Source organism: Sinohyriopsis cumingii, chromosome 2 (genome assembly GCF_028554795.1).
Source record: "Sinohyriopsis cumingii isolate HCF-2022 chromosome 2, ASM2855479v2, whole genome shotgun sequence".
Taxonomy (NCBI): domain Eukaryota; kingdom Metazoa; phylum Mollusca; class Bivalvia; order Unionida; family Unionidae; genus Sinohyriopsis; species Sinohyriopsis cumingii.
The window spans coordinates 4,355,800-4,427,888 of record NC_142962.1 but is presented as its reverse complement, the minus strand read 5'-3'; positions in this window follow the sequence as shown (position 1 = coordinate 4,427,888).

Below are 72,089 nucleotides of genomic sequence, written 5' to 3'. Positions count from 1 at the left end.
CCAATATTGATGTGACCGTACGGCAAAGTAAAGTGGTTGGGAAGTCGCACTCGCTTCTGGTACACGATTTGATAGACTTTTTCCAAGGGTCGACTGACGATGTGGTGAGTGGGTAAACGTACAATCTTGTTCGGCTGGTAGGTGGTCACTTTAAAGTTTGCATCCTCTCCAGACTGCAAGGCTTCTTTCAATACGCCAAAGTTGACCACACGACTGGTACGATAATTCAGAGTCAATCCTTTCACTTTACACTCTGTGTGCACTTCTCCTTGTGGGTCCCGGTATTCGTAGCCGTAATTTTTAGGACCGCCACTCGCGAAACTTAGAATCTTGTCGTCAGGATGTTCGTCTGTCCAGGCTCCTAAACGGTCTCCTTCGATGTTAGAGTGTTGCTGACCCGGTCGATCGATGTAGATGCAACTGTCCGTGTCAAAGTACAGGACGCGATCCCCTAACAGTTCTAAAGCTTCGTACAATTTTAAGCGAGCATGAACTGTCACGTAAGCCGCAATGATGACATTTCCAAAAGGGTCGTCTTGTACAAAGTCCAGATCTTCTTCGTAATTGACCAAGATTAAATTCTCTCGAACGACGTCCACGTGTTTCATGTATTTGGTTTTGTCGTGAATCATCTGGAAGTAGCGGGAAGGTTCTGTCAAATATTCCGTCTTGGGTAAACACGGTCGTTGTGCCATTTTACCCCACAAGCAATTTAACATCACTTTGGCAAACGATCGCCTGCCTTCTTTTTTCTCGATGTGGTCTAAAGTGATGCCTTCTTGTTCCCGGTATTTCTCTTTGAATTTTATTTGGTCTTCGGGAGTGTGACACCAGGAAGGATAGCCGCTGGATTCTTGCTTCAGTTTCAAAAAGGCATCCACGTAGTCGGCGAAAATGCCTTTCTGAGTAGGGTCACCCTTGTGGTATTGTTGTGTCTTGGGAAAGTGGCAAATTTCGTACACTTCTAACAGTTGGTATCCCATGTCCATAGCTTTGAACAATTCTACGCTGACCCAGGTTCCTGTAAGGCCCGTTCTTTCTGGGTGTGCTGACAAGGCTGATCTTGGTTGCACGTTTCGGCACAAGTACGGCACAAGGGAAACATCAGTTTGCCTTGACAATGGTGAGGTAAGACGGGATGGTATAGGTTCGTGGGAGGCAAAACTTTGCACTTGATCAAGCCTTCGTATTGTCGAATGTTGACCAGGTCGATGTGTTCCGTCAGCAATCGCGGGTGCCCTGTAGGAAAGTGACAATATTTGCACACGTAGGGATACAGCGAACACACATCCAAGTATTTGATTTCTTCTCCTTTCTCTTCGTCAGCTTGGTACAGCAAACAGGTGGCGTTGGTCCTTCCTCCGTACAAACTATCCCTCGGGTTCAGGGGTTCCATCAGCTTGTAACTTTCCACGACACGTTTAAACTCGGGATCGATTTTCAATCGGTGATCGTATTCGTGTTCCCACATTTCCACCACTTGATATCCTTGCTGTTCTAACTTCAAGCGTCGCTGACAAGTGTCCTGGTACAGGTCTTCCATGGTCCGTTGTAAAAACTGATTTTTAGTGTCACGGTCAGGGTAGCAGACGGGACATCCGTGAAATAAGCAACCGTTAAACTCATACACGATCTTGGGGTTTTTTAAGTCCCAGCCATCGACCGAATACGTTCCGATGGTCCTTTCGCCTCCTCCGTTGCGGGCATGCTGAATCCATTTGCCTTCCTTGTCGCACAAGTAATGTAACCAGCGTAGGGCTTTGACCGAGTATTGACGCTTGACATAGTTGGTCGTTTGAGGACTGATGACAGCCACGGTCTTTTGATGCATGAATCGTTGGCGGTACACTAAGGAACACGCTTTGGCAATGGTGCAAGCTTCTTTCAAAGAATCGACCCCTCCGTGTTCCATGAACAGTTCTCGAAATTTTCCACAGCAACGTCGTAAAATGTCCACGTCGGAACGACAATACTTTAACATTTCTTCCTGAAAGTCGAAGGGGTCAGAGGCATGAGCCTGGTACCAAGCGTAGAAATCTTCTCGTTGTTCGGTACGCATGTTGTCGGGGTCGTAATAGTGAGCCTCAGACAAATGGGGTAGAACGGCATGTTGATTGGCTTCCGTATTGAAAAAGTGTGGAAAGTACCCTTTAGCCATTTCTGTCATTCCAAACGTTTTAGGCATTCGACTCAAAGGCATGGCCAAATAACTCATCGAATCTTTAAACTGCACTTGTCCCACTCGCATGAAAATGATTTTGGCTCCGTTCAAAGTGACTTTAGGACGTTCGGTGCCATGTTCCGTATAGTACCTCAAAAGAAACTGTCCATCGTATCCGGAGAAATAGTGAGCCATCACTGTGGCATGGCGATGACAATCTCGGTAACGTTCGATGTCCTCTTTGCTCCATATCTTGTCGATGGGGTCTAAGACTCATTTGGCAAAATAGTCTAGCGTCTTTGGTCCTCGAAAGATTTTTTCACGCCCTCCAGGAATTTTGCTGCAGTGAGGGCAATAACTGAAGATAGGTTCTTGAATACACTTCTCGCACGCTCGATGAGCCACGCAGAAATTAGGAATGTGAATGCCAGTCTCTTGCATGCATTCGAAATCGAAAAAGATGAAATTGCCTTTCTTCTTGTGACCGTCCTCTTTCTCTGGTGGGGGTTAGTATTTTTGCACGAACATTCGTGTTCCAAGTCCACGATGTAGTGACAAATGTGACATTTTTTCTTTCCTGAACATGCGTGTGCCTTGACACTATTGGTACGTATGCCTTGTCCACACGCGGGGCACAATCTCAGCAGTTGACAAGCGCATTTCTTCTGTGAACCTTGCGTCTTCAAATGTTGTTGGTAACAGGTAGGGCTGACAAACGTGCGCAGACAAGTTGAACAAGGCACTGGTTCTTCGCTCAGACAGGGTTGAGAGGCCACACATCCTGAGCATTTCCATCCACAATGTTTGTGTTCCTCTCGATTATTATAACCATAGTCACATTTCTCACAATAATAAACATATCCCAGGAATCCAGTGATACTGGTAATGGTATCGAAATGTTCATCGTGATGATAAAGGTGAATGTATTTTCCGTCCTTAAATTCTTGGCCTCGAAACAACAGAGGCCCGCGCATTTCTTGAGGGTGCACTTTCAAGGTGTAGCGTGGAGCTAGGGCATCTTGCAATTTTTGCATCTCAGGAATGCCACAGGGTATGTCTTTGGACAGTCCGGCTTGTTGTAACAGGAGTTCTGCTTCATTTCGTTGTTTGGCTCGGTCGGATTGTTGAATAGTTTTCCAGGTTCTTTTCCATTCTACCGTGTCGTTCTTGTTGGCATAGGTTCGTCCCACCACGATGGCACGGGCTAAACACATCTGGTCATGAGGGTTGTTAATTCGGACGAGACTTGTTTTGGTGTTGCGAAGGTCGTCCACCAATAAGACCTTTTTGCGTCCTGTCCCTTGAGGAAGAGAGACGTGAGCCATTTTCAGTGTGGCTTTACCATCGGTGATATCAAACTTGTCATTGGATTGTTGCACCTGTTGTATCTTGTCCATGACTTTGGAAAGGGTCAGTTCTGCGGGTCTGCTAAACTCGATCCAAACAGGGGATTTCAAGCTGTCGTGTTGTATGGATAGTGTCAAGCGATCGTCTTCTTTGGGTTGACATTGTCGCTTGAGTGTGGTGAGCAAAGAATCCCACATCTCGGTGATGAACCCTTCTGCTTTCTCCAACGGTACGTCGGACTTGAAATCTTTAAACTTCACCGTGTAGGTGTAAGCCGTGGTTCTAAATTTTCTAGAGGAGCGCTTTTCCGTCTCTCGAATGTGATAGTACTTTTCAGGGTTGACTGGTGAACTTTGGTTTGGAGTAGACTCTCTCTGTCTGGTCGCAGACGTGGAAGGTGTTGGTTCAGGTTCGCTCATGTCTTCTATTTGAGCGAACACTTCTTTTCGTGTGTGAGGCGATACGTCACTTCGCTGCCTCTTACGTTCTTCTTCTCTCTCACTGAAATCGTGCGATCGTTTCATCTCGATTGCTGATTCAGAAATGATTTAACCAAGTTCATTCTTTCCATATATACCCTCTCTACCTCTCGTTGTGACAATGACTTGGTATATTTCACAAGGCAAGTGAAAGCCAAGCATATAGGAACCCAACGACAGCGTTGCGTCTTAAACACCTCATGCATCTTGACGACCCTTCGATTCAAACCCTACCACGAAAGAAAATAGTTGCAAGAAAAATCAAACAGACAGTTGGTGTCTTCAAGAGAGCTAGAGACGGCACTGTGTCGCTGGGACACGTACGTAGTACTCCAGAAAACTACGCTACTCGACAACGTGAGCGTGCTTGTCAAAATGTTTGAATAAGATTAAAAATGTTTGTCAGTTTCAAAACGCGAACCAGTACTGTGTCCGTTTAATATTTGATGTGGCAAGAAGAAATGGTACAATACGCAACAAAGGGTTTGTACGTTTACACTCCAATCTGTCTGTACTGCAGTGGTAACAGCGCTCTTGCGTTGGCATTATTTTGCCACACTACCTTTTAAATAAAACAATGCATCACTCATCATAAACGATTTCATTGGCTATACTTATTTTCTTACCGCTTTCGCTTCGAATTGACTTCAGTACCTTTTCGCACAGCAACAAGATCGGACGTGTTTTTTTATTCTGCGTCTGGTCGCTACACTACTTGCCCTGAATTTACAACCAAACAATGTGTTACACATTGTAATTGACTTCATTGGCTAACCGATATTTTACACTTCTGTCTCTGTTGATGTGAGTGTGCTTGTCAAAATGTTTGAGTAAGATTAAAAATGTTTGTTAGTTTCAAAACGCGAACCAGTACTGTGGCCGTTTAATATTTGATGTGGCAAGAAGAAATGGTACAATACGCAACAAAGGGTTTGTATGTTTACACTCCAATCTGTCTGTACTGCAATGGTAACAGCGCTCTTGCGTTGGCATTATTTTGCCACACTACCTTAAAAAAAACCCAATGCATCACTCATCATAAACGATTTCATTGGCTAAACTTATTTTCTTACCGCTTTCGCTTCGAATTGACTTCAGTACCTTTTTGCACAGCGACAAGATCGGGCGTGTTTTTTTTTTATTCTGCGGCTGGTCGCTACACTACTGTCAACAAGCCCTGAATTTACAACCAAACAATGTGTTACACATTGTAAGTGACTTCATTGGCTAACCGATATTTTACAGTTCTGTCTCTATTGATGTGAGTGTGCTTGTCAAAATGTTTGAGTAAGATTAAAAATGTTTGTCAGTTTCAAAACGCGAACCAGTGCTGTGGCCGTTTAATATTTGACGTGGCAAGAAGAAATGGTACAATACGCAACAAAGGGTTTGTACGCTTACACTCCAATCTGTCTGCACTGCAATGGTAATAGCACACTTGCGTTGGTATTATTTTGCCACACTACCTTTAAGAAAACCCCAATGCATCACTCATCATAAACGATTTCATTGGCTATACTTATTTTCTTACCGCTTTCGCTTCGAATTGACTTCAGTACCTTTTCGCACAGCGACAAGATCGGACGTGTTTTTTTATTCTGCGGCTGGTCGCTACTCTACTTGCCCTGAATTTACAACCAAGCAATGTGTTACACATTGTAAGTGACTTCACTGGTCAGTCGCTATTTTCCACCGCCTTAGCTTCAAATTGGTTTCACTTGTTATTCGCACCGTGAGATGATTAGACACGTTTTTCTGTACCTGACCATTAGTCACTTCACAAACAATAAAACTAAAACACAAATGATCACGCCATGAGCGGCTCATGGAAATTATGTTAGTCATGTTACGAAATATAGCACGACTTGTTTGGATGTACTTTTCTGTGGTCACTCTTTAATTACATGCGTCTTCAGTTCACTCTTGTGATATTTTTTTGTAAAGGGTGTATTTTTTCTATGGATGTGATTGTGTTATGTTCTATATGTTCTTTAATGTTTTCAGTGATTTTACTTTATATCTATATTTTAATTTAGATGTATAGACTATGTAGTCTGAAATAAAGAATTCTTATCTTATCTTATGTAAATGGAATGAGTGTTTCTTTGAAACTTTCATAAGGAAAATGTGCCATAAAAACAAACGTACGTGTCATATTTTTAAAGTAGGAATACATGATCTATCTCTCTCTCTCTCTCTCTCATTGTAGTTTTGATTTATACCCTAATGGAATATGTTCCCGTTTGAAGATACCTCTCCAAAATTGTGATCACATCAACAGAGACAGAAGTGTAAAATATCGGTTAGCCAATGAAGTCAATTACAATGTGTAACACAATGTTTGGTTGTAAATTCAGGGCAAGTAGTGTAGCGACCAGCCGCAGAATAAAAAACACGTCCGATCTTGTCGCTGTGCGAAAAGGTACTGAAGTCAATTCGAAGCGAAAGCGGTAAGAAAATAAGTATAGCCAATGAAATCGTTTATGATGAGTGATGCATTGTTTTATTTAAAAGGTAGTGTGGCAAAATAATGCCAACGCAAGAGCGCTGTTACCACTGCAGTACAGACAGATTGGAGTGTAAACGTACAAACCCTTTGTTGCGTATTGTACCATTTCTTCTTGCCACGTCAAATATTAAACGGCCACAGTACTGGTTCGCGTTTTGAAACTGACAAACATTTTTAATCTTATTCAATGTTCATCGTGATGATAAAGGTGAATGTATTTTCCGTCCTTAAATTCTTGGCCTCGAAACAACAGAGGCCCGCGCATTTCTTGAGGGTGCACTTTCAAGGTGTTGCGTGGAGCTAGGGCATCTTGCAATTTTTGCATCTCAGGAATGCCACAGGGTATGTCTTTGGACAGTCCGGCTTGTTGTAACAGGAGTTCTGCTTCATTTCGTTGTTTGGCTCGGTCGGATTGTTGAATAGTTTTCCAGGTTCTTTTCCATTCTACCGTGTCGTTCTTGTTGGCATAGGTTCGTCCCACCACGATGGCACGGGCTAAACACATCTGGTCATGAGGGTTGTTAATTCGGACGAGACTTGTTTTGGTGTTGCGAAGGTCGTCCACCAATAAGACCTTTTTGCGTCCTGTCCCTTGAGGAAGAGAGACGTGAGCCATTTTCAGTGTGGCTTTACCATCGGTGATATCAAACTTGTCATTGGATTGTTGCACCTGTTGTATCTTGTCCATGACTTTGGAAAGGGTCAGTTCTGCGGGTCTGCTAAACTCGATCCAAACAGGGGATTTCAAGCTGTCGTGTTGTATGGATAGTGTCAAGCGATCGTCTTCTTTGGGTTGACATTGTCGCTTGAGTGTGGTGAGCAAAGAATCCCACATCTCGGTGATGAACCCTTCTGCTTTCTCCAACGGTACGTCGGACTTGAAATCTTTAAACTTCACCGTGTAGGTGTAAGCCGTGGTTCTAAATTTTCTAGAGGAGCGCTTTTCCGTCTCTCGAATGTGATAGTACTTTTCAGGGTTGACTGGTGAACTTTGGTTTGGAGTAGACTCTCTCTGTCTGGTCGCAGACGTGGAAGGTGTTGGTTCAGGTTCGCTCATGTCTTCTATTTGAGCGAACACTTCTTTTCGTGTGTGAGGCGATACGTCACTTCGCTGCCTCTTACGTTCTTCTTCTCTCTCACTGAAATCGTGCGATCGTTTCATCTCGATTGCTGATTCAGAAATGATTTAACCAAGTTCATTCTTTCCATATATACCCTCTCTACCTCTCGTTGTGACAATGACTTGGTATATTTCACAAGGCAAGTGAAAGCCAAGCATATAGGAACCCAACGACAGCGTTGCGTCTTAAACACCTCATGCATCTTGACGACCCTTCGATTCAAACCCTACCACGAAAGAAAATAGTTGCAAGAAAAATCAAACAGACAGTTGGTGTCTTCAAGAGAGCTAGAGACGGCACTGTGTCGCTGGGACACGTACGTAGTACTCCAGAAAACTACGCTACTCGACAACGTGAGCGTGCTTGTCAAAATGTTTGAATAAGATTAAAAATGTTTGTCAGTTTCAAAACGCGAACCAGTACTGTGTCCGTTTAATATTTGATGTGGCAAGAAGAAATGGTACAATACGCAACAAAGGGCATTATTTTGCCACACTACCTTAAAAAAAAACCCCAATGCATCACTCATCATAAACGATTTCATTGGCTATACTTATTTTCTTACCGCTTTCGCTTCGAATTGACTTCAGTACCTTTTCGCACAGCAACAAGATCGGACGTGTTTTTTTATTCTGCGTCTGGTCGCTACACTACTTGCCCTGAATTTACAACCAAACAATGTGTTACACATTGTAATTGACTTCATTGGCTAACCGATATTTTACACTTCTGTCTCTGTTGATGTGAGTGTGCTTGTCAAAATGTTTGAGTAAGATTAAAAATGTTTGTTAGTTTCAAAACGCGAACCAGTACTGTGGCCGTTTAATATTTGATGTGGCAAGAAGAAATGGTACAATACGCAACAAAGGGTTTGTATGTTTACACTCCAATCTGTCTGTACTGCAATGGTAACAGCGCTCTTGCGTTGGCATTATTTTGCCACACTACCTTAAAAAAAACCCAATGCATCACTCATCATAAACGATTTCATTGGCTAAACTTATTTTCTTACCGCTTTCGCTTCGAATTGACTTCAGTACCTTTTTGCACAGCGACAAGATCGGGCGTGTTTTTTTTTTATTCTGCGGCTGGTCGCTACACTACTGTCAACAAGCCCTGAATTTACAACCAAACAATGTGTTACACATTGTAAGTGACTTCATTGGCTAACCGATATTTTACAGTTCTGTCTCTATTGATGTGAGTGTGCTTGTCAAAATGTTTGAGTAAGATTAAAAATGTTTGTCAGTTTCAAAACGCGAACCAGTGCTGTGGCCGTTTAATATTTGACGTGGCAAGAAGAAATGGTACAATACGCAACAAAGGGTTTGTACGCTTACACTCCAATCTGTCTGCACTGCAATGGTAATAGCACACTTGCGTTGGTATTATTTTGCCACACTACCTTTAAGAAAACCCCAATGCATCACTCATCATAAACGATTTCATTGGCTATACTTATTTTCTTACCGCTTTCGCTTCGAATTGACTTCAGTACCTTTTCGCACAGCGACAAGATCGGACGTGTTTTTTTATTCTGCGGCTGGTCGCTACTCTACTTGCCCTGAATTTACAACCAAGCAATGTGTTACACATTGTAAGTGACTTCACTGGTCAGTCGCTATTTTCCACCGCCTTAGCTTCAAATTGGTTTCACTTGTTATTCGCACCGTGAGATGATTAGACACGTTTTTCTGTACCTGACCATTAGTCACTTCACAAACAATAAAACTAAAACACAAATGATCACGCCATGAGCGGCTCATGGAAATTATGTTAGTCATGTTACGAAATATAGCACGACTTGTTTGGATGTACTTTTCTGTGGTCACTCTTTAATTACATGCGTCTTCAATTCACTCTTGTGATATTTTTTGTAAAGGGTGTATTTTTTTCTATGGATGTGATTGTGTTATGTTCTATATGTTCTTTAATGTTTTCAGTGATTTTACTTTATATCTATATTTTAATTTAGATGTATAGACTATGTAGTCTGAAATAAAGAATTCTTATCTTATCTTATGTAAATGGAATGAGTGTTTCTTTGAAACTTTCATAAGGAAAATGTGCCATAAAAACAAACGTACGTGTCGTCATATTTTTAAAGTAGGAATACATGATCTCTCTCTCTCTCTCTCTCTCTCTCATTGTAGTTTTGATTTATACCCTAATGGAATATGTTCCCGTTTGAAGATACCTCTCCAAAATTGTGATCACAATTTTGGAGAGGTATCACAATTTTGGAGAGGTATCTTCAAACGGGAACATATTCCATTAGGGTATAAATCAAAACTACAATGAGAGAGAGAGAGAGAGAGAGATAGATCATGTATTCCTACTTTAAAAATATGACGACACGTACGTTTGTTTTTATGGCACATTTTCCTTATGAAAGTTTCAAAGAAACACTCATTCCATTTACATAAGATAAGATAAGAATTCTTTATTTCAGACTACATAGTCTATACATCTAAATTAAAATATAGATATAAAGTAAAATCACTGAAAACATTAAAGAACATATAGAACATAACACAATCACATCCATAGAAAAAATACACCCTTTACAAAAAAATATCACAAGAGTGAACTGAAGACGCATGTAATTAAAGAGTGACCACAGAAAAGTACATCCAAACAAGTCGTGCTATATTTCGTAACATGACTAACATAATTTCCATGAGCCGCTCATGGCGTGATCATTTGTGTTTTAGTTTTATTGTTTGTGAAGTGACTAATGGTCAGGTACAGAAAAACGTGTCTAATCATCTCACGGTGCGAATAACAAGTGAAACCAATTTGAAGCTAAGGCGGTGGAAAATAGCGACTGACCAGTGAAGTCACTTACAATGTGTAACACATTGCTTGGTTGTAAATTCAGGGCAAGTAGAGTAGCGACCAGCCGCAGAATAAAAAAACACGTCCGATCTTGTCGCTGTGCGAAAAGGTACTGAAGTCAATTCGAAGCGAAAGCGGTAAGAAAATAAGTATAGCCAATGAAATCGTTTATGATGAGTGATGCATTGGGGTTTTCTTAAAGGTAGTGTGGCAAAATAATACCAACGCAAGTGTGCTATTACCATTGCAGTGCAGACAGATTGGAGTGTAAGCGTACAAACCCTTTGTTGCGTATTGTACCATTTCTTCTTGCCACGTCAAATATTAAACGGCCACAGCACTGGTTCGCGTTTTGAAACTGACAAACATTTTTAATCTTATTCAAACATTTTGACAAGCACACTCACATCAATAGAGACAGAACTGTAAAATATCGGTTAGCCAATGAAGTCACTTACAATGTGTAACACATTGTTTGGTTGTAAATTCAGGGCTTGTTGACAGTAGTGTAGCGACCAGCCGTAGAATAAAAAAAAAAAACACCCGATCTTGTCGCTGTGCAAAAAGGTACTGAAGTCAATTCGAAGCGAAAGCGGTAAGAAAATAAGTTTAGCCAATGAAATCGTTTATGATGAGTGATGCATTGGGTTTTTTTTTAAGGTAGTGTGGCAAAATAATGCCAACGCAAGAGCGCTGTTACCATTGCAGTACAGACAGATTGGAGTGTAAACATACAAACCCTTTGTTGCGTATTGTACCATTTCTTCTTGCCACATCAAATATTAAACGGCCACAGTACTGGTTCGCGTTTTGAAACTAACAAACATTTTTAATCTTACTCAAACATTTTGACAAGCACACTCACATCAACAGAGACAGAAGTGTAAAATATCGGTTAGCCAATGAAGTCAATTACAATGTGTAACACATTGTTTGGTTGTAAATTCAGGGCAAGTAGTGTAGCGACCAGACGCAAAATAAAAAAACACGTCCGATCTTGTCGCTGTGCGAAAAGGTACTGAAGTCAATTCGAAGCGAAAGCGGTAAGAAAATAAGTATAGCCAATGAAATCGTTTATGATGAGTGATGCATTGGGGTTTTATTAAAGGTAGTGTGGCAAAACAATACCAACGCAAGTGTGTTATTACCATTGCAGTGCAGAGAGATTGGAGTGTAAGCGTACAAACCCTTTGTTGCGTATTGTACCATTTCTTCTTGCCACGTCAAATATTAAACGGCCACAGTACTGGTTCGCGTTTTGAAACTGACAAACATTTTTAATCTTATTCAAACATTTTGACAAGCACACTCACATCAATAGAGACAGAACTGTAAAATATCGGTTAGCCAATGAAGTCACTTACAATGTGTAACACATTGTTTGGTTGTAAATTCAGGGCTTGTTGAAAGTAGTCTAGCGACCAGCCGCAGAATAAATAAAAAAAAACACCCGATCTTGCCGCTGTGCAAAAAGGTACTGAAGTCAATTCGAAGCGAAAGCGGTAAGAAAATAAGTTTAGCCAATGAAATCGTTTATGATGAGTGATGCATTGGGGGTTTTTTTTAAGGTAGTGTGGCAAAATAATGCCAACGCAAGAGCGCTGTTACCATTGCAGTACAGACAGATTGGAGTGTAAACATACGAACCCTTTGTTGCGTATTGTACCATTTCTTCTTGCCACATCAAATATTAAACGGCCACAGTACTGGTTCGCGTTTTGAAACTAACAAACATTTTTAATCTTACTCAAACATTTTGACAAGCACACTCACATCAACAGAAGCAGCAGAGGGGCTGTACAGACCGAAACTTTTTGCACAATAAACCCCTCCAGGAAACTATTCCTCGATAGAGGGCTTATTTCGACGAAATAAACCCTTCTATTCAGAATACAGGACAAAAAAAAATGTCCCCCGAAAACTCGAAGAGTTTCCAGGGACAAACTCGTTGAGTTTGCACTGACAACTTGGGTTACTTCAATAAATCTGAAACAGTTTCCGTGGCGGGGTCGTTATTGAAAAATCCATGGGTCGGGTCCATCCCCTCTGCTGCTCTGGGAAATGAGTTTCCAAGGAAAAACATTTTTATGTTGCAAATAGTGTATCAAGTCCAATACGGTATCTTGTTCTGGGATCGTGTAAATTTATTGTCACAAATCCGTGAGGTTTTCTTTGAGCATGACTGAAGAAATTTTTAAATTTATTTAAATCCATATCGCCACCACACCAGGTTTGATGAATATTTCTCAGTGTATGTGTATCAACTCCATTGAATATCGCAAGAAGATTACAATTATCCCTGATTACTTTAGGAATTTGTGTATAACGCTGAGTAACATAAATCACATCAGTGTTTTTGTGACGTCCCCGGGAAAATATTCTTGCGGGATTTTTTTGCTTGTCCAACATAACATCATCATACACTACTAGGTTGTTAATTGATTCATCAAGATCCTCGACGCTGGGGGCTTCTTCGATATCAGTGATAAATTCAACAACATCCTCACCGTCTTTACTCAGCGCGCTTGCACTCTCATTAAAATCTTTTATAACGTTATAGCATCGTTGATCATCTACAGATGGAGCTATCAAATACAGTTTATCCCATTTCATCCACTTCATTATCAAGTTCAGCAACAGCTGTGTTTTACCTGAACCGGATGGCCCAATTATAATCGCGCGGATAGAGTTTGGTAGCACTGAATTATGCTTAACTGGCTCTTTCTTTTTTGTCGCAGAAAAATCTGTAATTTCCATTTGTATATAAAGAATAATAATTATGGATCTATATTGTGTGAAGTGTAAGGCACGAACCCCTACGAATGATCTAACAACCATTACAACAAAAAATAACAGACAAGCACTTTCTGGTAAGTGTACGCGATGTGGCACAAAAAAATTTAGATTTCAAAAAAAAAGCGAGAATTTAGCGGAGGTGACATTGCAGCCAAACTTGGAAAGCTCCCCGGAACTCCCTGGGCAAAGTATCCCGGAGAAAAACATCTCCCAGGATACAATTACTGCGGTCCAGGGACCCGACTAGATATCAGACTTGATGAACAATCTAAACCAAAACCGGGAGAGTATCCGATAAACGCTATCGACGCAGCGTGTCACATACATGATGTTGCTTATCGAAGTAAAGATCTACAAGACAGGCATATCGCGGATGTGAAATTAATTCATGCACTAAGCGCCATAAAAAATAAATCATTTAAGGAGTCACTCGCTAATTGGTTAGTAAGATCAGCGATGAAATCTAAATTAGTATTAGGCGCTGGATAATTAAATAAAAATGCAAGCGATTTATTATTCCCCAATCGGATACTGGAGAGGTAACTCAGCAATTAATAAACTCGCCAACGCGGCATCAGTAACACGCGAGGTTGCCAAAAATTGGCTATCAAAACAAGCAATATGGCAAATCTACTTACCACCACCTCGACAAATCAACTTTGCACATTTTGATGTTAGTGTGCCCAATGAAGTTCATCAGGCTGACATACTATTCCTGCCTCATGATACTGTCCGTAGAAAAATATACAAATACGCGCTAACAGTAGTTGATGTTGCCAGTAGATACAAAGAAGCAGAACCGTTAGCGACTAAAACAGCGTCCGAAGTCGCCTCTGCGTTTAAACGAATTTATCAACGAGGACCTCTAAACTGGCCACGATTATTACAAGTTGATCCTGGCAAGGAATTTCAGGGCGCGGTGTCATCACTGACAAAGCAGCATAACGTTACCATACGACGAGGACATACTGAAATTCATCGGGATCAGGCAATTGTTGAGCGATTTAATAGAACACTCGCTGAGAGATTATTCGGATACCAGTACGCGAGGGAATTCATTTACGATACGAGATCTCGTGAATGGGTTGCAAGACTGCCAAACGTGATAGCCGCACTGAATAATGAAATTACCAGAACAACAAACATGAGACCTGTAAATGCAATCACAAAAAAATATATACCCCGCGTCAGTGAACGCGGACAACAGCAACAAAATGTTTCAACGCAGCCAGGGACGCTAGCGTCCCCACTGCTGGGTAATGTCACCGTTAGGTATTTATACGAACCAGGCGAACTAGAAGGAGGAAAAAAAAGAGCAACCGATCCCACATGGAGTGTTACTACACATAAGATATCCAGCATAACCAGATCAACTGGGAGAAACGCAATCTACAGATTAGATTCGACTGCTCCTCAACGCGGATTTAAACGCGAGCAACTTCAGGTGATTCCCGAGGATACACAATTACCACCCCGATCACTAAAGTGATCCGCACTGAAGTGATTCAATCATTTAAATAACTGCAGCAACACCTCTGCGTCGGTTACACTCAAGACAGGTCAACATCACATTTTCACGTGTATGACCGCGACTGCTATCTATTCTATCTACGGTGAATTGCCTTGGGTCGTTTTTCGAATACTGCCACAGCAATAAACAATTACAACTCGCACAGTGATTATTCTGCTGTTGTTGTAATTGTATTACAAATTCAACATCCAAACTTTGTTTGGGATCAAACTCTCTACCATTTTTTTTGTCGCTCTGTTTGTAACCGGCTAATTTCTTTCTTATTGTGTCATCAGCGATTGAGCTGTCGTTGACAACATCATCTAATACAATTCTTCGTAACTGACCTATCCTTCTTACTCTTGACACGGCTAAATAAACTAAATTTGACCACTCGATGCGATCATCAACAATCCAAACTGTTGTATCTGAAATAGTTAGTCCCTGCGAACTGTGGATGGTCATAGCGTATCCTAGCGTCCACGGGGATTTGCTCATTTTCAGTGCCTGTTCAACAGCATCAACATCAACTGTGACAATATCATTTAATACTAAATTCTGTTTCTCCGGACCCGACGCAGTCAGGCGCCCTGGAATATCAACATCAATATTCTGCAATCGCGTATCAGCTGGTCTATAACACAACGGCACTGGCAACATGGGAAATTTCTTCTGATGTAACTGAAATAACCGCTGCTGAAGTGTGTCCCTGACTATCTTTCTACTTGCCACAATTAAATCACCTGGTTTCCACGTTTCCCAAAAGTCGCTCAGCGAAGTCTCTGGAATTATTTCACGCATTATCTCACACTGGACTTTATTGGTTTGTAGCCTGATCAGTGCCTTAAACTCTTTCAGCGTTTCATCGAGTGCTCTAACATCGTTAGTTATTTCCTCATAATAATCTACAAAAGTTTTCAGCCACTCGTGTGGAGATTCACCTGTAAATGGGGGTGGTTGACCATGATCGCCGCACATCACCACTGCGGTATTTTTCTTTAGCAGCCAATCCAGAAACTGTTTTAATGTATCCAACGGCACAGTGTCTATCTCATCCCAGATGATTTTCTCGGGAATATATTTCGTTCCCATTCGTTCAGGTGTCCACGTGCCGCCGCTGTATTTGAAAAAACTGTGATACGTGCACGCGTTAACATCCCGTTGTCTCATCTCCCTGGCAAGTCTGTGTGTGGGTGTTAGCACAATCATGTCAGAGTTTCTAAATAATTCAATCGCTCGAGTTGTTTTACCAGAACCACCAGGACCGTTCAGATAAACTGTTTTGTGTCTTGTAACAGGATCGTGCACCGGCGGCAACAACGAAGTTGCCCCCGACGAAACCATCGAAGATATTTCTGCGCTGCGATACTCATCCTCGATTTCAACATCAGCCGATTTACAATATCCGTGTAACATTTCATTCTTTATTCTCCACGAGCCCCACGATGGATCATCCGATATAACATTATCCAACAGCGCTGAGTGTTTTTTATCAATATAAAATGAATCCGTTGCAACTCTCACTGCGGCAACAGGGAATCTATTGATCATCGACAACAAATTTATGGATACATAAGCCAGCATCGAAGATCTCAAATGTATGTACTGAGATGATTCTCCGTCAATATAACTAAAAACAGTCCCTAGTTTTTCCCCGTTTGACAGAAACACATCTTTGCGGTTACAGAACATGTTGTTCGTGGCTGCATCAGCGACAATAAGATCCAATTCAGTCTTGTCCATGATTAATCGACTGTGATGTTGTTTATGATCATACGCTCCACCTTGAGTGAATTTCCCTATTATTCTTCGTCCTAGATCTTTTGCTGTGCTTTCATCATTTCTGAGTTTGCTTTTAAGTACTTCAGGAGCTTTCTTGATGATAGCGTCGATAGAAGTTTCTGGATATTCTCGTGACCAATCTTCGATGACTTCTTCTAACGTAACCGGCGTTGGAGTTGGCAACCAAACTTCGGTTTGACGACAATAACATATAATCGCTTCGCTGACCGTCAGCGACAACAGTATTCGACTGTCAAGCATGTATCGCAATAACACTATCGGTGCCCATCGCTTCTCAACGAAATGTCTGCCAAACCAAACATAACACACAGGATGTAAATCCTTAGCGAATTTAAACGACGACACACAAGCAAATCCGGTCAAGTCAAAATCGGGTAAAACACCGTTGACAGCTACTCTTGTCATGGTATTGCCAGCGTGGCCAAACCGTTTAAAATATTCGCTGCATTCTCCACGCCCAAGGAAACTTCCTGGATAACACGCCGTCATGTCCACGGATATCATACCGCGGTGATCATACTGAGTATTCCACAAACCGCCGTGTCCGTATTCGACACAGCTCTGCTGGATATCAGCAAGAAAACTTTTCGGAGTTGGTCTCCATGAATTTCGTTCCCGGGCTACATGCGCGACAACACCCGGGACAGTAAAACAGTGTGTCAGTAACGTATCAGTGTTGCCAGCATGATATTTTTCTGCGAGTTTTTTCATTTCCTGCTGTAACGCCATTGTTCTGTATATTTCCCCGTTGGGTCTCACAAACTGATCATATTCTCCATCTTCGCTACTTCTGAATAACCACACAGACACTGGATCGGTTTTACTTATCTGATAAATAAAATCAAACATGCTCCCAGAATTGCTTTGCAATTCCGGATAATACTTCACAACACGGTCTTGCGGAAATATCCTAACCGAGTCAGTCCAGGCGTGACTGTTATGATCGATAATAGTTATTGGTGTTCCACGGGAATTGTATTTACACTCATACAATACCTCACCGGTTAACGATGAAACCGTTATAGGAAATTTTAGTAATCGCTCTAGCTCAGCAACATCATTTATTGACGCTCCTTTATCCGCTACTCGTGTCGCCCACGCTGTTATTTTAGTTTGTCTTAGCGGTGTTAGGCCGTTTCCTCGCATTGCATTTTTAAAATGTTCCATTACTCGCTCAGCTACACAATTCAACACCGACACCTTCATCGGTTTGAGTTTATCAACGCGTGGTTTCTTCATCGGATAAATTCCATAAACAACTGCGGTCACAGGATACGCTCTGGCATAATATGGTATATCAATCCCAACAAGTACTCCCGGTTTTGAGTCTTTACTTAACAGAACGGTTTTTCCACGAACGCCTCTGGCATCAAGAACAGGGTCTAGTTTGTCTCTGATAATCCACGTTCCCTCGCCGACTCCAACAATAAATTTTATCTGTACGAAATATCTTCTATCGTCGAGATACCCAATTATGTTACGCGCGATTGTATCGTTCATGGTAGCATCAATGATACGGTCACGAGAAATGCTTTGCATTTCCCGAGAAACGCTCGCGTTTCCGAGGATAATTTTATACGAAGACCACGTGTGTGCGGCACCATCACGACGAAACTCTTCTTTGGCATTCTTGATAACCCCAATTACCTCTGCTAACTCTCTTCGTCGTGGATCAGCGGTTAACCGGTCAAGATCGAATCTAGAACCTGATATGGGTTTTATTCTGGATAGTCTTTCAAAACCCATTATTATAATTAAGACAAATATTTAAATAGACAAATATATTATATGATGAACCAATGCAAGTGGATCAAACTAAATTCATCAGCGCCGTGTAGCAAACCCTGCAGAGGCGAATACTGTGGACAACATGCTCAACAGGTCCGCGGTGGGAGTCTAGGACCGATACCGTGTATCAGATGCGGCATTGGAGTACGAGGAAAAACGCAATTATGTTCAGCGTGTGGTGGAAAACGCTATCGAGAACTAAAACGGTATTATGATTAAAAAAATCCAGACTGTGATAACGCTCTCAAATGCGAGCGTGATTACATAAATAAGTTTTCAGACAAATTATGAATTAGACAATGATTTGCTTATAGTATAATGAATCAAGAATTCGTCCGACATCCAACTATTCCAAATTATGAGGCAAACCGAGATGGCATAGTGAGAAACTACAGGCTGAGGAAACAAGTTGGTACAGTTGATAATGCTGGTTATTTAAGATTTACTGTTAGGAAAGGGAGGTATTTATGTCATCGTTTCGTCTATGAGGTTTTTAACGGAGAGATCCCTAAAGGCCTTGTCATTGATCATATTAACGGGAACAGACTTGATAACAGTATTGAAAACCTTCAAGCGATCACTCAGAGCAAGAATACCATACGAGGAAGAGTTAAATGTAAAACAGCTATAAGAAGAGCAGTGAAATCTGTGAATGTTGAGACTCGTGAAGAAATAATATTTCAATCAATGAGCGCAGCCGGTAGGTATTTCGGTATTTGTCCACCTTCTGTACAGCATGTCGCAGATGGGATCTACAAAACAGCATTTTCAAAGAAGCTCAAACATAAGATTTCATTCTGTTATATAACTCTTATCGTTGACACAAACGACGATAACTCCTCCGAGAGTGTGTAACGCTTTGCAGAGTTGTCGTTGCTGGTCAGAGGATTTGCTCCCCCTAAGAAAGCCACCTTGATAAAATATTTTATCGAGTTCATAACATGTAATCATTTATTTACCGTAGAATATATATTTTTTTACAAACAATATCCTCGTTTTACTGAATATATCCGACTGTTTTGCTCTTCTGTGCTTGTTATATGACCGCGCTTAAGAAAACATACAATTAAAATATTTTAAACAAGTCCCGCCCACTGCTAGAGCGAATTTCCAACTCGCAAGTAACAGTTGGGTTATATACGAAATCGCTCCCTAAGACCTTTGGGTCGATCGAAAGTCAGCACGCGCAAGCAAAACCATAAATTTAATCCGCCAATGGCGGGTGTCTTTTGTGCACCATCCAATGGTCGATTCAATGGATGGTTTTGCTCTGCTGCTGACCGTAGAAAATGACCCACCTGTGTATGTTTGTGTCGTCATAGGATAAGGTCTTAGGATAAGTTAGGATAAGATTACATGTTCATTGTGCCTTTACTTGCTGTCATACTCGAATCAGAGGTTAAAGGTTGTCTGTTCTGTACCGTCTCTTAGGATAAGATTACATGTTCATTGTACCTTTGCTTGCTGTGATACTCGAATCAGAGGTAAAGGTTGTCTGTTCCGTACCGTCTCTTAGGATAAGATTACATGTTCATTGTACCTTTGCTTGCTGTGATACTCGAATCAGAGGTAAAGGTTGTTTGTGTTGTCAAATAAATGTTTGCCGGGCCTGCTAGAGAACTCGATCCTAGAAGCCAGGGCTGTCTCGTCTTGTAAATAAATGTGCCTCTGAGTCACTTGGCAGTCAGAGGGGTCCGTCCTTAGGATAAGTTACGTGTTATATGTTTGTCCTTGTCAATTCACTAAACACGTCCTCTTGAGCCTATAGAACGTTATTTGACGATCTAGAGGCTCTTGCAGGGGATAAAGTGTTTCGTGTTACATGTTGTATTGTCATGTCGGAAGCAGTCCTCGTGGGGTTCTAGAACGTTATTTGACGATCTAGGCCCTTGCAGGGGATAAATGTTTCCGACTGTCTCGTTTTGTTTTGGAAAGCTAGCGTTTCTCATGCAAAGTGTTTCTATTAAAAATATAAAAATATATAATAATATGAATCACGAAAATATAAATACCATACTTGTTGAAATTAAAGAATTACAACAGCGAGGTTTTAATATTTTACTAGACACTGAAACAATTATGTCAGATTTTGAATCCTTGAATGAGCTATCACGCTTGGGGAAGAACAATCTCCCTGCTCGTTATAGGTTCATTAAGGGTTTGCAAGATCGTGTTTACAGATCACTTGCCGGGATAACTGAAAATCAGGTATCTGAATTTATTCCACTGTGCCGTGCAGTTGAGAAGATTCGTCTTGGATTGTCACAAGAGTATGAGACTCGAAAATTAATTAGCACCAGGGTGAGACGGTTAAAAGGTTATATAAAGAATCTAGACACGGAAATGCCTTGCATTTCTGACAAAAATACTAGTGTTTCTGACTACGAGGCCGACAAGGAAGTATAAACCGCATAGCGTGTGACTCACAGCACAAAGTGAAAGTAGAACCTGAGAACGCTAGCGCCCCCCCCCCCCCCCGCTTGGAGTGTAAAGCACATTTCCACGGGTAAAAAAAAAAGTGTATTATTTTTTTTGCCCTTGGAAACTCAAAGAGTTTCTCAAGTGAAGGGCGCTTTCAGATTTTCAGGATTTGCTTAAGCGTTTCAACATCAATACAGGAATGAGAATAGTTCATAATCTGTTCTCGTTGACACCAAACTATGATCATATGATTTTGCTGTAGCTCTGTTAATTGTGACGGAGTTAACAAGAAGTCTTCGTCACCATACACGTCAATAACTATTTTAACGGGGAAATACTGTTCTGGGAATGTCTGTATTTGAAATGCGGTTTTTATTGCCTCGTAAAGAATTTGCTTATCATGAATATGAACTCGTGCATGAATGTACTCGGGTTGATACATTATACACAACCGTTTTTTTTTAAATGCGTGCTAGCACTTTCAACGATAACTTATGCTGGTTTTGATAGGGTATTTGCACGATAAAATGACGAAAATGGATCAGTGCAGAAAAAAAACTATTATAAATATTATGGATCCCTTGACTTAGGACTTCACCAGTAAGTTTATACTAACAGTCTCGTCACGCAGGTCCAACAAATTCCCCCTCTGGTCGGTGAGTTTGAAATTTATCGTTGACAACCACGGGTTATGACACCGTAGATAGACCGGATTGATTGGTTCTTGCACAATCAGAAAACCAGGGGGGTCTCTTGGTGTGAACGTATACAGGATAAACCCCTGTTGTGCCGTCGTAGTATCTGATGCGCTGTAACTGCCATCGATGACGTCACATACAAGATTGACCGCAATAACATCTGTGATATTTACGATCCCGGGTGAGATGTGTCTGCCATCGGATGCTGTACTGTTGTCGTGCTTGAGAATAACAGGTTGTGGTTTTATTCGTTCGTACGCGGCAAGAATATCTTCGAAAGATTGATCGATGAGATCAGAGACTGATTTTCTCAGCTCGGGCACGTTATATCCAGGAAATTTAAAATCTGAAATATCATTCACTTGAATACCATATTTAATTGCAAAATCTGCTCTGGCTATCTGTCTATAATTATCATCGATATAGTCTTTAAGATCCAGTAAAGCCTGAATTATTCTTAGATTTATAGTTTCCATGGCCGATGCGAGTTTGTTTAGTTTTTCTATGGTTGTGATAATATTATCACGCGGACTTGTTAAATCAGAAATATAATCTTGGAAATATACTCGCAGGAGTTGTAGCTGTTGTTTATGTACTAGATTGATCGGAATAAATAATTCAGATTCTATATCATCTAGACGGTAAACACGGAGCTCCTGCCCCCCCTTAACACGTGGAGCTTCTATACTCCAAGTATCGGGCATTAAAGTACTTTTTCTTGCTAGTAATTGATCTGCAAGGAGTAAATAATAATTGTACTCGAGGTCGTGTAGTGCTTCTTTATAGGTCATAAAATCCGATTTTTCAGGTTTTGGTGGACGAGGTTTAACCTCGGGGGCCTTTGGCCATCCTAATAATGTTCGGATTGAGCTGTTATAAATATCCACGGCGTATCCTGGCGTTGAGATTTCAATGACCGCAGACAGCGTTGGTTCATGAGCTGTTATAGATATTTTGGCTTCCTTGCCGGTGATTCGTTTTATTTGGCGTTGTATCTCATTATTGATTTCTTCGATCTGATAACTCCCAGTGGGAAGTGTAATTGTATTCCAGTCAAGTTCACCCTGTTCGCCGGAGTCGGCTTTGCTTTTCCCGAACACGAATGAATTATTTGGCTGCAGACCACCAAATGATGCCGACCTAACATTGGGCCAGCTGTGATACACACTGAGCTTTGCTAACGCGATTTCACTCACTGGAATTGGAGTTCGAAAATTAATACCGAATTCTGGTGTCGTCGAGGACACTGAGATCATTGTGGTCCTTACCGGTGTTGTGTTTGTGACTATTTGTTGAAGCAGTTCTATTGACATTATTTATTTGTTTAGTTTTCAAATAGTCATTGTACGCATCTGACATTAGTTTGAATTCAGAATCTGATATCGTAGCGTCGCTACTTTGCACGTCTAACGATGATGATATCAGCGATGATAATTTCTGATATGCGGTCGTGGCTGTATTTAATTTTGTCGTGTAATCGTGTAATTTTGTGTTAGCACATGATGATATTTTTTTTGCTATGATGCCGAAAACTCCAGCTGTTGTTGTGGCCGCGGAAACACAGATCGTGGCGGCGACTGCTGCAGTTACCGGAGTGACCGCTGATAGTATTGCTCCGGCAGATGCAACAACGGCAGATACTGAATAAACCATAATATCCAGCACTGTTATGCGGCGCTTGTATTTTTTTACTTTTTGACTAGTTACTTCGATGACAGTTTTTAACTCAGATTGCCACTCACGGACTTGATTGTATCGATATTGTTGAGCATCTGGCGTCGTTGACATTATTCAATTACGCGGTAACCAATTGAGGCGTTGCAGCGACGAATTCCAAACAAAACCAGTAAGATGTTGCTGTTAAACTATCGTCCTCGGCTTCAAGCATAAATGTTTCCTCGGTTCCGCTGTTTAGTATTACAGTGCAAACCCCGGAATACTTATCGGTGGAATGTCTCCAAGGATATGTTGTGAAGATTTCAAATTTAGCGGCTGAAAACACAGACAACCTGTAAACACCGGTGGCTGTTGCTGTATATTTGATAGTGTTATTTTGTCGTGACCATGTTGCGAATCCCGATGATACCGTGAATACGATGTTGGTGATATGCCCCGGAGTAACTCCAGTGGGAACTTTAATCAAACTGGTTTTGTTAACGATATCAGGAATACCCGATACGATATCCTGCTGTGTTTGTTTGATCGTGTTAATGTCGGTCTTTACATCAGCGAGTTTTACATCGACGACTGGAGGAGTCCCAAAGAACTTATCCACGACCTCATCAGTTTTTACGAAGTTTCTTCGAAATCTTGTAAACGCGCCCACGTGAACATCATGCTCTGCACGCAGCGTATTTAGTTTACCGTTGACGATGTCCACGTATTGTTTGTTTGACGCATCCTGGTCGGATTCGGGATTCGCTAACGCGGTTATTTTGTTGCCGCTCATGCTGAGTTCGCCTGTCATCGTGTCACCGGCTTTTTTCACACATTTATCAACACCTTTATCAATACTGTCTTTGATGCTTGCGATTGATATATTCGAGTCCTTGATCCGGCCGCCATCACTAAATGCAACGAAGTTATCCTTGGTAGCTCCAAGAACTCTGCGAATTATATCATTCCACTTAATGTTGCTCGTTCTTAGTTTTCCTTGCCTGTCTTGGAAAATAGCAACTTCATCTGGGTCAACTCCAGCTATATTCAAAAGATTATCGACTTCATCTTTGGTCGCATATTTTGAGAGATCAGCATCTGTGCTTGGTTTACCTCCTCGTGTGAAAGGTCTTCCGTAAATATCCACCATTATTCTTATTGCTGTTTTTCAAATGCTAGCATTTCTCGATGCGGTATATTCATACACTACTTTATGAGGAGGAGTTGCTGGATTTCTTGAGATTGCATCAAGAACATTTAAAACCTCCCTCCCACAAATGGGCGGATCAATTAATGTTTGTGTTGGTAACGTCGACTGCCACACTGGAACATTAGAAAATCTGCTGACATACTTGAGAAACTCAACTGGCGGTGCTAAACCGTACGAATCAAAATAGATAATTCCACGTGGATCGATCGCGTAAGCAACCCAGTGAGTTCCCGGACCATCTTTGTTGTCGAGATTGATAATGCCAGTTTCTGGATTATTCGGTCGTTGCGGTAATTGATCTCGCATAAATACGCCTCTGAAATGTTTTACACGCAATTTTTTAACAGCATCGAGTAAATCAAAATTGCTCAACGGCGTTAGAATTTTTTTGGATACCATGATGGTGGAGTTCCTGGTAGTCTTAGACCGCGTCCCTTTTTTTTTCTTGTATCCTTTTCCCGTTGCCTTTTTTAGTGCCATTCCAGCTGCAGTTCCAACTGCACCGAGTGCTGCGGCTTTTGCTACGGCTGGTGCTGCCGCGGCAATCAACGCCGGTATTGCTGCGAGAAGAGGAAATATTCCACCGGTTTTAGTCATGTCCTTGATAGCTGCAGCAGAGAAATCAAGTCGGACACCGGTTTTTGCTGTTAGTGCCTTATTAAAATGTTTAAGCTGAGTATTAGTCAACGACAATTTGTTTGGACCACCAGTAATCTGATCTCGTTTTAGTGTTATTGATGTCCCGCACGTGCTTGCGTTCTTTGATTGCAATTTCTTCGTTTGACCGGAAGTCAAGGTGACATTAACATGACTGTATGACATTATATCCTAAGTTTGATTTTAATTGCGTTACATATTCTCGATTGGAGCGTCGATGACCCTCATTCGTCCGCCAACACCTTCAAGCAGCATTGCTTTATCGGAGAGTATGACAGCAATCGCTCTGTAACCACCAGCAGGAACACCTACACGAGCTCGGAAATGTAGGTCGACAACAGATTGTTTAACCAGATCAAGATGTTCCAGCGAAAAGTAATAAATCGGATATAAACTCATAAAGTCTCGCTGTGATATTTGCAGGCCAGTGTCTACATTAAGGTCGCGCCCCATAAATGACATCAGACGATGATACGCGCGTGCGACACGATGATGTTCGAAATCTATTAATATATCCTCAGATGGCTCCTGATGCCCATTTATTCTCAACGAAACTTCAGAAACTCCAAGTGTATCAAATACCATTGGATTTCTTTCCTGGCTATCTGTTCTAGCACGGTATTGAAATGCAATGAAAATATGTCGTGGTGCTGATACTCCTTGTTGCGATGATATATGCCATGTAAACAACCCACCATTATCACCCTGAATAACGTCTGTGGTTGTTGTTTTCCAGGATAGCAGTGATTTACCGCCCGTGTCCATGAAAGACAACAGCCGTTGTTCTTCGGTGATTGACGGAGACAACACTGGCATCCACAACCACAGTTTAGTTAGTATTACCTGACCAGGGGCAACAGCAGCATCTCGCCAGATAGCGTCATTATCATCAGGTTTTCGCACAAGTACAACTGTGTGTTTGGCACCGAATATGACCTTGTGGACATCTCTGCAGAATCCAAAGATGTGAGACAATGGAATCACACCTGAGAACTCTTCATCTCCACTTAACATCGATCTACGTGTTGCAAAACCCAAATTAAAATTTTCGTTCATCGATGCAACTGCGTCACCGGCATTATTCATTGTTACATTCCTGTTCTCGGGGCTGTCGGTTATATCCTTTGCAAACATCATTGATGGTCCGGCTGATCTGGTGTAATCATCCGAGTATCTCGCCAACCCGAGAATTGTTGTGGCAACGTCGACGTTATCATGAATTGTTTCAATTTCTTTTCCATCTATCATGTAAATAGCGGATTTAAATAACGCCATGATGCCGTTGTTAACAAATCCAACTCGGTCGCCGATTCCGTAGTTAGTGTTATCATTCTTTAAAAGCCTACCTTCAACTTCGATGAAGGCCTCAGCGGGCAAGAAGTATCTACTTGTATCCTGGACCTGTAGTTCAATTCTTCCGCGTTGGTTAGGATCACGTGCTTCATAAGAATAATATTGAAAATCACGTACAGAATCATCTTTAAGTACTGGTTTGGACATATCAAACGCGTCATTGGATTTTCGTGCAAACATTATTATTATTTGTGATGATCTAATTAAAATGTTATCGTCACCGGAAACCACTACCAGCTATCAAATTAGCAGTTACACTATCTTGCAACGCTTTGGAGGTAATTCCTGCTGTTGCGATCTCAGCTAATTTCTGATTTACGGCCTTATTTACTACGCTACTAACATTTGCCGGCATAGCTTCAGTGGATGGTAGTTTTACTGGCACCAACCTCTCGACTGGGTTTTTTTTTCGTATCAGCTGTGCTAGTCGATCCTTGATTGATTGAAATGCTTTCCCGGCAAGACTACCAACAGTGCCAATGGCTTTATCCTTGACAACATCAGCGGCTTTCATCGCGAATTGTTTTGCTAACGGTCCAGCTTTCGGAGCGATTCTTGTGACTAAATCCCTAACAACATCACCGACTCCATCTCCGTAAACAACCTCGTATACTGGTAATCGTGAGTTTACTACTCTGACACTTCTTGGTCTGCGAAAAGAATCGTGTAGTATCATTTTATTTAATTATTGTTTATCTAACTGAATTTGCTAGCAAATTTAATTATTAGTCGCTGTGGTAACCGTCTGCGAGTTCATCAATGAGCCCCCGGTAGATGCTGATATCCATGATGCCACGCTGAAATAGTCTCTGACAGATATCTGCGGCTTCATTTATAATTTCCGGAGAATTGTTTCCGGCACGTCTTCCTCCGATGAGAACTTCCAACCGTGATACATCATCGATGATATTATTAGGGCAGGCAATAAAACCGGATCCTAAACCCTCCCCTGTTGATGGTACAATTCTTGGGGATAAAATGTCTTGAGGCAAACTTTCAGAAGATGTTGTTAAGCTAATTATCGGCGACCTAGTTTGTTTGAATTTTTGGCCCCGCGGACTTCCTTCAGATGCAGCCTCGTATTCACTTAACGGAGTTAGGTCAGGATCTATTGCTCTTCGCCGTGAAGGATATTGTTGTCGTTCTGTGTGTTGCAACGGTGATTTTTCTTCTTGAGGTTGCGATGGTGGAATTTCAAGTTTACGTATAGCATCTACAAGTCTATCGTATTTTGTATCGTCCCTGCTGATTTGTTTTTTATTTTCACGTATACGATACGAATATTTGATAAAATTATCATCTGTCATAGAACCGTGTTCTGGGTTTAAAGACACATCTCTTCTAATCAATCCTAACAGTATTGTCTCAGGTAATTTCTCTTCTGGTACATTTTTAAGAAGTTCAATATAATCCGGCGTAAATCTTTTGGCGGGGTCAATAATTCTCCCTGTTACTCGCTTACCAGCAGGTACTGACACAACAACTTCATCGGGTGGAGGCGGGGGTTTAAGTCCAGCTGAAATATCCTGTAAAATTTTCCTTTGCTCTATTAAAGCCTCTTTGGTAACAGCTGCGGATTTTTCAGTAGCTTTGGTCACGGGTTTAAATAATTCCTCCGTAGTCTCTGCAAAGCCTTCCCGTGCTTGCTGTCTTAGTTGTAATTTTTGTCTGACACTATCACGGACAGGAAGAAATTTCTGAATTGCTTCGAGACGTTCTCGAGCTAATCTAGTCGTATGTGCTTCTCCAATATTTGCCATTATTTATTTGTCAATGATTTAATTCCGCTAACATAAAAATGTTTTTCCTTGGAAACTCATTTCCCAGAGCAGCAGAGGGGATGGACCCGACCCATGGATTTTTCAATAACGACCCCGCCACGGAAACTGTTTCAGATTTATTGAAGTAACCCAAGTTGTCAGTGCAAACTCAACGAGTTTGTCCCTGGAAACTCTTCGAGTTTTCGGGGGACATTTTTTTTTTGTCCTGTATTCTGAATAGAAGGGTTTATTTCGTCGAAATAAGCCCTCTATCGAGGAATAGTTTCCTGGAGGGGTTTATTGTGCAAAAAGTTTCGGTCTGTACAGCCCCTCTGCTGCTACAGAGACAGAAGTGTAAAATATCGGTTAGCCAATGAAGTCAATTACAATGTGTAACACAATGTTTGGAGAGGTATCTTCAAACGGGAACATATTCCATTAGGGTATAAATCAAAACTACAATGAGAGAGAGAGAGAGAGAGAGATCATGTATTCCTACTTTAAAAATATGACGACACGTACGTTTGTTTTTATGGCACATTTTCCTTATGAAAGTTTCAAAGAAACACTCATTCCATTTACATAAGATAAGATAAGAATTCTTTATTTCAGACTACATAGTCTATACATCTAAATTAAAATATAGATATAAAGTAAAATCACTGAAAACATTAAAGAACATATAGAACATAACACAATCACATCCATAGAAAAAAATACACCCTTTACAAAAAATATCACAAGAGTGAATTGAAGACGCATGTAATTAAAGAGTGACCACAGAAAAGTACATCCAAACAAGTCGTGCTATATTTCGTAACATGACTAACATAATTTCCATGAGCCGCTCATGGCGTGATCATTTGTGTTTTAGTTTTATTGTTTGTGAAGTGACTAATGGTCAGGTACAGAAAAACGTGTCTAATCATCTCACGGTGCGAATAACAAGTGAAACCAATTTGAAGCTAAGGCGGTGGAAAATAGCGACTGACCAGTGAAGTCACTTACAATGTGTAACACATTGCTTGGTTGTAAATTCAGGGCAAGTAGAGTAGCGACCAGCCGCAGAATAAAAAAACACGTCCGATCTTGTCGCTGTGCGAAAAGGTACTGAAGTCAATTCGAAGCGAAAGCGGTAAGAAAATAAGTATAGCCAATGAAATCGTTTATGATGAGTGATGCATTGGGGTTTTCTTAAAGGTAGTGTGGCAAAATAATACCAACGCAAGTGTGCTATTACCATTGCAGTGCAGACAGATTGGAGTGTAAGCGTACAAACCCTTTGTTGCGTATTGTACCATTTCTTCTTGCCACGTCAAATATTAAACGGCCACAGCACTGGTTCGCGTCTTGAAACTGACAAACATTTTTAATCTTACTCAAACATTTTGACAAGCACACTCACATCAATAGAGACAGAACTGTAAAATATCGGTTAGCCAATGAAGTCACTTACAATGTGTAACACATTGTTTGGTTGTAAATTCAGGGCTTGTTGACAGTAGTGTAGCGACCAGCCGTAGAATAAAAAAAAAAAACACCCGATCTTGTCGCTGTGCAAAAAGGTACTGAAGTCAATTCGAAGCGAAAGCGGTAAGAAAATAAGTTTAGCCAATGAAATCGTTTATGATGAGTGATGCATTGGGTTTTTTTTTTTAAGGTAGTGTTGCAAAATAATGCCAACGCAAGAGCGCTGTTACCATTGCAGTACAGACAGATTGGAGTGTAAACATACAAACCCTTTGTTGCGTATTGTACCATTTCTTCTTGCCACATCAAATATTAAACGGCCACAGTACTGGTTCGCGTTTTGAAACTAACAAACATTTTTAATCTTACTCAAACATTTTGACAAGCACACTCACATCAACAGAGACAGAAGTGTAAAATATCGGTTAGCCAATGAAGTCAATTACAATGTGTAACACATTGTTTGGTTGTAAATTCAGGGCAAGTAGTGTAGCGACCAGACGCAAAATAAAAAAACACGTCCGATCTTGTCGCTGTGCGAAAAGGTACTGAAGTCAATTCGAAGCGAAAGCGGTAAGAAAATAAGTATAGCCAATGAAATCGTTTATGATGAGTGATGCATTGGGGTTTTATTAAAGGTAGTGTGGCAAAATAATACCAACGCAAGTGTGTTATTACCATTGCAGTGCAGAGAGATTGGAGTGTAAGCGTACAAACCCTTTGTTGCGTATTGTACCATTTCTTCTTGCCACGTCAAATATTAAACGGCCACAGTACTGGTTCGCGTTTTGAAACTGACAAACATTTTTAATCTTATTCAAACATTTTGACAAGCACACTCACATCAATAGAGACAGAACTGTAAAATATCGGTTAGCCAATGAAGTCACTTACAATGTGTAACACATTGTTTGGTTGTAAATTCAGGGCTTGTTGAAAGTAGTCTAGCGACCAGCCGCAGAATAAATAAAAAAAAACACCCGATCTTGCCGCTGTGCAAAAAGGTACTGAAGTCAATTCGAAGCGAAAGCGGTAAGAAAATAAGTTTAGCCAATGAAATCGTTTATGATGAGTGATGCATTGGGGTTTTTTTTTAAGGTAGTGTGGCAAAATAATGCCAACGCAAGAGCGCTGTTACCATTGCAGTACAGACAGATTGGAGTGTAAACATACAAACCCTTTGTTGCGTATTGTACCATTTCTTCTTGCCACATCAAATATTAAACGGCCACAGTACTGGTTCGCGTTTTGAAACTAACAAACATTTTTAATCTTACTCAAACATTTTGACAAGCACACTCACATCAACAGAGACAGAAGTGTAAAATATCGGTTAGCCAATGAAGTCAATTACAATGTGTAACACAATGTTTGGTTGTAAATTCAGGGCAAGTAGTGTAGCGACCAGCCGCAGAATAAAAAACACGTCCGATCTTGTCGCTGTGCGAAAAGGTACTGAAGTCAATTCGAAGCGAAAGCGGTAAGAAAATAAGTATAGCCAATGAAATCGTTTATGATGAGTGATGCATTGTTTTATTTAAAAGGTAGTGTGGCAAAATAATGCCAACGCAAGAGCGCTGTTACCACTGCAGTACAGACAGATTGGAGTGTAAACGTACAAACCCTTTGTTGCGTATTGTACCATTTCTTCTTGCCACGTCAAATATTAAACGGCCACAGTACTGGTTCGCGTTTTGAAACTGACAAACATTTTTAATCTTATTCAAACATTTTGACAAGCACACTCACATCAATAGAGACAGAACTGTAAAATATCGGTTAGCCAATGAAGTCACTTACAATGTGTAACACATTGTTTGGTTGTAAATTCAGGGCTTGTTGACAGTAGTGTAGCGACCAGCCGCAGAATAAAAAAAAAACACGCCCGATCTTGTCGCTGTGCGAAAAGGTACTGAAGTCAATTCGAAGCGAAAGCGGTAAGAAAATAAGTTTAGCCAATGAAATCGTTTATGATGAGTGATGCATTGGGTTTTTTTTAAGGTAGTGTGGCAAAATAATGCCAACGCAAGAGCGCTGTTACCATTGCAGTACAGACAGATTGGAGTGTAAACATACAAACCCTTTGTTGCGTATTGTACCATTTCTTCTTGCCACATCAAATATTAAACGGCCACAGTACTGGTTCGCGTTTTGAAACTAACAAACATTTTTAATATTACTCAAACATTTTGACAAGCACACTCACATCAACAGAGACAGAAGTGTAAAATATCGGTTAGCCAATGAAGTCAATTACAATGTGTAACACAATGTTTGGTTGTAAATTCAGGGCAAGTAGTGTAGCGACCAGACGCAGAATAAAAAAACACGTCCGATCTTGTTGCTGTGCGAAAAGGTACTGAAGTCAATTCGAAGCGAAAGCGGTAAGAAAATAAGTATAGCCAATGAAATCGTTTATGATGAGTGATGCATTGTTTTATTTAAAAGGTAGTGTGGCAAAATAATGCCAACGCAAGAGCGCTGTTACCACTGCAGTACAGACAGATTGGAGTGTAAACGTACAAACCCTTTGTTGCGTATTGTACCATTTCTTCTTGCCACATCAAATATTAAACGGCCACAGTACTGGTTCGCGTTTTGAAACTGACAAACATTTTTAATCTTATTCAAACATTTTGACAAGCACGCTCACGTTGTCGAGTAGCGTAGTTTTCTGGAGTACTACGTACGTGTCCCAGCGACACAGTGCCGTCTCTAGCTCTCTTGAAGACACCAACTGTCTGTTTGATTTTTCTTGCAACTATTTTCTTTCGTGGTAGGGTTTGAATCGAAGGGTCGTCAAGATGCATGAGGTGTTTAAGACGCAACGCTGTCGTTGGGTTCCTATATGCTTGGCTTTCACTTGCCTTGTGAAATATACCAAGTCATTGTCACAACGAGAGGTAGAGAGGGTATATATGGAAAGAATGAACTTGGTTAAATCATTTCTGAATCAGCAATCGAGATGAAACGATCGCACGATTTCAGTGAGAGAGAAGAAGAACGTAAGAGGCAGCGAAGTGACGTATCGCCTCACACACGAAAAGAAGTGTTCGCTCAAATAGAAGACATGAGCGAACCTGAACCAACACCTTCCACGTCTGCGACCAGACAGAGAGAGTCTACTCCAAACCAAAGTTCACCAGTCAACCCTGAAAAGTACTATCACATTCGAGAGACGGAAAAGCGCTCCTCTAGAAAATTTAGAACCACGGCTTACACCTACACGGTGAAGTTTAAAGATTTCAAGTCCGACGTACCGTTGGAGAAAGCAGAAGGGTTCATCACCGAGATGTGGGATTCTTTGCTCACCACACTCAAGCGACAATGTCAACCCAAAGAAGACGATCGCTTGACACTATCCATACAACACGACAGCTTGAAATCCCCTGTTTGGATCGAGTTTAGCAGACCCGCAGAACTGACCCTTTCCAAAGTCATGGACAAGATACAACAGGTGCAACAATCCAATGACAAGTTTGACATCACTGATGGTAAAGCCACACTGAAAATGGCTCACGTCTCTCTTCCTCAAGGGACAGGACGCAAAAAGGTCTTATTGGTGGACGACCTTCGCAACACCAAAACAAGTCTCGTCCGAATTAACAACCCTCATGACCAGATGTGTTTAGCCCGTGCCATCGTGGTGGGACGAACCTATGCCAACAAGAACGACACGGTAGAATGGAAAAGAACCTGGAAAACTATTCAACAATCCGACCGAGCCAAACAACGAAATGAAGCAGAACTCCTGTTACAACAAGCCGGACTGTCCAAAGACATACCCTGTGGCATTCCTGAGATGCAAAAATTGCAAGATGCCCTAGCTCCACGCTACACCTTGAAAGTGCACCCTCAAGAAATGCGCGGGCCTCTGTTGTTTCGAGGCCAAGAATTTAAGGACGGAAAATACATTTACCTTTATCATCACGATGAACATTTCGATACCATTACCAGTATCACTGGATTCCAGGGATATGTTTATTATTGTGAGAAATGTGACTATGGTTATAATAATCGAGAGCAACACAAACATTGTGGATGGAAATGCTCAGGATGTGTGGCCTCTCAACCCTGTCTGAGCGAAGAACCAGTGCCTTGTTCAACTTGTCTGCGCACGTTTGTCAGCCCTACCTGTTACCAACAACATTTGAAGACGCAAGGTTCACAGAAGAAATGCGCTTGTCAACTGCTGAGATTGTGCCCCGCGTGTGGACAAGGCATACGTACCAATAGTGTCAAGGCACACGTATGTTCAGGAAAGAAAAAATGTCACATTTGTCACCACATCGTGGACTTGGAACACGAATGTTACGTGCAAAAATACCAACCCCCACCAGAGAAAGAGGACGGTCACAAGAAGAAAGGCAATTTCATCTTTTTCGATTTCGAATGCATGCAAGAGACTGGCATTCACATTCCTAATTTCTGCGTGGCTCATCGAGCGTGCGAGAAGTGTATTCAAGAACCTATCTTCAGTTATTGCCCTCACTGCAGCAAAATTCCTGGAGGGCGTGAAAATATCTTTCGAGGACCAAAGACGCTAGACGATTTTGCCAAATGGGTCTTAGACCCCATCGACAAGACATGGAGCAAAGAGGACATCGAACGTTACCGAGATTGTCATCGCCATGCCACAGTGATGGCTCACAATTTCTCCGGATACGATGGACAGTTTCTTTTGAGGTACTATACGGAACATGGCACCGAACGTCCTAAAGTCACTTTGAACGGAGCCAAAATCATTTTCATGCGAGTGGGACAAGTGCAGTTTAAAGATTCGATGAGTTATTTGGCCATGCCTTTGAGTCGAATGCCTAAAACGTTTGGAATGACAGAAATGGCTAAAGGGTACTTTCCACACTTTTTCAATACGGAAGCCAATCAACATGCCGTTCTACCCCATATGCCTGAGGCTCACTATTACGACCCCGACAACATGCGTACCGAACAACGAGAAGATTTCTACGCTTGGTACCAGGCTCATGCCTCTGACCCCTTCGACTTTCAGCAAGAAATGTTAAAGTATTGTCGTTCCGACGTGGACATTTTACGACGTTGCTGTGGAAAATTTCGAGAACTGTTCATGGAACACGGAGGGGTCGATTCTTTGAAAGAAGCTTGCACCATTGCCAAAGCGTGTTCCTTAGTGTACCGCCAACGATTCATGCATCAAAAGACCGTGGCTGTCATCAGTCCTCAAACGACCAACTATGTCAAGCGTCAATACTCGGTCAAAGCCCTACGCTGGTTACATTACTTGTGCGACAAGGAAGGCAAATGGATTCAGCATGCCCGCAACGGAGGAGGCGAAAGGACCATCGGAACGTATTCGTTCGATGGCTGGGACTTAAAAAACCCCAAGATCGTGTATGAGTTTAACGGTTGCTTATTTCACGGATGTCCCGTCTGCTACCCTGACCGTGACACTAAAAATCAGTTTTTACAACGGACCATGGAAGACCTGTACCAGGACACTTGTCAGCGATGCTTGAAGTTAGAACAGCAAGGACACCAAGTGGTGGAAATGTGGGAACACGAATACGATCACCGTTTGAAAATCGATCCCGAGTTTAAACGTGTCGTGGAAAGTTACAAGCTGATGGACCCCTGAACCCGAGGGATAGTTTGTACGGAGGAAGGACCAATACCACCTGTTTGCTGTACCAAGCCGACGAAGAGAAAGGAGAAGAAATCAAATACTTGGATGTGTGTTCGCTGTATCCCTACGTGTGCAAATATTGTCACTTTCCTACAGGGCACCCGCGATTGCTGACGGAACACTTCGACCTGGTCAACATTCGACAATACGAAGGCTTGATCAAGTGCAAAGTTTTGCCTCCCACGAACCTATACCATCCCGTCTTACCTCACCATTGTCAAGGCAAACTGATGTTTCCCTTGTGCCGTACTTGTGCCGAAACGTGCAACCAAGATCAGCCTTCTCAGCACACCCAGGAAGAACGGGCCTTGACGGGAACCTGGGTCAGCGTAGAATTGTTCAAAGCTATGGACATGGGATACCAATTGTTAGAAGTGTACGAAATTTGCCACTTTCCCAAGACGCAACAATACCACAAGGGTGACCCTACTCAGAAAGGCATTTTCGCCGACTACGTGGATGCCTTTTTGAAACTGAAGCAAGAATCCAGCGGCTATCCTTCCTGGTGTCACACTCCCGAAGACCAAATAAAATTCAAAGAGAAATACCGGGAACAAGAAGGCATCACTTTAGACCACATCGAGAAAAACGAAGGCAGGCGATCGTTTGCCAAAGTGATGTTAAATTGCTTGTGGGGTAAAATGGCACAACGACCGTGTTTACCCAAGACGGAATATTTGACAGAACCTTCCCGCTACTTCCAGATGATTCACGACAAAATCAAATACATGAAACACGTGGACGTCGTTCGAGAGAATTTAATCTTGGTCAATTACGAAGAAGATCTGGACTTTGTACAAGACGACCCTTTTGGAAATGTCATCATTGCGGCTTACGTGACAGCTCATGCTCGCTTAAAATTGTACGAAGCTTTAAAACTGTTAGAGGATCGCGTCCTGTACTTTGACACGGACAGTTGCATCTACATCGATCGACCGGGTCAGCAACACCCTAACATCGAAGGAGACCGTTTAGGAGCCTGGACAGACAAACATCCTGACGACAAGATTCTAAGTTTCGCGAGTGGCGGTCCTAAAAATTACGGCTACGAATACCGGGACCCACAAGGAGAAGTGCACACAGAGTGTAAAGTGAAAGGATTGACTCTGAATTATCGTACCAGTCGTGTGGTCAACTTTGGCGTATTGAAAGAAGCCTTGCAGTCTGGAGAAGATGCAAACTTTAAAGTGACCACCTACCAGCCGAACAAGATTGTACGTTTACCCACTCACCACATCGTCAGTCGACCCTTGGAAAAAGTCTATCAAATCGTGTACCAGAAGCGAGTGCGACTTCCCAACCACTTTACTTTGCCGTACGGTCACATCAATATTGGTCAGCATATAAAAAAGGACAACGTCCAAGACCAACAGTTCATTGTCACTACTAAGACCAGTGCAGCTAGTGAAACTTCCAGATCACAAAACTTTACCTTATGGACATACTGATATCACCCAGTATAAAACGGGACGACTTCCAAGAACGACACTTCATTGCGAGGACAAGCAACAAGAAAGATGAATCACTCTACGCAGATGAAAAAAGAGAAGGAACAAACATCACTGACCTCTTTCACTACCATACCGTCACAGCAAAGTGCGTCCAAGAAGGGAAAGGATTCAGTAGACCTACAGGAGTATTTTAGCATCCAATGACTCAGACAGCGACCTCAAGAAAATTTAGAACGACAACTTACACCTACACGGTGAAATTTAGAGACTTCGCGTCTGACATTTCAGCCGAGGAAGTAGCAGGTTTCATTACGGACCTACTTGACTCACTGTTAGAGGAACTCAAATGTCATTGCCAAGTCAAAGATCGAGGTCGTTTGAGCCTATCTATGTATCGCGACAGTTTGAACTCACCTGTATGTCTCGGATTTAGCACACCTGCCGAAATAACTTCGTCCAAACTTTTTAGGGCTATTGAAGACGTGCAGTCGATGAGAGGAAAATTTGACATCAACGAAGGAAAAGTAACCATTCATATGGTATACATTGTACCTCCATGGGAAGAAGACGATGACTGCACTTGATCTGCTTACTGATAAGTGTACCTAGCACGATGGATATAACAGTCGATTTATGAATGAAACGGATTAAGTGATGGGAAATATCTACGCTGGGACACAAGTGCTAGCTGACCAGATTTTTAACAACGTGTGAGACGAATAGAGAGAGAGAAACATGAACTTTGTCCTATTTGATTGCATGTTACTTGTTTTGTGTTAGCTTTTTCTTATAACTGAACATTAAATGTAAACAGGTTTACTAGAGCCAAGAACTAAATAACTAGTAAATAGGTTTGTTTGATGTAGAAATGTTTATGTATTAAATGGATAGTGCTTAGACCAAAGCACAGGCCAGAGAGCCCATGTATATACTTGAATAAATGTTTTGAACCCATACAATAGACTTTTCTTTTTTGAGCCTCTATTCTCTCTGTGAGGTTTGTTTTAGAACATTTCTGTCGTCTTTTATGTGTGTTTAAATGTGTATTTGTATGTTTGTCCCTATCTACCCTTTGCCCTTACAAATACATTAAAATCCCTATAAAATGTTTTGACCCTATAAACCTCATGACGTCACCCAAAGCTCAATTCCCATTGACATCCAGGTGACATTCCCATGTTCAATTTCCATTTACGACAAAGTGCAAACCCCATATTTTAACGTTAAAGTCCCATTGACGTTAAAGTACCGGTCCTGTTCAATTTCCATGTTCAATTCCCATTGACGCTCTACAGTTCCATCCATGTTAAAATTTCCCATGTTAAATTCCCCTTGACACCAGAGTGAATCGACTGTTTTTGCATGGTAAGTCGACTTGACGCTAGGGTGACCCCATATACTACTTAGGCTAGTAGTTAAATGCTTACGATTTTGATGAAAGACTACACTAGTAGTCAAATAATTACGATTTTGATAGAAAACTACACACGCATGCATATGGGTACAAGCTAATAACAGTATGAATGTATTAGATATAATTTAGATACGTTGGAATATATTTCCCATTTTATACAGCAGTAAAATGTGAAGCTACTTTCAATCATTAGCATTTGAGTAAGTTTGCTTGGAAAAACGGTTGCTAAGGAAAATAGTTGCTAAGGAAAACGGCTGAGAGCTGATAAAATCTGACAACGAACCTCCTCTCTCCAAAAATGGCGATCTTAGACTTATTCAGTTGCCTCTGTTTCCTCCATAAAAAGATATGCACACGAGCAAGCTATTTTTCCTGAAAGGAAATTTCCTTCTAAAATTAAAACATGTTTTCATTTCAAAACAAAGTTCAGCCCAAATACCCATTCACTTTGTACACAAGTCAATATTAATGCCTAAAGGTATCCCAATTAATTAAATTTTCTTCGTTTGAGCAAGCACAAAAAGAACAAATGAACCAGGTGAATTTGAATTCACAACTAAATTCTTGGAGAACAAAATCGTGAAGCTCTTATATCCATATATTTTTCTGTCACAATAAGTTCATTATTTGACCGACAAATTGTATTTCTTAGACGAGAATGGAGATAATTTACAATATATTCATGAAGCATACAATAAACAAAATGCAGGTCTTTTTTACTTTATGTGCTAAAAAATGTTCACAATGTGTAAATTGCACCTGATGGCTGATTTTAGTGACCGTCATTTAGGCGGAATAAAATGTATAATTTCAGTACGACGTCTCACACAAATTCGCAAGATATTTGAGAATTTGTATATAGTTAAAGTTTATATTGCCATTTACTCACGAATTCTCAAGCTTATACAAAGTATACAGTACATGCTTCATGTAGATTCATGAAATACAGCTTGTCGCACCAAAGGATGGCACTGACAGATAGATAGGTATTGCAGGTTTGCGAAGAAGTAGTATGATAATAGGAAATTTTGTATTTGTGTTACTGATGTTGGACAGAGCATTCAGCCTCTCGCTCACTTTGTCCTCACGACACACGCGAGTGAATGTGAACCAGCTCGCCAACCAGCAAAACAAATTTGCCAAGATGCCTCCATGAGAGGGGTTAGTCACGTGGGTTGGGCGACTTTAACTTGGATCGGTAACCAACCAAAACCTATTTTCCTAACCCGATTCCGTATGTATGCCGGTGATTCTCCTTTTCCTCCAACACGGGTCAAGCTCGGTCAAGCCAGTCCTTTTATCCTCAAGCTTAGTAATGGTACTGAAACTGCTCTGCGCGGCCGCGAAAAGTCCCGAATGGATACGTATTCGCGAATGCAGCTGTGGCGAGATTATTTTACAAGCACCGCCTTCGAGACGGACTGCTATCGATATACCTCAGAAAATACATCCCATCGGTGTTCGTGTGATAGTTGCTGCTGTCAGAATAACAGCAACACCAACGCCAACTGTAGACATATCGGTGATTCTGCAAATAGCATACATATAAATACTGCACGTCTGTTTTTGTAGATATGCACGTCTTTATTCCTTTAGATGCCTTTTTATTTATTATTTTGTCTTAGAAACTGGACAAATTATTGTTGCTCCAGTATAGGAGCTTGTTGGGCTCGGGATAGTTTTGCCTGTGGGGCGTAAATGTTTTCGTCTTGACAGGCATTGGAGATTCGTATGATAGTCCAAGTTCAGGTAGACGTGGAGGTGAATGTGGACGTGATCTTGGTCGTTTTTTCAGTCTTACCTACTCTTTTTCTGGCATAAATTCTACAAACAATGCGTTTCATTTGCCAACTGTTTTAAGCGTTATAAGACACAAAATCAAGCATCAGGAAAGTGGCTTGTTTAAATCCAGTAATTTCTCTGTATACCTATGTGGTCCATTTATCTTTTACATTAGGAAGCTTTTCCAACACGTACTCGTTCCATTCAGGGGTACTTTAAGATTGGGATTTATGTGATATTAAAAGATTCACTGACCACTTCGTTCATTAAAATGTTGCTGTTTTGTTTTCAGCATGGACTGGGTTGCGGGTTGTGGTTTTCGTGGAAGATTTTCAAGTACCGCTCTAGCGTCTTCGTCAAATTCCTTAGTGACATTTTGTAATCTTTATCTGCGCTGTTCAATGGCTCGAGTTGTATTGTTAATAGGACTGCGTTATTAGCCTGGTCCCATCATTACTATAGTCGAGTTCCGCTACTTTGTTCACCAGCTCCATTATTTCTGAAGTAATGGCAACAATATCTTTTCCTGATTTGATAGGTAATGCAAAAGCTTGTTCGATGCCTTCTGTAAGATCTTACCGTGCAGTTTATCTTGACTGTTTCAAATCTTTGACATGTTTGAGGTGAGATATAACATTGCGAATGAGCTTTGGGTATCGTCGGACCACTTTGTGCTCCTAATACTTTGCAATCCTATTACTGGCAGATTTTGAAATCATAATTATCGTATTTATTTAAATTGTTATTGTCACATCAGCTCAATATTTTTCAGAAGTTCTGGTCATGTCAAAAGTTAGGAGACCATACGTATTCTGGATTATCTATGCAAGCATAGTCTGAATCCGACGAGTGGTCAGCAGCACACCATGTCAAATGAATGTTTGCAATGTCGTGCGAATCAATGCCGTGCGGGTCAATGCCAGTAAATATTATGAACAAATTACAGTTGTTTTGGATCTCTATGCATTTGTATGCGTATTGTTGTCTTGCAACAATCGATTTTTTTGTGTGTATGTTTACCTCGGGAACATATTTTTGAGGGGCTGTCTTGATGTTCAAGATCATATCGTCGTACACGACAAGATTATTCGCGCTCGTTTCAATCTCATTTCTTCCGTGGATTACATAGTTCCTCGTAGTGCTCGGGTTCGGGCGCATTCTACGAACTTGCTACTTAAATTTCTCAATGTCTGTATGCGCGGGATCAGATAAATTAAATTCACTAACGGGTATTGGTTGCATCATCGCCCTATCTTTCAAATTATAAATTGGCCTTTCTAGAAATCTTTATACTGCCTTGTTGCATCATAAAGTTGCTATTGCAATCCTTATCACACACTTTCGAACGAGTTCTTCGAGATGGTACACAGACGACAGGTTTATATATATAACGAACATTATTGCCTAATAAATACAGTATTGTTTTCAACTTCTCTGGATCAGAAACAGCAATCGGCACACTGACTTCTGCTTCGTTGACGCCTTTAGATTTTTATACAACAAAACTTGTTACATTCGTTGCATCGGCAAATCTTTGCCGGCGTGCGAGATAATACTCGCGAACAGATCTGCATTGTGAACAAACCTGATTAAAGGACTTAACTATAATATCACATTTAACGGAAGGTTGAGCACTAAAACCAACATGCAAGGCGAGTATATGTATGTATGTATGTATGTATGTCTGTACGTATGTATGTATCTATGTATGTATGTATGTATGTATGTATGTATGTATGTATGCATGTATGCATGTATGTATGCATGTATGTATTTATGTATGTATGTATCGACGTATGTGTGTATGTATGTGTGTTAGTGTATGTATGTATGTATGTATGTATGTATGTATGTATGTATGTATATATGTATGTATGTATGTACGTATGTATGTATGTGTGTTTGTGTATGTATGCATGTATGTATGTATGTATGTATGTATGTATGTATATATGTATGTATGTATGTATGTATGTATGCATGCAAGTATGTATGTATGCATGTATGTATGTATGTATGTATGTATGTATGTATGTATGTATGTATGTATCTGTGCATGCATGTATTCATGTATATATGTATGTATGCATGCTTGTATGTATGTATGTATGTATGTATTTATGTATGTATGTATGTACGTATGTGTGTATGTATGTGTGTTAGTGTATGTATGTATGTATGTATGTATGTATGTATGTAGGTATGTATTTATGTATGTATGTACATATGCATGTATGTGTGTTTGTGTGTGTATGTATGTAAGTATGTATGTATGTATGTATGTATATATGTATGTATGTATGTATGTATGATGTATGTATGTATGTATGTATGTATGTATGTATATATTTATGTATGCATGAATGTATGCATGCATGCTTGTATGTATTTATGTATGCATGTATGTATGTATGTATGTATGTATGTATGTATGAATGTATTCATGCATACTTGTATGCATGTATGTATGTATGTATGTATATATGTATGTATGTATGTATGTACGTATGTATGTGTGTTTGTGTATGTATGTATGTATGCATGTATGTATTTAAGTATGTAAGTATGAATGTATGCATGCATGCTTGTATGTATGTATGCATGCATGTATATATGTATGCATGCATGCATGCATGCATGCATGCATGGATGGATGCATGGATGGATGGATGCATTGCATGCATGCATGGATGGATGGATGGATGGATGGATGAATGGATGCATCATGTGGGTATCTTCTGCAAAGCGTAACTGACATAAACATTTATGATTTTGACACAGTCTAACATAATCACTAATCAAAATATCTGTGAAAGCTGAGACACATAAAAAGTCTCTCATTTGTGTTCCGAAAAGAGTAACAATCGAATGGTATCGAATGGTTCCTGGAAAACATGGTGCAGCATCTGACACATGACCTTCGTTAGGGTAATGTACCTTATTTAGAACAAACGAAGAAGTGAAACTATTCATTACCCAAAACGAATAAGTATTATTTATGTTCCAGAATGTAAACACCAAAGGTTTTAAATGTTCCGAATGATTATGTAACCTGAAAACCAAAATTACCATCTTTTACGCCATTTTCATTAAGATAATTAACAATATTTAGGACTAAAATGAGCTAAAACTAATCACAAACACACTGGCACATACGCACGCACACACAGACACAGACCCACACATAAACCCGTCGACACAAACACATACACACTTATTATTATTGATGTTGTACAATTGAATGTTCCCTTTAGTCCGGGGTATTACATTTTTGTAATGAATCTCCTTGTCCCATCAATCGACAGAAAAGGTGTGTGTAAAGACTACACGTGATCAAGGAAATGTTGTGCAAAAACTGCCCGCATTCAACAAACGGTCGTGTAAAGACCACCCGCAATCAACAGACGGTTGTGTAAAGACCACCCGCAATCAACAAACGGTTGTGTAAAGATTACCCTCAATCAACAAACGGCGGGCTGAGAATGTAGGACAGGTTTGATGCTGTCAAAGGCGACTAATGAAGACGTCTCTGCAGTTAGATGTGTTAGAGACTGCCATGGTGCTGCTTCAAAGTCCAACTGGAATCGGGTCACAATTAATACTTCCAGTTCAGTACCCACGAATGTAGTTCTATTATATTTTTAGAACATTTTTTCCTCTCTCATTTTGGTGGTGATAGAAGAGTTTTATTTATGCATTTTTGGTAGGGATTTAAAGGTAACTCTTTATTCTTGATAATATGAACTCAGGGTGTTGTTGTCTGTGTGTATTTCGGCGACAGTGCACAGTGAGTAATAAGGCCTTGGTGATGATCTGGAAGTGAAATCTGTGTTCTGTTTACATGCTACTATGTTGACAGTCCATCATCTCAAAAAAGAGCAGGTCAACCTTCGACAAGAACTTCACCGTGAAGTCATCTTTGAAGGTATTTTAGATTAACATATGATTTGCATTGACTGTCACACTGTGGAAAGGTCAGTACTGAGAAACAAATGTAGAGAACATACAGTAAAACTAATTGTGTTCTATATTCAACTGTTGGGTCTGCCTTGTTGGCCTTGGCACTAAATACCCTACATGTGTTGTTCTAGCGTAAAGCTCCAAACCAAATTCACCGCCGCGAGAATATTAACTTCTGTAAACATTGCTACGAAAGGTTTAGAGCGACTTAAGGGATGTTTTGTACCTTTGTTTTATTTATTGCTTTTATTAAATTGTATTGGATCCCACCCGTTTCTCTTAAGAATGATAAAAAGACATTTGGTCTATTTCAAGCCTCCTGTCCAACAGAGGACTGTTCTCTTCATAGTATATTTGACTTCGGTTGGAATATGAATACAATATTTACGGCATCTACCGGGCTTCAGTGTGAATATGAACACAATATTTACAGCGTATACCGGGCTTCAGTCTGAAATAGACTACAATATGTACAGCGTGTGTCAGGCTTGGATCTGAATATTAATACAATATTTACAGCGTATATCTGACCTCGGTCTGAAATAGACTACAACATGTACAGCGTGTGTCAGGCTTGGATCTGAATATCAATACAATATTTACAGCGTATATCGGACCTCGGTCTGAAATAGACTACAATATGTACAGCGTGCGTCAGGCTTGGATCTGAATATTAATACAATATTTACAGCGTATATCGGACTTCAGTCTGAATATGAATACTATATCTACAACAGCTGTTATTTATTACAGTATTGGTCTATCGTGAGAACAGATATAACCAAGCTACCCCCAATATGAATTTGTATAAATTGTATTGTATAATACCATTAAGAAAGAAGGAAATGCTGAATTCACGACCCTGCCAATTGATGTATAATCTACGCAGGTATTCTTCTAGGTGTAGAAGCAAAGACAGGTGTTGGTACTACATCGAACTGTTCCATTGCTTTTGGAGAATAAATGTTCTGTCGTAAATCTTTCCAAAAGTATTTGCGGCAGGAAATGCGACAACCAGTAGGAATAAAATGACGCCAAGTATCTGAATGATTATTTAATTTCCGGAGAACAATTTCCTGAGAACAATTTATTGTATACTTCATATCCCAATTTACTGTATACTTCATATCCTACTTTACTGTATATTTCATATCTTAATTTACTGTATACTCCATATCCTAATTTATTGTATACTTTATATCCCAATTTACTGTATACTTCATATCCTACTTTACTGTATACTCTATATCCTAATTTAGTGTATACTTCATATCCTAATTTAGTGTATACTTCATATCCTAATTTACTGCATACTTCATATCTTAATTTACTGTATACTTCATATCCTAATTTACTGTATACTTCATATCTTAATTTACTGTATACTTCATATCCTAATTTCTAGCATCAAATCACTACTTGTGATGCTACTGCAGACATATTTTATATTCTCATTATGTGATGACTATATAGTATGTTTTAACATGAAAATGATCCCTTTTTTATTCAACGTCTATTGTTTATTACAGAGAATACAAAAATGAGTTAACATGGAAATTCTTGTTATTGCCTCAATATCAGCGCTTTATTGTGTAGAAATAACTTCTCGACGGTATCTATTGAAAGAGGTTTTCCTTTAAATTTGATCTGACCAAGAGTTCCTTAATATAGTATGCTACTAATACTTAAAACAAACTTTCACGAGAATCACATATGTACCCCAAATAATTTAAAATGTACGTCATGTATTCCTCAAGTTAATTTATGTCGAATCGTTTGGACTGTTTTGTCGCATCTTCAATATTGATCCAAAAGCCAAGTTGAAGAGAAAGGCGAACAGGTAGAACTGACAAATGATTCGTCAAGAAATCCATTGTGCAATTAATTCATTTAATTTATTTATTTATTTTAAGTTTGATTTCAACTTTTTAACTGATGTTGTCAATCGCTGAAATTTCTCACGGCACATTAAATGATATAAGGCCTCAATTTCCCGTACATAAGTTTAATATAAGTCGAGGATTGAAAATTATTAGACAATTAGATCAGTGGATTCGAGGCTTATTGGCTAATTAGATCAGTGGATTCGAGAATTAACCTTAGAGTTATATTGCTGAAATTCAGGCCAGGCTTCAATTTCAGCAACATATGTCTTAAATTAATACTAGACTTAAAACATCTGATTCAACAACTTTAAGACAGACTTGTTATGAATATTTAATTTAATTTAATTTGTTTGTTAGTTTTTAATATTTATTTTTATTTATTTTATATTTTCGTTATATGCTATGGGTAATGAAACAATGTATATAGTTCTTGATCTTGTTCCAAAATCAGTGACAGTGTTGATAAGTAACTTTTTTTTATTTATTTGTATCTTTCTCAGAGTAAAAATCATTACGTTGAGTCAAGGTCATACGTAGACTACGCGATATTTACAATGCGCCAATTTGTGACAAACGTCTATTTTTTCCAGAACAATGAACTTTTGACTCTCATCAGTTAATCTGTTTCGCATGTTAATTAGTCGTATAACTGATGTTTTGATACAGGTTTGTCAGTTGGGCTTAAAAACACTTGACACGTTAAGTTGTATTATGTTGTGTCCAGTTACGGCTGAATTTTATTTTATTCAAATTATTGAATTCAAGTGATTGTTCCCCCTTGAAATACAAAAGTTCTCTGACAGAATTCTTGGACAAATACATTCACTGGAATGTATACTGAATTCAAAACTGGAATAATGAGTCAACAAAAGACTGTTCACATATCTGCATGTCGTAGGTTATTGCATACGTCATCGCCTTCATTTTTGGATCTCTTCGGGACTCAAACTGGCTTTCATTCAGGACTTTGTATCACTAGGATTTGTGCTTTTAATTCTTGGATTATAATTTTGATTTAATTCGCAATACAGAAAGTATTTTTTCTCATTTTCACTTTGTATTATAGGGGAATAAATTATTTGTTAAATTTTGCAATCTTGTTTTCTTCACTCGTTTCTGGTACTTATGTTAAGAGCATAGACTCGTAAATAACTGAAATTACAGCCAATCAGATAGCTGGATAGTAAACTTAAATTTTCAGTCGAGAGCTACGTGCTGTTAATGAAATCCAGGCCAGAACAATTGTAAAAATATTTACACATCTCTTGTTCATTTCTTCATTACACATATGTATTGTAAATATATTACGTCGAGATATTTGTTTTTAACATCATAAAAAGTGATTGGGTTGGGTCCTTGGCTTTTATAAGTCGTCATAGGTGTCATCTACCATTGATTCCTTATTCTGTTCTGCAAATGATGTAGCCATTAAAAATGATATAGCTATTAGAATATACATTGCTTTCCTAAAGTGAAATAGTTCTTTATTTGATTGGCGCGGAAATGTACCGTTAGTAAGATCTAACTTAATTGAATTCACGTTTTCGCATCAATTTACAAGGAGGGTGTTAATTTCGTATTACTGATTCGCGTTAAACATAGTTTCCTCGGATAAAGTGCTAAATGAGATGGGGGTGAAAACCACTCTCATTAGAAATTTTCTCCTCTACTCTGATAGGGCACCATAATGGTGAATTTTAAACAGTATCTACTCAGAATTCTCCAAAGCCTCAGAGATGTCTCTAAAATTCTTTTTCCTAAAGCTAGTTTCAAGCATACTACTGCTAGCATTATATATATACTATTGATAATGTTTGTTGTGATGTTAGGTGACAAATGAACATTCTTTAGAAGGATTATAATATCCAATCTCCAAAATTTCGATTGTCTTTTGTTGGGCTTGAGGAATCTTTTCTTCTAGAGAGTGCATGTACTGGTTGAATAAGAAGATGTCCGCATATCGAGCAGTTCATTCGAGTTTACAACAGCAGCGTTGAATAAAACAGCGGTTGACGACTCTGTCGTTTATGTGAAAAATAAACAACTTCACATGGTGGTGCAAGCTCGTACGATATCCATTATCAAAGGTAAATGGACCAAACTCGCTAGACTTCTTTATCTAATACTTTTCTACGAGGTCAATGCTAACGATATAACTTATAAATATGAATGAATAACACAAGACTGATAACTGTTTTGAGACCTTACCCTTTATATTTTGAATGTATTAATAATTCGAAAGGGACAAACAGCATGATAACAGAAACTTTTAAAGACATTTATATAAAGGAATGGCAATCGTCAGTAACCTAATCTTTGAAGGGGAAATGTTACCATTGTTTAAAAGAATACGTGAATATGGAAAATTACCTATTTCTCTTACATAAGAATCTGTATTTTCCACTGATAAAGCCCAGGACTTCCAATCACAGACGTCCCTTTAAAGTCGGTAGTTGGGACAGTACACCGTTCGAGGAAAGTAAATGCAATCATTGTGATACAAATTAAATAGGAGACAAATACTATTATTTGTTCATGCGTCCTAAATTTTATAAAAAAATGGGCATATTTCTAAAACCGTTCTATTACCGCAAACCATTCTTTGTACAGTTACAAGCTTTATTTGACGCAAAAAAATCGCTAAATTCTTCCAAATCTTGCCAAATTTGTTATTGTAATAATGAAAACAATATCATAAACGTTCCGCTATCTGTGGAAGCATACATTTTCTGTAATTCACAACATTATAATTTCTCTCTCTCTCTCTCTCTCTCTCTCTCTCTCTCTTTCTCTCTCTCTCTCACACACACACACACACACACATTTCGGGAGCCCCGAGTGGCCGCGTGGTCTAAAGCGCTCTCCGTTACGGATCACTGCCATCTCACCTCTGTCTGCCTGGGTTCAAGTCATGGATTCGGCCAATGTGGGTATGTGAGAAAGCTTGCCAGTAGCTTCACGTGGGTCGGTGGTTCTTCCCTGGGTTTTCCCGGGTTCTTCCTCCACCATTAATACTGGCCGCCATGCGTAGACTATCGTGTGCTGAAAAAAATGCGTTTAACCCCACAACAACAACAACACAAATTACGTACACTCTATGAGAGACATTGTACTGTACGAAAACAATGCTACATGTATGTACCTAAATGTTGTTACAAACATCTGAATGTTTCGTCTTGCTGTGTTTGTAAATGTTGAACTATGATGTGATTTGTATTTCCATATGTTGGTGACGTCGCCTTATATTATTGTAGAAGTTGTAGTATTCTCATACGTCACCTATGTGTGGCCTGAGATTTATTTTCATTCATTAATTTTTTTATTTGTTCTGTTCTGTTCTGTCAAAATACAGAATATATTGAGGTTTTACCACGTATGCTACCCAGCGAGTTTCAGGACCTGTAGGGCTAATTAAGATTATTGATCTTTGCTTCAAGTTCATCCTGCATCAAGACACATCGTAAATGCTTGACTGACTTTACCATGGTATGTTGATCAAGATGAGTCAACGGACACGCTTATGTGGCCCTCAACCGCGACGCAACAACCTGGTACTGTTTCCGCTAGCAAACATTATTTGGATACCGCCCGCCCTTTTTAGAGCCGGATGTGGTTGCAACGGCCTTTAACGCAGCTGCTTTTGCAACCGTGAAAGTCACAACCAGCAACAACATCTGGGTCTTCACTAGAAATGGAAATATTCCACCACTCGTTTGAATTTTCGTCACCTCAAACACCGAGAACTTTAATGTTACTAATATTTTTTTGGCTGCTTTAATTTGATCAAACTGTGCCTGAGTGTGTCACATGGAGAGTTTTGTCGGAGAGAGGCTCGATGTGACCCGACGCCCATTTCTTATTGCGGTTGTTATTTCACAAGTTGGTTGTCGCTAGGATCAATCTTAACGTGATATTTCAATTGTCAGAAAATAACTACGTGTTCCACAGCCGCCTCAATGACCCGTATTCGGCCATCTGAGTCGTCAAATAGGATATGCTTCAGCAGCAGAGGGGGCGAATCCCACAACTTTTAGAAGCCTCCAAACGCTGAAATGGAGGGCTCTAACCCTACACCGTTGTAAACACAATTGTCGCCGTTGTTGCTGCGTTTTGTTGTCGTCGCCCCCTCTGCTGCTCTCTATCCAAAAATTTTATCTAATCCGATTCAAGGATATAAATTAAAAATTACTTATACCAAATAATGGTACACTCAGAATCTCACACAGCCAGGCTGTCTAGGGAGCGAGCAGAAGCACTTAAAAAATATATCCCGTTGAAGGAAAAGTTTAAAAAGGATGTGCGATTACAACAACAAGCACAAGTCGAGTATGCAGCTGAAGCAAAGGAGTTATTTCAACCCGTCACTGCGGTCACTGAAAAGGTTTTAACTGCTATTAGGGATCCTGAAGAAAAAATAAGTCTTACTCAAATATTGCGAGAAGAATCCGCGCTGCAACCTGCTAGACGAAAAATGATTGATCTCAAATCAAGATTTACCCCCGAGGGTATACAAAAAATCGAGGAATTTAAATTAACAGATGCTAACAGTAGGTATCTTTTTGGTACGTTTGCTGCCGAAAATTATCAGAATAAAGCTCAATATTTAAAACCCGAGTATGCCAAGGGCGTAAAGAAAGACACTTGGGGGGACTGGTTGTATAAAATAGCTACAAACGATTATACCATAAATAAAGAAGATATTGGTTATCCATTTTTTTGCTAATGGGATAAGAGACTACAATATAGAACAAGAAAAATTAGCACAAGAGAAAAAAGAACAAGATAAACAAGAAAAACAAAAGCAAAAAACAGCGCGTCAGCAGCAACTGGCGGAAAAACAAGAACAACTAAGAATAATACGAGAGCAAAATAAACAGATAAAGAAAGAAGCAAAAAGATTAGCAACAACAAGGAAAGAAACGTCAACCTTCTCCGTTGAGACAAGAAGACCTTTCACTTCCTGCGCCGTTACAACAAACAAGGAAAAAAAACGAGGAAGACCTCCCAAAAAAGCACCAGAGGGAACGATAGTAGTACCACACACAGATGTAGCTGATTCATCTCCGCAGTCGTCGCTAGCAGCTTATACTTCGTTGCCTGGCCCATCATTTTCCTCCTCCGATCTGGAAGGCTCGTCTGATTTATCGTTTGGTCCGCAACAAACATTACCACCCCAGGTTCCGCCACGCTTTTTTATTCGGGAATCGTCTGCTGGGGAGGGAGGAGAGAACTACATAAATCTCCTCGACAGTCCACCGCCTACTGGCAGTGGTTTTGGAATTCCTTGCCCTGATAATGTTTTCAATGATGTGTCCCGGCTAGAAGTTCTTATCGGAGGAAGACGTACCGGAAACAACTCCCCGGAAATAATTAATGAAGCCGCCGATATTTGTCGGCGATTATTTCAAGGTGGTGTTATGGATGCTCATATATATCAAAAACTCATCCATGAGCTTGGTGATAGTGATTAAAGCGATTACATACATGACAACAAATAACATAACATAGTCATATATAACAGACATACACCTGTGCAGATCAGAGCAGTAAACTCACGATTACCAATCTATAGAGCAACTTACGGAGACGGACTTGGCGATACCGCTCAAAGATTATTTGCAGGATTAGCACCAAAGTTGGGTCCTCTTGCAAAACAATTATCGATGAAAGCCATTAATGTTGTTAGTGAAAAAGCTCCTGCGCAATTGTTAGTGCTGCTGGTAAGGCGCTCTCGTCAATCAAAGAAAGACTAGCGCGACTAATGAGACGCAAACCGGTGAAATTACCAACCACCGAAACCATGCCAGTGGAGGTTAGTAAAATAATAAATCAAGCCGCAAATCAAAAACTAGTGGCACTGGAATCCGACGCGCAAAGAAATATTACAGAAAAATTTAAAAGCAGGAAGCGGACTGTCATCCATTTGAAATTACACGCAGTAGTATAAAATGTTTAAACTTATATGCGGCTCAGCATTCAATATAGATGAGCCGGTCGAGCGAGACAGATCGGTGCGTGATTATCAATTTTATTCCTATGATGCAAGAGATCCAAATCAGCGAGGGCGTATTGAACTTCAAGTTCATGATACAAGTAGATATTTCTTGCCATTTGCGTTTATTGAAGTAGAAGGTAACCTTACAAAGGCGGATGGTACTACGGCGCCAATGACCGAGTTGGTTTTGTCAACAACGGGATCATGGCGCTGTTTGATAGCGCCGCGTACATGATTGATGGGAAAAATATCGAAATAATTCAGAATGATGTCGACGTTGCCACAACAATAATTGGTCTAGCAAGATATTCTGACGATTACATAAGATCAGCTGGGCCATCAATGATGTTTGCCAAGGATATTACCAACCACGCTGATCATGTTCGGTATGCTAAAATACGAACACCACAGAATACTGCATCTGATCCACAGCCAGTTGCTGATGGTGCTGAATACGCAGCCAGACCAGGTGCTGCTTTTAATATTGTACGAGGTGATAGCGCGACTTACAACTTGGGATTTGCAACACGCCAAGCAATTGTTGTCAGGAGTTACCAGGAATGTTTCATGCGCGATTTCACATCTTCGGATTTTGCAGAGATTTCAGAAAAGTCATCTTTGGAGCTAAACACACAGTTATGCTTCATAGAAAAGGCGACGACAATAATGCGATCTGGCGAGGAGCTGGTGGTGTTGATGCTGGTATGGTAAAAAATAACGAAACTTTCACTGTGGGTGCCAGTGCTAACTTCATCAGTCACAGAAGAGGCGCGACTACTCTCTTTTATGAATCAAGGTGGTAAATCACTGCTATCATGGCTTACAGTAACCACAGGCGCCGTCTCAAGTCGAATCAGGGATGTGTTTACTTGGCATATCGCATCACAACAAGGAGTTTCTGCACCACGACATATCTTTACTGCGCTGCAGGATGTTTCCCGGACGGGTAATCAACTAAAGTCTCATATGATATTTGACAAACTCGACGATACTGAGGTTTCGTTGAGAATAAACGGTCAGCAAGAACCATCCGAAGATATATCATTAAGTTATACAAATAATCATGTGGCGCGCGCATATCATCGCTGGCTGGCATTCTTGGCGCGTAACATAAATATAGATACTGGCACGCAAATATCGCAGCTTGAATTTACAAACTTGTACCCGATTTATTACTTTTCGCTGGAGCATCTTGACTTATCCAAGCAGTCTGTTGTTGATATTCACTTTCGAGCTCGTGTCGGCGAGTTACCAATCCCTGATCCTGCTCATGCAGCTGTTCACCGGGATTACAGAGCAATCGCGGTCATACTCTCCGACGAAGCAATGTTGCTTGACGGTATTAGTGGCCGAATGAGAATCGTTGATGCACCAGTAGAAAACATGTAATATTTTCAAAAACATGTAAAAGCAGTGTGTAGGACAATTAGATCGATCACGTTAATTATAAAAATGTCATACAGTCATGTTAATGTCACTCTGACTCCTGGTCTGGCTAAGAAATTACAATCGAAGAACGCGAGCACATGTGGGACAAAAATAACACTAAAACATGATCAAATCGCTAATGGTGGCCCAAACTAAGTGTCATTAACTAAAACACAACTTAATCATTTCAATAAGGCGAAGCAAGCGAAGACTGGGACTCAGCTTGATTTTCTCCAGCCGAGGTCAAGAACATGGCTAAAACCGGTGGTATATTTCCTCTTCTTGCCGCGATACCAGCACTGATAGCTGCTGCTGCCCCAGCTGTTGCTAAAGACGCCGCGTTAGGAACTGTTGGAACAGCTGCTGCAATGGCACTAAAGAAAGCCACAGGGAAAGGATACAAAAAAAGGGACGCCGGTTAAGACTTCCAGGAACTCCACCATCATGGTACCCAAAACGGCTCTGAAAACACAAAGTGCTTTTACTCCGATGTCAAATTTTGATTTGCTCGATGCTGTTAAACAATTAAATATAACAAATTTCAGAGGCGTCTTTATGCGAGATCAACTACCACGACAACCGAATAATCCAGAAACCGGAATTATTAATCTTGATAACAGCGATGGTCCAGGAACTCACTGGGTTGCTTACGCGATCGATCCACGTGGAATCATCTATTTTGACTCGTATGGACTAGCAACGCCAGTTGAATTTCTCGAATACACAAAAGACATCCCCCTGTCAAAGACAGGGACAAAAGTGTGGTACTCAACGCTACCAACACAAACACTGACCGATCCTCTGATATGTGGCCGTGAAGTATTAAATGTTCTTGATGCGATATCAGCGTCAATTAAACCACCTCACAAAGTCGTGCACGAGTATACCACGGGTCGATTTAAACAGTTTCCTATCAAATAATGGTTGATATTTACGGAAGATCTCTTCTCAACAGAAAAGTAAAGCGCACCGACGTGGATTTATCAAAATATGTGACCAAAGATGAAATCGATAATTTTTTAAGTCTGACCGGGATAGACCCAGATGAGGTTGTTATTTTTCAGGACCGACACGGAAAACTAAAAACCAGTGTTATCAAATGGCATGAAATAATTCGTAGGGTTATTGGAGCTACTCCGGGTAACATCCATGTGTTCACTGACAGAGGCAAAATCAGAGATTCCCTGATATCAATCGTGGCGCTTCGAGATGATAAGCAAAAAGCTGCAGGGGAACGCGTAAAAAAGACAGGTGATACAATGACAGGTGAACTCAGCATGAACGGTAACAAAATAGTGGTTTTAAGAGATCCAACATCCCCGGAATATGCCGCAAACAAACAATATGTTGACGCAAGCGCGAGCGCCATTGACGATAAAATATCCGCGTTGCGGGCCGAGTATGATGTTCATGTAAACGCGTTTGCAAGACTTCGAAGAAACTTTCAAAAAACCGATGATGCCACGGATAAGTTCTTTGGAACTCCTCCCGTCATCGACATGAAACTTTCTGATATCAAAACTAACATTGACACGATCAAACAAACACAGCAGGTTATCGTAACGGGGATTCCTGAGATCGTTAACAAAACCAGTTTGATTAAAATCCCATCTGGAGTTACTCCCGGGCATAGTACCAATATAGTATACACGGTATCATCTGGATTTGCAACCTGGTCCAAACAAAATAATACTATCAAATATACAGCAACAGTCACTGGAGCGTATAGACTGTCTGTGTTCAGTGCCGCTAAATTTGAAATCTTCACAACGTATCCCTGGAGATATTCCACTGACAAGTATTCCGGGGTTGTAACTATCATATTAAACAAGGGGACCGAAGAAACATTTATACTGGAGGCAGATGATAAGAAATTAACTGCAACATCTTACAGGTGGTGTTTGGAATTCGTAGCTGAAACGCCTCAATTGGTTACTGCGTAAAATAATAAAATGGCGCTAATGAAGGCGGCATCAACGACTACACTGGATGCGCAACAATACAGATATGATCAAGTACGCGAATGACAGTCAGAGTTAAAAAATACCATCAATGAGTGCACAGCAAAGGTAAAAAAATACAAGCGCCGTGTAACCATGTTAGACACAATAGTGTATTCAGTATCCGTGATAGTCGCATCTACGGGAGTATTCTTATCAGCGTTAACACCAGTGACAACTGCAATCGCGGTCACAATTACAGTTTCAACATCAATGACAATTGCAGGAGTTGCTAATATTATCGAGACAAAAAATATCATCGTGCGCGCTAACAAAATTGCACGAATATGAAAAGTTAAACAGCGCGGCCTCGAGCACCTAGTCGAAATTGTCGTCGCTGATATCATCCAGTCTTGACGATACAACAATATCAGATTCCCAATTCGACGAAATGGCAAAGATGTATAAAGACTACACCCAAAGTACAAAGTACTTCGATTTGAAACAGCAAAAGATAAATAATGACGGAATTACTTCAACAGATAGTCGCAAATACAAGCCCAGCGCGAACTTCAATGATAACAGTAACCTCAACTAAGCCAGAATTCAATATTAATTTTCCAACTGCGATTCCAGTAAGCGAGATCGCGTTAGCACAATTGCGAGTATATCACAGTTGGCCCAACATCAGATCAAAGTCGTTTGGTGGATTGCCAGCAAATAATTCACTGGTATTTGCATATAAAAATAAACCCGATGGCACGTCATCGGGTTACGAACCGGGTCTTATCAAATCGAAGAAATCAATGAAAAATTACAACGTCGAATAAAAAATAACACAACAAAGGAATCCAAAATAGCAATAACTGTTCATGAGCCAACGCTGTCTTCTGCCATCGAAATAAACACCCCAGATTACGCCGTGGACATATATAATAGTTCGATCAGAACCGTGTTAGGATGGCCTGAAGTCGCTCCTCCGGCACCACCAATACCACCAGCGCCAAAAAAGTCTGATTATGTCACTGACAAACAATCATATCACGGAATTATCTCAGCATATCAACTGCGTCTGGATAACATAAAAAGTGCAACGTTGGGTAGTAGGATTGGTTATGGTTACAGTGGGGATGAAATTCGGTGGTCATTTATTTAAGAACAAGATCCCGAAGGAAGTGGCGCTTTTACTCTTGATCTACCAGATATTATTCACTTTTTTAGAGAAATTAATGAGTTACATAAAACACAGCTAGAGCAACTACGGCAGCTCTTCCAAGAACACCTTTTTGATATAACAAGTTCACCCAGTGAAATCATCACGCGGATTGAAATATTAAATCAACTTGCAGCCGACATGGAATATATTAACCAGCGAGTAATTCAGGCAACAATCAATTACACTGGCGACCTCATTCACCTTAAGCAAAAGTTTCTAGCTGCATATTCACTGATAGAAGCCACGTTCCCGAATTTTAAATTTCCCGGATATAACGCGCCCGAACTAAGAAAATCCGTCACCGACCTCATCAATGAGTTCTTTGATGTTATACTTGCACAACACAGGCGAACACTACCGGAGGCAACTATCCTCAGACACAATTTCAGTCAAATCAGCGATGGCCGGCATGTATCTCCGGGCATCGTAAACATAACCGAAGTCGACGAGGTCAATCTTGTGTGTGATGTCATTGATGGCAGTTACAGCACGGACACGACAGTATCAAATCAAGCCCAGCAAGGATTTGTTCTTTATTCATTTACTCCGAAAGATGTACCACCTGGATTTCTGATTGTGCAAGAGCCGATCAATGCAGTCTATCTACGATGTCATAATCCGTGGCTGACCAGAATAAATTTCGCGCTGACAGACCAGCGTGGTCATCTTCTTGATTTACGGAATGAAACACTACATATTAGTCTGCTAGTAAAGTCTTAAAGACTTTCAATCCTAGGGATTTTTCAGTGAAAAATTAATTTTATTTTATATTTTCTGCAACGCTGACAAATTCACTGAAATTTATAGGGCAATTACTAGTAAAAATCACAGAAATCGACCAATTTCTCAATTTGGAAAGGTAATTTAGTAGTAAAACTCATGCGAATTTAGTAAAAAGCAAAATATATATATATATAAAATAAAATATTTTTACTGTAAGACCGAAAATAGTAAACGATTTCACAATTAATCAAGCAAGTATTATATAATGTGAACCGTGTAAAATGTTTCATACATAACAAAGAACTTCTTGATGAAGCTGTCAGCGGGGGAAAAGTTACCCAGAAAAAATAATTGTTGATGAATACGGCAAAGACGATTTTATACTGACTGATACGCAACTACAGCAACTAAAAAAAAGATCATATTGTGATCGCGCATTGCGGTATACATCAAATTTTAGAATATATACGCGTATTTAGATCTTAGATTAGATTTATGAATATGTACCACCAAATAAATGTTTTCGTGTATGACAAACAAGCGCTCGAGGAAGCAGTTAGGGCTGCATTTGCACAAGAAGAAATTAACGTTAAATTCATTATTGACGAATACAGAGACGAAGACTTCTTACTAACACAGCAACAGTTAGATAGTCTCAGACGCGAGCATATTATTTCAATTGTGTGCGACAGAGATCAAATTCTCAATTATGCGCACTCTTGCCTTAAACCCCACCGACTAAGGGAAATATTATCTAACTCGGACTGATGCAAGTAGAAAAAAGTGATATAATTTTTTTACTTTCAATTTCATTTCCAAGTACTTCACTTCTAGGTATCCTTGATGATCAAATCAAAGTGAGATATTTACTTCCTTGATTTCGTCAGCCTTGATTTCGCCAGCCTTGATTTCAGCGGATATACAATTCTTTAATCTTCTTACACGAGTATTTATTATCTTCCTTGTTTCATATTCTTGAGCTAATTCCATCCTAATCTTTCAGTTGCACGAGACAATGAAACAAATTCATTTATTTGTGCTTCTTCTACTGTAGCCAGTGATTTATACAAATTGGCCTGGATCGTCTTTATAAATCGGTACTGAGCAGGAAGAATATATCTCCCTGCGCATTTAGCTTCATGTAGTGATTCAAAATCGGACATAATTGTTTTAGGATTTAGTGATATATTAAATCCGCGCTCTTATAATTTTTTAATAGCAGCAATCACATCATTGATATTTTCGTAATTCATATATATAATATTATATATTTAAAAGAAAAAAAAATGACACCACATCTCCTTGAGTCTCTAGCTTATCAAATGATAGGCTACCAAACTCAGGAGAGGAAACACAAACCCCATGTGAGCCCCTAGCCTGTCAAATAACAGTCTAGAAAGCCCAGAGGGTGTGTTTGCGAAAGACGAGACATTCCCCATGTTGAACCTCTAGCTTACCCAAATGATATGCTAGCAGGTTCATATAGGGACAGTACAACATATTGTATTTACACTATTTACATTTATAAACACCTAAAATGCCACCGCATCTTAGCAAGCTTACAGTAGGACAGTACAACATATAGCTTTTACACGTATTTTTTGTAAAGCTTCTAAAGTGCCACCGCATCTTAGCAAGCTTACAGACAGATACGGGGTTATATTCTACGCTCAACAAATTTGCACACCCTCCCCCAAAATCAATCCAGCGCAGTGAAAAATGTCACCTAGTCAGGGTGATAACGTTGTGCAACTTTGTTGGGTTTCGAAACCCCGTGCATAATTCGGACGCTATAGTATATAAACTGACTGATACTTGGAAGTTCAAAAATAGCTCACTCGGTTTTTTGTATTTGTTTTCTTAAATATAATCGAAGAAAAAACACCGATGAACCATGAAACCGAACAAATGTAATAAAATAAGGATTTTATCTGTGAAAAAAGTATTATTTATTGTACACCCGCCCGTGCTGACAGTTTTTGATAAAATCACCTTGACGAAGTCAAAGAGGAAGTAATTCAATACTCTGTTGTGATCGTAACACGGAGAACTGTTTGTAGTGTATATCGTTAACAAATTCTGAACTGAATTTAAATTCTGAATTTGAAAAATACCTGTACTCGTAAACGCGGAAGTGTTATAGACTGTAAAAAAAATAATTATATACCGCTCTGGGTATTGCACAATCTCAAGGAGTGTTGCACAATCACCTTGACAAAGGGAGGGAACTAATTGCATGAGATATGCTTAACGGAGTAATCTCCCTTTTTTTACATTAAAAAACTTCAGGATTATAGTGAAGTACTTAACAATAATGAAAAACAATTTTTTTACTATATTTTTGAGATGGCAGATTTGGTTATATTTTTCGCCACGGAGTGTATTGAAAATCTGTGAATATCAAAATACTTGCCAGCCTCGTTTATTGAATGAAATATTATTTCTTCATTCGTATCTAAATTTATGGATAAAATTGCTTTGGCTCTTTTATTGTTCCAGCCAGTATTACCAGACCTACAATTTTGGCTTTGTGTGACAACCCTCAGACTGGATAAAGATTTATCGGTTTTGATACCATTGATGTGATCGATCACAAGACCGTCTTCGATCTCTCCGTTAAATCCCTCGAACACGAAGCGATGACTGAGATACTTCTTTTTCCCAACACCAAACCTTAGATAACCAAAAGTATTAACAGCACCAACTTTTTTTTTTCAATCTACAGTGCCTAACTATCCCCTCACGATTCGCTTCGTAATTTTTAATGATAGGATGTGTGACAAATTCTTGGCTCATTTATATAATAATGCATTTGTCTAATTTATAATTTGTCTGAAAACTTAGTTAAATAATCACGCTCACATTTTAGCGCAACATCGTTATTTATTTTTTTTTTTTTTTTTGTTATATTATCGCTTGAGTTCACGGTATCTCTTTCCTCCGAATCTTGCACATAACTGTGTTTTACCCCTGACCCCAGAACCACATCGCAGGCAGGGTATTGGCCCTAAACGTCCCCTTCTGACGCTTTGGGAATGTGTCCCGCAGAATTCATTTCTGCAGGATTTATTACAAGGAATTACGGATCCAACTTGAAGCCACTTGCACCGGTTCATTCTATATATAATATTTCTTATTTAAATGTTTGTCTTAAATATAATATGGAGGAGTTTGAAAGATTATCTGCCATTGGCACCGGGAAAGCTTCCAGATTAGATCTTGACAGACTAACCCTGACTCGCGGAGACGAGCCCTGACTGATCTGTTTGATATTATCAGGAATGCCATAAAAGAATTTCGTAACGACGGTGCATCTCACGTATGGTCCACATTTAAAATTATACGCGACGCTGACTCTGTCAATGTTGACTCTGTCAATGTTGACTCTGTCAAGGACGCTACAATGAATGATGCACGAGCGAAAACAATTACTGATTATCTTAATCAGAAATATTTTTTCAGAACAAAATTTATTGTGCAAGCAGATTTCGATACGTGGATTATCCGTGACAAAAATGACCCTGTCCTTGTTAATGGAAAAACCATTCTGTTAAGTAAAGATTCCAAACCAGGAATGCTGACTGGGGTTGATAAACCATATTACGCTCGAGTATATCCTGTAACCGCGGTCATTTATGGAATCTATCCGATAAAAAAACCAAAAATCAATAAACTCACCCCAATGAGATTGTCAAGGTTGAATTGTGTAGCCGAGCGAGTAATGGAATATTTTAAAAATGCGATGCGCGGAAACGGTCTAACTGATCTAAGACGTTCCAAGATAGCAGCGTGGGCTGAAAAGGTCAAGGATACAGGAGCGTCAATAAACGATGTTGCCGAGCTAGAAAAAGCATTAAGATTTCCCATAACCGTAACAACGATAACAGAGGAAGTATTATACAAATCGAAATATAATCGATACGGAGCTCCAATAAATATCATTGATCATAACGCTCACGCTTGGACTAACGCAGTTACGATATTCCGCGGGATCGTGTTGTGAAATATTATTCGGAAAATATATTTGATTTTATTAAACAAATAAGTAAAAACGACCCTGTGTCGATGTGGTTGTTTAAAAGTTCCGAAAATGGCGAGCATGATCAATTTGTAAGACCCAGCGGAGAATTATACCGGACGGAATCTCTGCAACAACAAATGAAAAAACTCGCAGAGAAACATTCAAAAAACACTGAGCAGTTATTAATTAATGGTTTTACAGTTCCGAGTGTTGCCGCTCACACCGCCAGAGAAAGAAATTCGTGGAGGCCAACCCGAAGTGAGTTTCTCGAAGACATACAATTGAGTTGTGTCGAGTATGGACACGGCGGTTTGTGGAATACCGAGTATGACCACAGCGAGATGATTTCCGTGGATATGATTGCGTGTTATCCGGGAAGCTTTCTCGGGATGGGCGAATGTAACGAATACTTTAAAAAATTTGGACATCCACGAACTCGATGACACGAGTTGCTATAAACGGTCCTTTACCCGATTTTCCCCTGACAGGATTTGCTCGTGTGACATAGTTTGAATTTGCTGAAAAACTTCATCCGTGCTGTTATGTTTGGTTTGGCAGACATTTTAGTGAAAAGCACTGGGCACCAATAGTGCTATTTCGATATATGCTTGACAGCCGAATACTGGTATCGTTGACGGTCAGTGAAGCAATCATATCATATCGACCGCAGACTTCAGTTTGGTTACCAACACCGGAGCGTATCAGTCTCGATGAAGTCATTGAAGAATATGCACAAGAGGGCCCAAATACTCCCATGGATGTCATTGACGGTGAGGCTCCTCAAGTTCTTAAGATTAAACTCAGCAATAGTGAAAAAACAGCAAAAGATCTTGGTAGAAGAATAATCGGTAAATTTACTCAAGGTGGTGCATATGATCATAAACCACATCACTCACGATTGATTATCGATGACGCTGAATTATATTTTTTAATTGCTGATGCCGCTGCGAGAAATATATTTTGTAATCGGGAGGACGCGCTCTTGTCCGACGAGAAAAAGTTAGGCACAATTGTAAGTTATATTAATGGAGAATCGCCTCAATACACACATTTAAGATCTTCGATGCTTGCTTATGTTTCTATAAATTTGCTATCAGTGATAAATCGATTTCCCAACACTGCAGTTAGAGTTGCAACGAATTCATTTTATATCAATAAAAGATATTCTGAATCACTGCTCGTTTTGCAAGTAATGATGAATCATGGAGTTCGTGGAGAATAAAAAAGGAAATGTTACATGGATATTGTGAATCCGCTGATGTTGCTATCAAAGATAATTATTGCAAATGAGAATTATCAGAAATGTCGAATGCACCAACTGTGTATGATCCAATCACCAGATACAAAACTGTTTATTTGAACGGACCGGGAGGTTCTGGTAAGACAACTCGAGCGATTGAATTATTTCGAAATTCAGATATGATTGTATTAACACCTACACACAGACTTGCCAGAGAGATGAAACAACGAGGAGTTAATTCTTGCGCTTATCACGGCTTTTTCAAATATAGCGGCGGTGTACGGACTCCAGATCGAATGGGAACAAAATATATTCCTGAGAAAGTAATCTGGGACGAAATAGACACAGTGTCGTTAGATATATTAAAATTGTTCCTGGATTGGCTGCTAACAAAAAATACAGCTGTGATAATGTGCGGCGATCACGGTCAGCCACCACCTTTTGTTGGTCCATTTCCGCATTTATGGTTAAAAGATTTTGTTGATTATTATGAAGAAGTGTGTGATGATCATATAGCACTTGATGCAACGTTGAAGGAATTTAAAACATTAATCAGATTACAACCGAATAAAATTCAATGTGAAATCATGCGCGAGATGATTCCTGAAACTTCAATGAGCGACTTTTGGAAAACGTGGAAACCAGACGATTTGATAGTGGCAAGTAGAAAGATAGTCAGAGACACACTTCAACAGCAGTTATTTCAATTGCAACAAGAAAAGTTTCCAATGTTGCCAACGCCGCTGTTATAGACCAGCTGATACGCGGTTACAGAATATAGATGTTTATATTCCTGGGACAGAGTCAAGGAAACAAAATTTAGTATTGAATGATATTGTCACAGTTGATGTCAATGTTGTTGAAGATGCACTAAAAATGAACAAATCCCCGTGGACGCTAGGATACGCAATGACAATACATTCATCTCAAGGACTTACTATCAATGATACAACTGTCTGAATCGTTGACGATCGAATCGAGTGGTCAAATTTAATTTACTTATCTGTGTCCAGAGTCAGAAGAATATCTCAGCTGTGAAGAATTGTCTTGGAAGAGTCAATGGCTGACGAAATTAATAATGAAAACAACAATGATATAATAAGAAAAAATTAGCCGGTTACAAACAGAGTGACAAAAAAAATAATCGCGATCTGGACCTTGATGTTGAATTTATTAACGCGTTGAAACAACAGCAGAATAATCACTGTGAGAGCTGTAATTGTGTAATGTTGTTTTGTGATAAAAATCCAAGACAATTCACCGTAGACAGAAAAGATAACAGTCACGGTCATACACGCGATAATGTGATGCTGACCTGTCTTGAGTGTAATCGACGTCGGGGTGCATGCGCCCTTGGTGTTAGTTAAGTGATTTGGGCGGTAATTGTGTGTCCTCGGCAATTACTTGTAATTGTTCACGTGTGAATCCACGTTGAGGAGCAGTTGAATCCAGCCTGTAGATTACTGGTCTACCAGTAGATCTAGTTATGTTAGATATCTTGTGTGTGGTAATACTCCAGATAGGATCAGTCGCTCTTTTTTTACCACCTTCAAGTTCACCTGGTTCATATAAATATCTCACAGTGACACTACCCAGTATTGGTCGTGCTGAAAAACCACGTCGTTGTACAGGTATATGTTTTTTAGTGACCGCGATGGCAGGTTTCATGTTGGTTGTTCTAGTAATTTCATTATTTAATGCAACTATCACGCTTGGTAATCTTGCAACCTATTCGCGCGATCTCGTATCCTGAATGAATTCCTTCGCGTATTGATATCCAAATAACCGCTCAGCAAGTGTTTGATTAAATCGCTCAACAATTGCCTGATCACGGTGAATTGCAGTATGTCCTCGCCTGATGGTGACGTTATGTTGCTTCATCAGCGATGTTACTGCGCCTTGAAATTCTTTACCAGGATCAACTTGTAATAGATTTGGCCATCGTAGACCACCTCGTTGATAAATTCGTTCAATCGCAGAAGCAACCTCAGATGCTGTTTTAGTCGCTAACGGTTCCGCATCTTTGTATCTACTTGCAACATCAACTACAGTTAACGCGTACTTGTATGTTTTTCGACGAATGGTATCATGTGGCAGAAATAATATATCAGCCTGGTGAACTTCATTTGGCACACTAACATCAAAATGTGCAAAATTAATTTTTCTAGGACGCGGTAGATAAATTTGCCATATTGCTTGTTTGGATAACCAATCTGCTGCAGTATCACGTGTGACTTTTGCTGCACTGGCGAGCTTGCCGATTGCTGCGCTACCTCTCCAGTATCCTCTAGGGGAATAATAAATCGACTCCATTATAATTAATTATCAGCGCCTAATACAAGCTTAGATTTCACTGCGGACTTTATTAACCAACTAGCTAACTTTTCTTTGAAAGATTTATCAGTGATGACATTTAACGCGTGAATTAATTTCACGTCCGCGAGATGTTTATGCTGTAGATCCTTACTTCAGTAAGCTACATCATGGACATGGCATGCTTTATCGATAGCATTTATCGGATACTCACCTGGATTAGGCTGATTTAAGGCATCAAGTCTGATATCAAGTCGGGTTCCAGGACCACAGTAATTATATCCTGGGAGATGTTTTTCTCCTGGGTATTTAGCCCACGGAGTTCCTGGTAATTTTCCTTACTTGGCTGCAATATCACCTCCTTTTTTTTACTTGACTTTGATTTTGGCTTTGATTTTGGCGCTGACTTTGGTTTTGGCTTTGGTTTTGGCGCTGACTTTGGTTTTGACTTGTCGCCAGGAATAAATTTAAATTTCTTTGTACCACATCGTTCACACTTGCCTGTAAGCGCAGATCTGTTGTTTTTTGTTGTAGTGGTTGTTATGTCTGCAGTTGAGGTACGTGCTCTACATTTCACACAATATAAATCCATATTCTTTTATAATATATCTAATGGAGATCACTGACTGTTCTGCTACAAGGAAACGAGAACCAGTTAAGCATAACTCGGTGCTACCAAATTCAATTCGAATGATAATTATACGCCCATCTGGAATTGTTAAAACGCAGTTGTTAAGTGGATGAAGTGGGATAAGTTCTATTTGGTAGCTCCATCTGTGGACGATCAGCGATGCTACAGCGTGTTAAAAGAATTTAATGAAACGACGGTGATGATGCTGTTGAATTTATTACTAGTATTGATGAATCACCAAGTATCGATGATTTTGATGGGAGAATTAACAATTTAGTCGTGTACGACGATGTGATGTTGGAAAAACAATCAAATCCTGCCAGGATATTCTCACGCGGCAGACATAAAAACGTGGATGTGATTTATGCAACTCAACGATATACACAAATCCCGAAAGTGATCAGGGACAACTGTAACATTCTTGCGCTGTTCAACGGAGTTGACACACACACGTTACGAAATATACATCAGACTTGGTGCAGCGGCGATATGGATATAAATAAGTTTAAACATTTCTTTAGTCGTGCTCAGGCAAAACCACATCGGCTTGTAACGATAAACTTACATGATCCTCGAACACGGTATCGAGTCGGGTTAGATACGATTTTCAGATAAATTGGTTTTCAAAAAAGGACATACTCAAGCAGCAGAGGGGGCGACGACAACAAAACGCAGCAACAACGGCGACAATTGTGTTTACAACGGCGTAGGGTTAGAGCCCTCCATTTCGGCGTTTGGAGGCTTCTAAAAAGTTATGGGATTCGCCCCTTCTGACGACGACGACAACAAAAACGCAGCAACAACGGCGACAATTACGTTTACAACGAAGCGTCACCACGGTTTTTTAAAGGGCTTATTTCGGCGTTTGGAGGCTTCTAAAAGTTGTGGAATTCGCCCCCTCTGCTGCTGCTTCTCAGAGAGGAACACCGTGAAACGCCTGTAATTGACACCAGGCGCATGTGCACGTGCCTTAATGTATGTGTCTTCACGGACTTGTAAAAGAACTTCATGTGTCTAATAACATGTAATAATCGGGTGCAAGGTAGCGAAGTCATGCTTAGAAGTCTGCATACCCGTATCGATATTTTGATGGCCGTGCATGTACGACCACACTTTGTGATATGCACGTGAAACTTGATTGGCTTAAAAGTCAAGCAAACTTTATTTAGAGTGTTCCAAATGGCTGTTTAATCGCAAAGAAACTTTAGATACTCCTAACTAATAAAAAATCATTACATTACACTGTTTTCTCGATTTGAACGCAACAAACACATGTTTTGGTGCGCTAATACCTTGCTGGGTACTTATTTGTGATAAAATCTTTCCTGAGGGACCGCAGGTAGCTAATATGTGTACCTCGCGAGAAATGACATCGTCGATGTGCCTGCAGACCTCATAAACGATGGAAAGCACACTTCTCTGGTCAGCGAAAGGGTTAGCAAAGGCAATGTCAGTTTGGGCAACATACCCTTTCCACCATCACTGACACCAGGCAACATGACACATTTCATCATCAGTATCGTCGCCCGGTCGGTGTAGCATGACTGTATTTGACTTTGCAAATAACTTTGAGGTCTGAGATATTTTTCTTGTTTTATCTCAAGATTAAAAAACAATTCTTCAAGTAACATAATGTAGATGATATTGTGCTATTTTATTACAAGCTAGAGCTATTGACAGACGGATTTTTAAAAATGAAATAGTTTCAGGCCCCTAGGAACATTAAATTGTTGGTCCCTAATATAAACTGCAGCGCGTATCAAGTATGTTCACTAGTCAATGATGCGTGTTATCACGATGATCTCACGCATAACAAATCAACTAATATGGACGCGTCTTCTGCAGGTGGGTCCAGTTAAAGATTTTTCCCCAGTCTTTGCTGCGTTGTTGACAAAACAGCATTATGTTTGTAGGTCGTGTCAGCATAGATCGTGATCAGGCCATTGTGGAACGCCTTAATCGTACACTTATAGAATAATTATTTGGGCATCAGTCCTTGCAAGAATTGTCGATGAATCATGGAGCTCAGTCACGCGAACGGGTGAAACGGCTTCTGTATCTGTATTTACCATTTTGATTTTATCACCGTATCATGCCTTGACTGAGTTATACGAAACCTCGTACATAAGAAGCTTATAAAAGTTAAATAATAAGGCCCCAACATAGATTCACTTTGTCAGATTGAATTTTGATATTTTACTGTGATAACAATGAGTCCACAGTCAAATAGTTTCCTCGATTCAAATGCCTTGACGCAATCAATCTTAGAGCTTTTGATGTTTTCGCAATTCCGAACAAGGTCACCGCGGATTCTCTTCCTCAGATTCTCCGTAGTTTTGCCGAACATTGCATTGTTCGTCAGCTTGGTAAAGCATTTCAGACTCATTCTCTGGAACCGTTAACAGATCTGCATTTATCTAAATATAAGGAGTCATCCGCGCGCTCTGACGAAACCGGAGCACCAGAGGGATTTTACACACATGTATTATCCATTGCAGATACAACTGGAAATTGCGCACGTGAACTACATAATCACGTTCACTGCGTGCGTTTGGCATCCGAAATCATCAATGATTCCGCACTAGTAAGGGAACAACCATTCAAAAGTGCTTAATGGGTTAGCGGATAATAATTGTGGGTGCTGTGCAGCTCGTCTGGATATTCCAGTTCAACTTCTGAGAAGCATCCATTGCTACGGATTTTATTATATTCTTGTATGTCTTTGAATAGGGTTTTAGTTACGTGACTGATCTACTTAAACTCACCAACAGACATCATCTCCCAACTATACAATTTATAACTGTTCTGGGATTCAGAGCCGTATCCGTCCACAAGCGGGCTTTGGGTGTGAGCGTAGCCATGAATCGCCTTGGAAATCCCGCTACAAATACCACGGTTGTTGTTGTTTTTGTAGGGTTTAACGCAATTTTTCAGCACAATATGGGCTATACATGGCGGCCAGTATAACTGGTGGAGGAATAACCCTGGAAAACCCTGGAAAGAACCACCGACCTACAAGAAGTTTATGGCAAGCTTCTCACGTACCAATGTTAGCCAAGCGTAAGACTCGAACCCATGCAAACAGAGGTGAGATGGCAGTGATCCGGTAACGATTAGAGTTTTAGATCACTCGGCCACTTGGATATCAGGGTCAATAAGCAGATATTGGTCGATGTCTGTGAGCATCTTCAACTAAAGTTTTGGTTTAGGATAATAATGCGTCTTGAAAACTTCCTGTGGACGAAACATAATGTGCGGGGTCAAGTTTGTATACGTGCATAGCCAATGTCGAGGAATGCCTCAAAGACGTCGCACGTAGACTTGTAAATACAAATATCTAAATCGTGTAATCACCTAAAAAGTCATCAAAAATTCACGGGAGATCGACGAATATAATACTTCAATTGATAAATAGATTTCGGTTAGCTCACCCCAGTAGCTCATGTACCCGTAATGGTACGCACCTTTGCGTGTAAGCAGCGTAAACATTTTATGTTCATCTCCGCAGGGCGAGGATAGCTGCTGCCGGATCCATTTCGCTGTAACTTGGAGCCATTCAATAAATGCCTTAACCGAGTCCGCGTGTTTGGCTATTTGAGCAGTATTTGGGTTGTACCTGAAATGAGTAGTCAGACTAGAATCAACGTAAGGAACTTATAAACAAATACGATTGATATATGAATCTATCAGCTGGGAGGATCAATGTTTAGAATTTAAACATAAAAATGAATGATACTTCATCTATCACTAACGGTATAGAAGTAACCAACGGTATATACGTATAGGATTTACACAACTATGAATAAGTTGTCGCCATGGCTGATCAAAGAACAGAATATGTATAAAAAAAGGAATATTGTTTCATCTGCAAGTAGGATACATACTGCTTTTTACCGTGATACAATCATTAAAAAAATTTGTTAACTTTCATACACATTCATTTTGGCAATTCATTCTCGAGCATGATAATACTCAGCTACAATTCCACGTGGTCAGTAAAGTTAATTTCGCGACTTTTAGACGTGGGCAAGCACCAGGGCCAACACGCAACGCGAGCATGCGTGAATTAATGTATTCGTAATGATATGTTCTGTTACAATGTCCCTGTTTTCCAAGACATATGCCCTATACTCTATTGCGTTCCAATTGTCACAGTGTCATCGTAGTTTTATATATGTACGTGGACTGTACTCTTTAATACGAAATATTTTTCAAATAGTCTCAATCAACCTCTTCCTATTGCCTGCGCTTTATCCCTTATCGCGCGTGCTGGGGTATATGAACCAGGAGTAGAGAATGCAGACGATAAATTAAAATTTAATTTCACAGTGTCCATCAAGGGACGTATAATATTTTTGTGTTATAACAACAGGGACTTTTATATCATGCTTTTGCAATTAAACAGGCTTGTTCATTCTAGGATCATAAAATTCGCTTGCAAGCCCAGATAGAATTTCTTCCACCAAATGAGCTTAAATGATGCATTACCAAGTCTTATACCAACTCGAAAAGGCCAGACTTTGTACCCTTGTCTCCAATAACAACAAATGTCTCGGAGTGCTTGTATATCTCGGCTATAAGTTTTGCTCCATTAGACTTAGAAATGACATTGGAAAATTATCCCATCGGCTGCGCTGCTTTGTTCGGAGGCGTTGTATATATGTTCGTAAAAGTCATGAAAAGTGTTGTCTTATACGGCAAATGCATTTATCTATTTTATTTGCCCTTGGTGATGATTTTTAATGTCTTCGCTGCCTTCGCTAGACGTTTCGCTGGATGTTGCTATATTTTCACTATCATTGGCTGGTGACTATGTTACTATCAGCTACTTGACAATAATATACAATGACATATCACGCTTTTTGCTATTTTTTCGCCATGTTTTCATCGTGCTTGCTCCAACATGATCTCTATCACGGTTAACTTTTCAAGGTCCTCCGGATACATAATTCAAAGATTTAAACGGCAGCTTTTGAACCATTTGACAATTCGATATGATGCATTTAAATTATACAGCTATTTCATCTTTTAGGTGATGCTATAAACGCACCATTGGTCTGGTAATTTTATTCTAGCATGTGACACAGACACGAATTAATTCATAATACTGTATGTATCCAACTGTGTTGAATATATATATATATATATATATATATATATATATATATATATATATATATATATATATATATATACTATTGGTATATCAAGTTGTGATCCGCCCATGGCGCAATAATACGCATACATAAACAATCTTGGAACCGTGTGCTATGGGGAATATTCCAATAGATCAGTGATGAATTTCCACATATTAATCATTTGTGACGTATGAAAATAACGATAAAATATAATAATAATAATTCCCGTTTTCGAAATTAATTTAACATGGTACACAATTTGATTGCAATCCTTACTTTTTCCGTTTCCTCCTCCCCTCTCATATCTCGTGCACAAGGGACAACATACGCAGATCTTTAGTGAGAGAGAAATAGAAATTGGGCTGGATTAAAAAAAAAAAAAAAAAAAAAAAAAAAACATGAAACTGAAACTGCACCAAGTAACCAACAATATCGTTCGCCATAACTGTATGTGTACACTTCCATTTGGACCTATCTTAAGTGATTATATAATCAATGATACAAAGTTGCAATTGCCACCCGACACAGTAAGGTAAATGTCTTGGTTATGGGGCACACATATATAATGTATTTAAGCAGGGCCGGCACCAGACCCGGCCAGACTATCTGGCGCCCTAGGCAAGGTTAGATTCTGGCGCACACCCACCCCGGGAAAATATCAATTTCAAAATTTATAAATAATACATTTTTTAAAAATGCGCCCCCTGAAATCAGCGCTCCAGTTCGCTGCCTAGTTTGCCTATATGGTAGCGCCGGCCCTGTATTTAAGGCTTTGTTGATGTTGGTGTTGTTTCTTACCATCATATCAAAATTAGCGCGAAAATCCATGAAGAGACGATATAGAGGATATTATTTTCTGTACCACCACAATGTCTCTAGACCTATGAAGAATGATCGTAAATGTTAAGTCAAACTGACCGGAGAGAGAGAGAGATAATTGGATAATTTCATATTTGATTAATAATAATCGATTTTCTATTGTTACGAGTATATGCTCCTAAAATAAGTAACAGAAAAGATTGAAGACAAGAAGCTTTGTAAAATTTAACACATAATTAGGTTCCCATGAATACAAAGTGAAAAATGAGAAGAAAAAAAGAACTTACGGCATTGCAAATTAAACCCAAAAATAATCCAAGAATTATAGACACAAGTCCTAGTAAGAAAACGTCCTGAATGAAACTCAGTTCAAGTCTCGAAGAGAACCAAAATTAAAGGCGATGAGGTGTCTTTTATAGTATATGAAGTACTGATGTGTCAACAGTCTCTTGTCGAATTACATAAATATTATTCCAGGTTTGAATTCAGTATAAATTCCAATGAATGCCTTTATCCAAGAATTTTATCAGAGGACGTTTGAATTTCTAGAGAAAATAATAACTTGAATTCAATAATTTGAAGAAAATAGACATCAGCCCAAACTAATCACAACACAATACAACTTAAAGTGCTAGAGGTTGAAGCACGACTGGTCAAATCCTCACTGTCACAAGATGATGTAGTTCTCTGCTTGAGCCCAGGCTGCAAATTAGCATTTTCTAAAAAATAACCTTCTGGAATGATCTAATGAGCCTTGTTTATTTAAAACACAACAGTCTATAAAATTCACCTTGAAATCTCTAAAACCCTGACCCAAATCAATATGTTTACCTGAATAATTATTCGGTTAATAAGATCATTCGCATAGAGAATAATGAAGCTATTATTAGTTG